Source organism: Thalassophryne amazonica, chromosome 16 (assembly GCF_902500255.1).
Source record: "Thalassophryne amazonica chromosome 16, fThaAma1.1, whole genome shotgun sequence".
Lineage (NCBI taxonomy): Eukaryota > Metazoa > Chordata > Actinopteri > Batrachoidiformes > Batrachoididae > Thalassophryne > Thalassophryne amazonica.
The window spans coordinates 9715234-9787145 of NC_047118.1; the positions used below are offsets into that span (position 1 = coordinate 9715234).

The following is a 71912-nucleotide window of genomic DNA, read 5'->3' on the forward strand; positions in this document are numbered from 1 at the left end:
TGTGGGTTAAAAGTGTTATACTGTCAAATCTCATTGAACCTAGTGTGTGTATTGGTGTATGTAAGGGTATTTGTGTATAGCAGTAGTGTATTTATGTAAATACATGTTGATATGTATAATGCAAGGTGTGTGTTTATATAGGTATATATGATCTCAAAATTTTTTTTATTTATTCTTGTCTGCGTAGTCAAAAATAAAACATGTGAAAGAGGGTAGAAAATATAAGTTTTACTTCATTCTACTCCCTTTGAGTAATGTACGGATTTTCAAAGATGAATGTGCGCAATGTATAAATGTTTTAACTTGCTCAATAAAGTATTCATCATCAGATTCAGCAGCAGAAAATGAATGAATGCTGATAATTAATTTGCTAATGTCCATTTAGGACAGCAGTACTTTGTTGCCTGTCATATTGGTCATTTTTAAATTTTTATTTCAGTATAATGCTGGCTGGCTTTGAGCATATTTCAAAGCTGAGTTTTGTTTTAATTCTAAGGATCTGTACACAATCCCTGGAAGCTGAACGCATCCCTGTTCTTGCAAGGCCTACAAACTCAACAGACCCATTGCAAGTGTCTTTTTTCAAGAGCAACTGTGCATTTTAGAGCAGCCTTGCACATTTGTGCAATAATCATGCTGTTTAATCAGCATCTTGGTATTCCGCATCTGCCAGGTGGATGGATTATGTTGGCAAAGTGGAAACACGAACATGATTTTAACAAATTTGTGAACAAAATTTGAGAGAAATAAGCCTTTTATATGCACAGAATTCTTTGATCTTTTACTTAAACTCATGAAAAATGGGAGCAAAAGCGTGATATTCATATTTTTGCTGAGTGTGCTTTTAACTGGTTTATGTTCTCAAAAAATATACATAAAACTCTAATATTTAATCATCTTATCTACTGCCACCTACTGTAATGAAGATTGTTTACATTTATGGTTTTGATCACACAACAAAATCAATTAAAAGTCTTCAGCTGGTGACAATATACAAGTGAACAAGTTATCAAATTCATCAAGATTCCATTAATTTTCTGCCGCTTACCTGGATCCGGGTTGCGGTGGCAACAGAACAAGCAGCTCATCCCCCACTTCCCTATTCCTGGCCAAGTCCAGTAACTCTTCCTGGGGGATCCCGAGGCGTTCCCAAAACTCCAGTGTAGAACAGCTCAGCCGTTTAAGCAACATCATCCTGTTTTAATTGCTGGCATTTTTATTATAGTTGTCAGAATTTACATGTAATTAATCAACAAAACTACGCTCAGGAAGTAGAAGCAGTCCTTTGTGCCATTTGTAATTGTACGTAGTATACCGCCTACAAGGCAAACAGAGTTGTAGTACGAGTGTAAAAATTGCCTCTTGAGCATAAATCTCACTGTCTCCAAAAAACAGAAGACAGGTGTGCCGTGGGAACGCTGCCTGCAGCAGGCAAAAGCACCAACAAACTGCAACGTCAGGATTTTCAATCGTGTCCATGCATGACTTGTATGGATCTAGTTTTATATGCTTTCAGTTGTTATGCTGCTGATAACGCAGTCACACAACCAGATGCAAAAGCTTCTGTAATGTTTACTCAACGTTCCAGGCTCCTGGTGGAACCTGAGTTTAATACTTGTAAGTTACGCTTTAAGACCAGGCAGAGCAACTCAGCCCAAAATTAAATATGCTTCAAAAATAACCGTTTGCTTAAAGGGAAACTGAACTTTGTAATTCCTGTAAATGCCATAGGTTAGAACGGTGTTCACACGAACACCAGTGTTTTCAGTTACGTGTTTGTAGATCGACAGAAAATTGAACACGAAGACTCATGGTGAGCAAATATTTTTTACTGTTAAGAGGAAACACACAAGATTTATCAGAATGAGTGTTACACTTGAACTTCCATCTTCCATGTAACTTTTCAACTAAAGTGGAAGAAGCAACCTTTGACAGAGAGATACATTTTGAACTGTATGGGGGAGAAAATAATTGAAGGTGGGAAAGGACACAGACGACGTCGATAGATACATTTAAGATGTGTCTAAATGTGAGATGCAAATTTAAAAATTTGAGAACATAGAACCTACAGCACATGCAACAACTTAATTTGATAATGTGCCTGTTAAAATATAGACACATCACAAATAGCCACAACAAAACGGAAGTACGAGCAACACAAAAAGAAGTTCCTGCCTGGAGGACTGTAACAGCTGGACCGTTTGTAGTCTAGCAGATAACTGAAAAAAATCTTTCAGATGGTGATCCAAGCACCAAATGTGGCACAAATATTCCTTAGACATTACTCTTTTAAAAAAAATAGTGTCCACTTGAATTTTCAGTAGGAAGCCAGCTAGGCATCAATTGAAGAATTACACAGGGGTCAAAATAATAAAAAGAAATGCTCCAATCATATTGAAAACTTTACCACATTATTTGTCTGAGTATAAAGATTCCAAAAAGGTATAGTTTGTGCTATCTATGACTGAATTCTATGGAGTTATGGTGACAAATGTCTATTTCAGTTTGTACAGGGGTCAAAAGTTAAAGTTACTCATATTTTGGTAAAAAGTGATGCAAATTATTGGTTGAGCTAATAGGATTAATAAATAGAATGTGTTGAATGTTTGGTGTCCACAGTAAAGGTCAATGTCGACATCCATTGGATTCAATGGCATGTAACATATGTTACCTTGTAATATGATAACTAAGCCTGACAGATGGTGCAAACTATTCCCTTTTAAAACTCTATTTGCTCAACTAATAATCTGCATCACTTTTTACTAAAACTGGAGCAACTTTAATTTTTAATTTCTGTTTGTACCCCTGTACAAACAGAAATTGACCTTTCTCACATTTTTGCTACTTTTTTAACCCCATAACTCCATAGAGTTCAGTCATAGATCATCCAAATTATACCTTTTTGAAATCTTTATGATCACAAAAGTGATATGGAATATATTTTAATAGGATTGGAGTATTTTTAAATTTTGACCCCTGTGTAATTCTTCAACCAACCTCTACCTGGTCACCTATTGAAATTTCAAGGGGACACTGCTTTTTCAAAAGAATGTCTAAGGAGTGTTTGTGCAAAATTTGGTACTTGCATCACCATTTCAAGGATTTCTCTGTAAATATTCTCTTATCTGCTGCACTATGAGTGCATCCCATCACTCTGCTCTTTATTTCTATATGGTCAGCAGGACTGAATAGGTTTATTCATTTACTTTATTGATGAATTCCTTCTTAAGTTAATTATATTTTCACAATAAATTATTTTATTTGCAATGCACTGAACAGCAGGTAGAAACCTCTTTTTGTGTTCTCACAACTTCTGTTGTGTTGAGGAGCTTCGCAGTTGCATCTGTTCTTGCATGTGTTGTGTGAATTTGCAGCAGAAGCCTCATCAAATTAAAGGTACATGTGCTGTAGTTTACATCTGAATTCACTATGTTTGAAACAATTTACGCTTTCAATTTGTGAGACTTTTTGATGCAGATACCTGTTATTTTTTAATTTGCATTTTCTACTTTTGTGTCATTTTAAATTAGAAGTGTTGTGGCCCCTATTGGTCACCATACATACCAATGTGTTGGAAGATTAATAATAAAAAGTCCCACCAACTGTCCAAATGTTGGAAAGTCCTGATTTCTGTTTTCTGAAATGTTGGTCCATGAAGCAGACATTGTTAACTGGTGCCACGACAGGACACTGCGTGCTTTTTAGAATCCAAGAGTAATTTAGATCATGAAATGATAAGCTGACATGTGCCCAATGGATTTTCAGGAAAGGAACTGTTTTTATGGCTACATCAACTGAGGACAGTCCCCTACAACAAGAACAGGCAAAACAAAACACCCCCCCCCTCCAAAAAAATCACAATATCACAGATTATGCTTTAATATTTGCATTATGTTCCTATTCTTGCATGCTGCATGTCAGATTTATGTCAAATGCAATGGGACTCTTCTTCCAAAAGGTTTGCATGACTGACATAAGTGTGGGGAAAAAACAAACAGAAGAAATTATGAAGGGGCCAAATACTTTTTTTTTTTTTTTTTTACATCACCATATTCTGTCTGCTATAGATATTTTTCTTAACAGGAATACTGAAGGACCTAAAGTCAAAACCGGAGAAATCTTTATTGTGTTAAGTGTTGCTCCACTTCATCAAGAACCTGAAAAAAAAAACAATCAGAGGGATAAATGTCAGCAGAAGCTAATATAGAAAAAGACAGTAAAGTGACAAAGACAACAGTATAGTTTATATGACGCTGAAAAATTGCTGTCATTTGATTGGTGGATTCTATGTCACGTGACATTATGACATTCATCATCTGTCCCACTGTGCGGGTGATACTATTTACCGTGCATTCTTGTCCCATTTGCTTTGCTGTATTGCACAGCATCATAAGTGTTTCGTAAAGATGCTGCAGTGATACGAGGAAGCTAAAATCAAGCAACTGCAGTGTTCGTGGGAACATCTTTAGTGGCTGTTGAAGCGCTGTCAGATGAAGAATTGGACAAGTTCTTGTGATTTTTCACTGGATTTAATAAAGCAGGTATGTGTTTCCACACACACACACACACACACACACACACACACACACACACACACACACACACACACACACACACACACACACACACACACACACACACACACACACACACACACACACACACACACACACACACACACACACACACACACACACACACACACACACACACCACACACACACACACACACACACACAGCTCAGCAGCATGTCGGCCAAGCTTCTTGCCAGCCAGAGTGAGCTGGTGGTTGCTTCTTCTTTGGGCTGTTCCCGTTAGGGGTCGCCACAGCAGATCAATCGTTTCCATCTCACCCTGTCCTCTGTATCTTCCTCTGTCACACCAACCACCTGCATGTCCTCCCTCAGCACATCCATGAACCTCCTCTTTGGTCTCCCTCTTCTCCTCCTGCCTGTTGCCTCCATCCTCAGCATCCTTCTCCCTATATACCCTGGGTCCCTCCTCTGCACGTGTCCAAACCATCTCAATCTCGCCTCTCTGACCTTGTCTCCAAACTGTCCCACCTGAGCTGTCCCTCTGATATGTTCATTGCTAATCTTGTCCATTCTTGTCACTCCCAAAGAGAATCTCAACATCTTCAGCTCTGCCACCTCCAGCTCTGCCTCCTGTCTTTTTGTTAGTGCCACTGTCTCTAAACCATACAACATAGCTGGTCTCACTACTGTCTTGTAAACTTTCCCCTTCACTCTTGCTGATATTCTTCGGTCACAAATCACTCCTGCCACCTTTCTCCACCCTGCTGCCCTCTAATTTCTGCTCCAGGAAGAAAAACCTCTAAAATTTTCAGTAAAATATCAATAAATAAATAAAATGATGCAGCTCTGTTTAAGTGTCATATAAAACAAATAATGAATGTTTTCCATACGTGAAATGGAAAGAATATTTACATTTGTTGAAAGATGGAACATACCATTCAGCAAGGCATCAACTCAAGAAAATATTCTTACCTTTGTACTCATAAATATTCATTATTTGCATAACAGACAACAGTATACCTTCTGAATAGCATCTATGGCAGAGTCGTCTTTGACAGTTTTGGCATGGGACAAGGCACTCTCAAAGTAGGCGATACAGGATTCAAAGTTTTTGAGGTTCTCTGAAATGAAACAGTGGAGAACTGGAAGTCAGAACAGTTATGTATAGCATAAATGAAGAACTGAAAAAAGGCAAATAAGTTAGCATGTCACAGCAAAGGTTAAACATTTCAAATGTCTAATCAGACTGAAAAATAATTACTTTCTGACTGTGCCACTAAAACATTAGCATTCAGCTTCCATTTCTCATCGGCAACATCTTTAGCGGCAGCAAGTGAGCGGATGCCATAGTCTCGAGCTTCTTTGTAGAGCTTAAGCTCAAAGTAACACCGACCAATCTCATGGCACAGCCACGTCTCCTCCAAAGGAAACTGGACCAACGGCAGCTTTTTCTCCCAGCTGAATTAAAAGCAAGAAGAAAATTGAAAAAAGACAAAACACAGAGTTATCATTAGTGCAGTCGTCTATTAAAGTAAAACAATGTGACAACATAAGATGTCTTGTCTTTTGGATGATGTTCCTCGGCCATTTCTAGAATCAACCTACAGTTGGTAAGTTTGGTCCAAATTGCTTTATGGGTCATGAAGGAACCCTACAAACTGTCAGCCTCTGCACAACATGGAAGCTCCTGTTACGCATCAGTGCACCCACACTGAGCCGGCACAGGAATCATATATGTGTGACGCTCAGAAGGGCGTCAGTATCAACACCAGAGGATGGAAGCGCCAACTACTCGTTAACAGACCAGTCACCAATGACTCACAACAAACAGGCAGACCAACCTGAGCACAGCCCAATTCAAAGCTCAACACAAGTATAATGGAGTGTTTGGCTCTGTGTAAGTTTCTATAGTGTTCTGGGGAAATCAACTACAACCCCATTTCCAATGAAGTTGGGAAGTTGTGTAAAATGTAAATAAAAACAATACAATGATTTGCAAATCCTCTTCAACCTATATTCAATTAAATACATCACAAACACAAGATATTTAATGTTCAAACTGATAAACTTTATTGTTTTTGTGTAAATATTTGCTCATTTTGAAATGGATGCCTGCAACACGTTTCAAAAAAACTGGGACTGTGGTATGTTTACCACTGTGTTACATCACCTTTCCTTCTAACAACACTCAATAAGCGTTTGGGAACTGAGGACACTAATTGTTGAAGCTTTGTAGGTGGAATTCTTTCCCATTCTTGCTTGATGTACGGCTTCAGTTGTTCAACAGTCCGGGGTCTCCGTTGTCATATTTTGCGCTTCATAATGCGTCACACATTTTCATTGGGTGACAGATCTGGACTGCAGGCAGACCAGTCTAATACCTGCACTCTTTTACTACGAAGCCACGCTGTTGCAACGTGCAGAATGTGGCTTGGCATTGTCTTGCTGAAATAAGCAGGGACGTCCCTGAAAAAAGACGTTGCTTGGATGGCAGCATGTGTTGCTCCAAAACCTGGATGTACCTTTCAGCATTGATGGTGCCATCACAGATGTGTAAGTTGCCCATGCCATGGACACTAACACACCCCCATACCATCAAAGATGCTTGTTTTTGAACTTTGCACTGGTAACAATCTGGATGGTCTTTTTCCTCTTTTGTCCGGAGGACACGACATCCATGATTTCCAAAAACAATTTGAAATGTGGACTCATCAGACCACAGCACACTTTTCCACTTTGCGTCTGTCCATTTCAAATGGACTTGGGCCCAGAGAAGGCGGCGGCGTTTCTGGATGTTGTTGGCGTATGGCTCTCGCTTTGCATGGTAGAGTTTTAACTTGCACTTGTAGATGTAGCGAAGAAATGTGTTAACTGACAATGGTTTTCTGAAGTGTTCTGAAGTAAGATCCTTTACACGTCAATTTTTAATGCAGTGCCGCCTGAGGGATCGAAGGTCACAGGCATTCAATGTTGATTTTCCGCCTTGCCACTTACATGTAGAAAGTACTCCAGATTCTCTGAATCTTCTGATTATATTATGGACTGTAGATGATGGAATCCCTAAATTCCTTGCAACTGAATGCTGAGAAACACTGTTCTTAAACTGTTGGACTATTTTTTTTCCACGCAGTTGTTCACAAAGTGGTGATCCTCACCCCATCTTTGCTTGTGAACAGCTGAGCCTTTTGGGGATGCCCGTATTATACCCAATCATGACACTCACCTGTTTCCAAACAGGTGTTCTTTGAGCATTCATCAACTTTCCCAGTCTTTTGTTGCCCCGTCCCAACTTTTTTAAAATGTGTTGCACAAAATATTGCAATATTGCAATATTTGCACAAAAACAATCAAGTTTATCAGTTTGAACATTTAACATCTTGTCTTTGTGGTGTATTCAATTGAATATAGGTTGAAGAGAATTTGCAAATCATTGTATTCTGTTTTTATTTACATTTCACACAACATCCCAACTTCATTGGAATTGGGGTTACATAAACCTTTCCAGAAACTGATCCAAATGTGCAAAATGCCGACTGTGAAAGATCTTAAAAATAACAATTACTTACGACTCAATAGCCTCTAAGAAATTTCCAGTGTGGGCATATATACAGCCAATGTTATCCAGAGCTCTGGACATCACATCTAGGAGGTCGCTGTTGATCAGAAAGATGATTGAAAATGTGAGCAATATCTTACAATTGTCATATTATTTTTGAAATCTGAGCCAAATACTCACCACTGTTGAGCAAACTCAAAGGCTTTATAATGATGTTTTAGTGCTTTTTCCATATCTCCCATGTCCATCAGGGCGTCTCCAATGCAACTGTGCATGCTGCTCAATACCTCTTTCTTATTGGGTACCATCTTCTCTGACCATTCTTGCACTGTCTTTATCACTTCTTTTGCCTTCTTGAGACTTCCTGCTGCATTTCCACATGCCAACGCTAGAACAAATACCCAACTGTTAGTTTTGCTGTAGTCCAAAAGACCTTTCAATGAGTGACAAGTTCACACCTTCACTGATTTCATCCTGGCTCTTCAGCAGAAACTCAGCAGGGTCAGAAGGAAAGAGGTTGCTCCATTGTTGCTGCCTGAGCTTGAGATCTCTATCCCGTGCATAAATAGGTCTCTGCTGGTGCCAGAATAGGGTGCGCATCTCGAGGAAGGTGAGGCTGTTGGTAATAACCTCCTGCAGTCTCTCTCCATCCTGCTGGTTACCTTTGGTCTGCAAGGCTTCAGAAAATCATTTAACCTTTTAAAACAAGGTTATGGTAGCACGGTGTCTTAGTGCTTAGCACTGTTGCATCACAGCAAGACCGTCAAGGGATCGCTTCTTGCCTGTGGCCTTTCTGTTTGTCTGAGTTTGTGTGTTCTCCCCGTATTTGCGTGGGTTCCCGCCGGGAGCACCGGCTTCTTCCCACATCCAAAGACATGCAGTTTAGGTGAATTGATAACCCTAAATTGACTGTAGGTGTGCGTGTGAATGTGTCTGTCTGTCTATATGTGGCCCTGCGGCAGACTGGGGTCCTGTCCAGGGTGAACCCCGCCTCACACCCTGTGAAGTCTCAGACAGGCTTCAGCCCCCCGTGACCCTTCATTAGAGTAAAGCAGCAGAGGTTAGACGAAGTCACCATCAAGTCATGAATCACCAAGTCCCACGTCAAGTCTCAATTCACGACCATCAATTGTTTGCAAGCTGACTTGAGACTTGACATGGGACTTGCAGATTGATGACTTGAGAGTGACTTTGTCCCACCTCTGGTAAGCAGGTATAGAAAATGGATGGATGGAAACAAGGTTATGTTATATGCAAATAGATGCAGGAAAAGGAAAGTGTAGTAAGTCAAAGACAAACAGGAAACAAAATCAAAGGATTAATGAAGCGAGAGGTTGAGCAGTAACTTTTACCTTCATCTTTCAGTAGGTTTTTCAGGTATTTCCTGTCACTGTAAAATTCTCCAAGCAGTTTTTTTTCAGTCCTTTCATTGTCATTGGTCTTCTGACTCTGCTGCATTTTCTCCATCATCACGGGCTGAACAGCACCACTTGGTGGTGAGGTACTGACCTTATCAGAAACATAATACTGTGCATTCAAAACCGCCAATTATATGACCACCCATATACAGTTCTGGACATATATTTCCAAACACTTTGATTTTTTTTTTTTTTAAATCAAACTCGATTTTCCCCAGCTGCACAAATTCCACATGGTTCAAAATTTACTTTGGACCAATGGCCTGCAGCCACCAAATGTCACATATAGGCAGCCTCTTGTGGCCACCATGATGCAGGCTATCACAAATTTAGCAACACTTAACAGTTCCTCAAACAACTTCAATATTTGTGCCTGTTAGTTCAAAATGCTCCAAAAGAGTGAAGTAATGTACAGTAATGTACACCAACATTACTGACTGCCTTCAGTTTTTATTCAGTATACCAGATTTTCTGTGGTTCACTGCAGTCCATGGGCCAAGCAGGTTTTCTGGACCACTTAAGGTGGCAAAACAACACATACAATCCAGTCTCAGTGCACCATGACCTACACAAAAATGTATGATGGCCATCCCGTGTGGTAGCTGTTGCCAGGTAGGGGTCAATGAAAGGCTACACAGGGGCAAAATTTAAACATCCTCCAATCATACTGAAAAGTATACCACATTATTTGACCAATCATAAACATTCCAAAAAGTACAGTTTGTACTATCTATGACTGAATGTTATCAAGTTACAGGGTCAAAAGAGCAAAAATGGTGACAAAGTTCATTTTCAAGTTGTATAGGGATTAAAAGTTATAGTTGTGCCAATTTTGGTAAAACATGATGTAAACTGTTGGCTGGGTTAATAGGCGTTTAAAAAGGATTAGTTTGCATGCGTAGTTATGTTATGCGTCATTATCACATTATGTTGTAACATATGCCATATCTACTACTCTAAGCAACAGGTTCGTTGTCATGTCTCACAGCAGCCTGCACTCAAGGTTCTTGAAAAAGAGCAATATCTCCACCTGGTGGACATTTACCATTAATATAAGTACAATAGAATTTCACCAGGATCTTTAGTATCAATGAATCCAACGGACGTCGACCTTGTTTGAACTTTATTTTGGAGACCAAACATTCAGCACAGTCAAAACTATTCCATTTATTCAAAAAGAAGAACCTCTGGTTTAAAAGAACACTTACCCCCATGTCTTGAAGGAATGAAAGGTCTTCCTTACTGTCCAGGTTTATTGAGGACGGACCTAATGAGTTGTGGAGACCAAGATTACAGTTTGGAACTACACTTTTTTTTTTAATGCAACTTGTGCTGTGATTACAATGTTATGTACAAAACCAAAATCCATGAAGTCACTTACTACCAATGGAGTTTTCGATAGCTTCCTGTGCTTTCTGGATACCTCGTCTGAACTCTTGATGCACTGGACGCAGCTTTTGTCCTCTATGATAAAACACTAGTGCAAATTCAAATTCTCCCATGTTGTACAATGCCTCCGCCTTCTGGTACAATCCCTGAAAACACAAAACAAACAAACAAACAAAAAAAAAGACAGTCGTGATTAAACAGATGGTCACGCATCTGCAAGTCAATTATTTTCTTTGGCTATTAAAAAAGTGCAGTGTACCTTGGCAAACATTTTGTCAGTTTTGAGTGAAGCCTCTGCATCTCTTAAAGCACTTTCTGAATCCCCCATGTCCAAGAAACATTTGGATCGAGAAACAAGGCAGTTCTTGTCATCAGGTTTCAGGGTCAGTGCCTAAACCAAGACCATCAAACAGCTTAAAAATTGGCTAATGCACTTTTTCTTCTTTTTAACCACTTGTCTATATATATCACTTTAGCATGAATCACAGCCAGCCCACACCATGAAGAATATATACACAATATTTAATACGGCAGCAGTGGTTTGTGGCCCATTTTTATTTTCCCGTGAATTAAAGCTCGGCACACAAAACTACCACTAAAAAACTGTGGCAACGACAATGACAGTAACAGTGAAACATGCTGATGAAGATGGTGTCTGGAACAACAACAAAAGTGCGAACAGGGAAAAGAGCGTTAGAGACACAAAGGACAAAAAGACTGAAGACAGACCATGAGTGATAGAGGAAGTAAAGCATGAAAGTGCCAAAGAGAACAGGTGCGTGTTAACGTAAAGAATGATAGAACACTGCATAGCCCCAAATCCTGGATACATCCCTACAGCTACACAGAGCCCCACAGCTATAGCAAACCCTAGAGAGCCCAGAGCACCACCGCGAGATAACGCATGCATAGGAGCAGGACCACTATCCTGCACCACCTGAAAGTAAGAAGCAACCATGGGTACTGCAGAGCAGCCACCCAACGAAAGAGCGCACCTAAACTCCACACACGGGAGTGGAGCAGCCCCAATACCCCACAGACTGATCGGGCCAGTTCACCCACATGGAACTGCCTACTGGAGCAAAGGCCGACAGCACCCCAAGCATCACCACACTCCACAGGGCTGAGGTCTCCACATTGGTGTCTAAGGGAGAGCCTAATCCAGCTGCTGGACCAAGGTACACACCACCTCCAGTCTACACCGCCCAGACAGTGGGGATGGGGAGCTTCCCTAACAGCCCCATAGCACACCACTCCCCACAGCATCAGCACCACCTGGTTATCCCTTCCACTTCCCCAAGGCCATACCGTGAGCCACGATCCAGGCACATGCAACGGGGCAATTAGGACCACGTAGCATCTGCACAGACCACCACCTAGCTAATGTATTGATATCTCAGTTTCATTAGATGTTGCCATTTCAGCCAACTAAAGCAGCTAGTAGCTCACCTGAACCTTTCAAGGACAACCCCAAATCATTTTGATGTTGTACCCAATACATACAATTTGGATACGTTATGTTACCGGAGACCATTTGTTAAATCATATAGCTGCAACAGTGAAAAGGGGAAATGCTGTAATTTTTCAACCTTGGTTTTCTTTTTTTTATGTTTGGGGATTCATCATTTCACTTGGGACACAAACAGTTGTAATTACCCAAACACTGATGTAGAATGCAAACACTGTCAGGAACTAAAATCTTCTTGAATCCTGTTAAGAATAATCCTTGCCAGTACCTTTCTTGGCACAGAGAACAGTGTAATGGCCCTGTACTATAGTTGTTGCAATTCAGGCAATCACACGTTCATTTCCAGGAAGAGACAACAAGGCCTTCTACTAGACTGTAGGAATGTGATCTGTCTCCCAGATTAAAACAAATACTGTTTGCAGATCCAGGAGAACAGCATCCCTACCCATCAAGACTTCAGTCTTCCCCACCCTTACATGTTTCAGCACCATTACAATCTTACAAACACTTGGTGGTTCACAACTGATTGGAGGATTAGCCAAAAGAACCATGGCACTGGAGATGTCTACGATCCTGGCAGGTGGATCAGCCTTATACAAGTTCTCTTGGTAGCCACCCGAAAAGGACAATACAGCATATTCACCTGTCAGGACCGAGGCAACATCTGCCATGACTGCAATGAGACAAGATGTGCATAGGTTTGGAGAAAGATAATGCTATTTCTCGATAAGCAGGTCAAGGGTCACTCAATGGTGAGTAATCTGCACACAGACCTTCAGACATCCTTGTCCACCTTCAAAGCAATCACAGCCCATTTTCTCTGTCATTTGTACATGCCAGAACTTCCATCAAGTTGTGCTCTACAACTGCTCTGGATGATATTCATAATGCAATCAGAAATAAAAGACCTCCTTCTGTGGACACTGGCAACCTCAATGCAATTCCTGGAAACTTTCAGGGTCTGGTCAGGGAAAACCGCCCAAATTCCATTCAAGTAATTAATTGTGTCCATTCCTGCAAATCCTTCAACCAGACTGTGTGCAAACTACCACAAACAGTTTGATCTTGAAGTCGAACCAGATTTAGTCTTGGACACTGAGCAGATGACAGTCAAGAGGACTTCAAATTAGTCCTAAAGGAAGTCTGTGGTCAGAGTTCACAAAACTCGTACTTCTGTAGACCCTACAGTTCTGCAAAAGTCTCAAGCATCTTCCCACAGGAATATATGGTAATTAAGCTTAAGCAGCACTTCCAGTATTGCAATACCACATCTAGGAATGCTGCTTTGGAGGATGAAACCAGGAACTAGGAATTTACATGGAAGGAGCATTTTTTTATACAGCGTACAGTGTGGGGAAGGTTGCTGGACCTGACGGTGTCCCCGGACGGGTGCTGAGAGACTGTGCTGACCAGCTGGCAGGAGTTCTCACCAGGATTTTCAACCTTTCTCTGTCCCAATCCATTGTCCCACACTGTGAAATCCTCCACTATTGTCCCCCTGCCCAAGAAACCCCACATTTCCAGCCTTAATGACTACCGGCCAGTTGTACTGACACCAGTAGTCCTGAAATGCTTTGAACATCTGGTCAGGGCTCATATCACATCACTTTTGTGGACTATAGCTCTGCATTCAACAGTGGACAAACTGAGGGACATTGGACTGCCACAGTCCAGGTTGCAGCCAGAGATGCAGAGTGGGTCAATGCACATCCTCGGCCCTGAACCTCAGCACTGGCTACCCACAGTTCTGTGCTGAGCCCCTGCTGCACCCCCGGTTATTGCAATAACACCATGGTCAAGTTCACAGACGACAACACAGTGGTGGGGCTCATCTCTATAGGGACGAGATGGAGAGGCTGACAGTATGGTGCACAGAGAACAACTTGCTTCTGATCATCAGCAGAGACGGTGTGGAGAGGGTGGCTGACTTCTGCTTCCTAGGAGTTCACACGAGGAGGACCTGACCTGACTCTGAGGTACTGAAAAAGGCCCAGCAGAGACTGAACTTCCTGAGGGGGCTTATGAAAATAACATCAAATAACATCCTTTTATCAGTGCTCAATTGAGAGAATAATGTCCTACAGTATTTGTGTGTGGTACACCAGCTGTACAGCGGCTCAGAGGAATATACTCCCGAGGGTCATTACTGTGGACCAAAAGATCTTTGGCTGCCCTCTTCCCACACTTGAAGAAATTCAGAGCTCCCGCTGTCTCCAAAAAGTCCATAACATCATAAAGGACACTTCTCACCTGGGTCATGTTACCGTCAGGCAGACGCTACACATCAATTACAGCAACAACAAGCAGATTTAAGAACAGTTTTTAATCCATCAGCAACAGATAAACTCAACATAGCCAGTACGTAAAGGGAAACGCAATAACGGGAACTGTGCAGTCAGTATGAATGTATGTATGTACTGTATGTGGGTTTGTGCTTCTATCAAACTGCTATTATTTTTCTATTTTCTATTATTCATTCATTCATCTTCTACCGCTTAGTCCAATTAAGGGTGGCGGGGGGCTGGAACCTATCCCAGCAGACATAGAGCGCGAGGCAGGGTACACCCAGGACAGGACGCCAGTCTGTCGTAGGGCCATAAATAGACAAACAAACAGACACACACACACACACACAACTACGGACAATTTTAAAGATTCCAATCCACCTAACCCGCATGTCTTTGGATGTGGGAAGAAACCGGAGTACCCGGAGGAAACCCACGCAAACATGGGGAGAACATGCAAACTCCACACAGAAAGGCCACGGGAATTGAACCCACGACCTTCTCGCTGTGAGGAAACAGTGCTAACCACTAATCCACCGTGCTGCCAATATTTTCTATTATTTCATTTTTAAATTATTTTCATTTATATGGAGCCAAATCACAACAAGGTTGCCTCAAGGCGCTTCACACAAGTAAGGTCTAACCTTACCAACCCCCAGAGCAACAGTGGTAAGGAAAAATTCCCTCTGAGGAAGAAACCTCAAGCAGACCAGACTCAAAGGGGTGACCCTCTGCTTGGGCCATGCTACAAACATAAATTACAAAACAATTCACAAAACAAACATACAGGAAATGTTGCCAGTGCACAGGACGGTTTCCGGAACAGATACCACACCCATCTCTGGATGGAGCCGGACCTCAAACAGAGAGAAAAGAAAAAAAAAAGCAGAATCAAGCATCAAGCATCAATCAACCAGAAGAAATACTAAGGTGATTGCTTCACTAAAAGACCCAGAATTTAGATAAAGTTGAGGCCACGGCACGCTCCATTTCCAAATAAAATTAATTAAAACAGTTAAAAGCATAGAAACATACTATGCCAGTATGCTAGCCATACAAAAGGGAAAATAAGTGTGTCTTAACTCTAGACTTGAAAGTCTCTACAGATTCTCACTGTTTTATTAATGCAGGGAGATCATTCCATATAACAGGGACACGATAAAAGAAAGCTCTGTGACCCGCAGACTTTCTATTCACCCTAGGGACACAAAGTAGTCCTGTATCTTCAGAATGCAAAGCTTGGGTTTGATTAGGTCAGCTAGGTAGGGAGCTGCCAGTCTGTGAAACCTTTTATAGGCAAGTAGCAGAACCTTAAAATCTGATCTCACTGGGACAGGAAGCCAATTATTTTTTATATATATACTTTTATACACTGACCAGATGGCTTTTCCCATTTCACTGTACTTGTGCCAATGACAACAAAGGATATTTCATATTCATTTCCATCACAGGTACTAATACAGTTCTCGTAGCCGGCCTGGTCAGTACCAGTGGTTCCACTAAGATCACACATAACCAGTGGGGTGTCATCTGAGACGTGGTCAACCACAGAGTGAAGCTGGGAGTCAAAAGTCTTCCTCAGTGTAGAGGTGGGCGATACCGGGAATTTTGGTATTGATCCAATACCAAGTAAATACAGGCCCAGTATCGCCGATATCGATACTTTTTCATATTTAAGCTTCATAGATCCAAAGGATCCAAAAGACCTAGGACAGAATTTTGCCAAACATTGTACGTGACAACAAAATACTTATCACAATCAACATTTTTGTTTAAAAAAATATCACTCAACACAACTTAAAAAAAAATCTCCTGAGGTAGAGGGCTGACAAACCACAATACAAGGGTGTGCTGCTCCGTGTTGTGTGACACAGCGCAGCGCTGCTCTTACAGACAGAGAACAGACTTTGATGAATCTGCGTGCACAGCAGTCAGTGCGTGCAGGAGTGAAAAAAAAAGCTTGAGTATCGATCTTTTTACATGAGGATCGTTCAATATCAATACCAGCGTTGGAATTGATATTATCGATAATAGGATCGATCCGCCCAACGCTAGCTCAGTGATTTATCACCTACCGGTCTGCAGACTAACACACGCCGGGAGAAACATCAAGTCATTTTAAGATATCTGAATTTAACAAGCAAAAAAAAAAAAAACTAATTTTGATCAAATCCTAAAGCTTTTGTATGTCATGACAAACATTAAAACCTAAAGGAGCTGTGATTGCTAACTTACCTTTGAGTAGCTGTCGATCGCCTTCACGTAGTTTTTTTTAAGGAACAGACGATCTCCCTCGGATATATACGTAGCAAATGAACTCTTGGGCTTTACAATCTGTTGCTCCTTGTTTGAGTCAAACATGTTTACGAATATTTCTTTGTGAATAAAACCACACAAACTGCCAGATGACACTCTGACACCAAGGTTTCAAACCATGTGTCATTCCCTCCCTGAAGCGTTAGCGTTACGAAACCTGCTTCGCGCCCGCCACTGAAGCCAGACACTGTTTCGCAGCGGCCATCTTACTACGCCCAACGCTTTTTAACTTTACTTTTAAAATTGAATTAATTAATTTTTGCACCCAGGTCTCCTGTCGCTTATTTTTACATAAGTATATTTTACCTGTTTTATTTGGAACTGTGGGATGGCTGTTTAGAGGCGTATGGTACCTGTTTTATGCTCTTGTCACTGTGTTTAATCTTTAAGAAAAGTTAAAACATTTTTGTCACAAATTTTAGTCAACCGCCGTAGCGATTTTATGTATTTTAAACTTATTCTCCCAACCCTTATTTTTTTAAATCCAGTGAAAGTAAGTTTAATGCTTTGTTGTGTTATCCTCAGCTATGGCTGTTTTATGAATTTTCTGCACTTTTATTGCCAAATAAATCTAATGTGATAGTTTAAAAAAAATAAAAAATACAATTTAGAGTGCAAAAATTTATGCTGTGGTTCTAATGTTTTGGCATTATTTTTTATTGCCTTTTAGTCTTGCATTGTATTTATTTTTTGTATTCTTTTTCGGTCTGTGACTAATAAATAAAATGAAATAAATAATAATGCTGAATGTAAATGATAGAGCCAACAATACCACAGCGGGTATTAGATCATGGGCCAAGCATGTTTTCGGTACCACTCAGGGGGACAGAATGATGCTTAGAATCCAGCCTCAGTGTACCATGGCCTACACAAAAATGTGCACCCACAGAGGTAGTTATAGCCAGGTAGGGGTCAATGAAAAATTACACAGAGATCAAAATTTAAAAATGCACCAGTCACATTGAGAAATATACCACATTACTTGTCTGATCATAACAATTCCAAAAAGGTATAGTCTTGACTAACTATGGCCCCTGTACAAACTGAAACTGACTTTGTCACAGGTTTTGCTGTTTTTACCCCATAACTCCATAACATTCAGTCACAGATAATCCAAACTATACCTTTTAGGTATCATTATGATCAGACAAATAATGTGGTACATTTTTCAACATGATTGGAGCATTTTTAAATTTTGACCTCTGTGTAATTTTTTATTGACCCCTACCTGGCTATAGCTACCACCCTGGGATGGTTATCATACATTTTTGATTAGCACATGGTACACTAAGGCTGGATTCTAAGTGTCATTTAGCCCCCTTACGTCATACTGATTAGGTCAAAATTGATGACTGGCTCATGGACTATATGGTGGATTGTCTATTGTCTAACTTTAGGGCCAGAGAATTGAATCCTGCCTTTGCTGAAGCGTCCGTAAGCAAGAAACCAAATACCAAATATTTCCTGCTGCTTTGGTCAGCTCCTTCTGCTGAAGCTCCATTGGCAGTGTCGCTTTGGATGAGGCAGAAGGTCCAAGTGCTTTACACGGATGCCTCACATTCACTTCTTGAGCAAGACCCTGAATCCCCAAGTTGGTCAGTGTGACATCACGTGTCAATGTGAAGTGCCCAATTGGAAACTGGGACCACTTTGGGGATTGAAGACCGTAATCACAGCACTTGTCTGATCAAGGGATTGAAGGTATGGTTACAAGGCTGCTTCTCTATCCTTTAGGCCACCACTTGATCAGCATATTTTTTCATCATCAGTGGATTTAAAAATGGTGAAATTAAGGCTGTGGATCCTATATACATAAACGTATATAAAAAAAGTTCACAATGGGCAGTGGCTCCCTCAACACTTCTGTTACTTTCATGTCTTGCCCAGCAGTATGTTATCCAAGGTTTTTCCTCGATATTCAACAGGCAACTGGGTCAAAGCTTTACTTCTTTCCCCAAAGCCAAGTGACTGATGTTTGATTGCATGTGTTACAAGGCGTGACCTTTAATTAGAATAAGTGGTTTCAGAAAATGAATGAATTTTAATGAACCAGATGGTTTTCTGAGCTTGGAGTTAACATGTAGTAAACCCCCAGCAAACGAAGCGATCAACAGAATGTGGAGATAAAAACCATGCCATTTAAATGACTATGTCTTTGGTTCCCTGATTATGTTTGAACACTTTTATAAAACGGCAAACATCACATCAAACCCAAATGCTCCTTCTGATTTGCATATTAATATGCAAAATTATGTAATTTACATTCATAAGTGACAAACTGCCTGTACGAGTTACAAACCGATGCTTTATTTACAAACATCACAGAAATATACCGAATTCAGTTACAGATGATTAATGAACACCTTGAGCTCCACATTCACTGCACAACTTCTCCAGCAGGTGTCCTCCACGAGTAGTACGAATCAATCTTCCGACTAGTGAACCATTTTCAGTTCAAAACAGTTCGAAGCTTTAGAAAGCCTCGTTGACTTACGGTTTGCACGAGCCTGGCAACCTAGCAACCACAAACAAAGCACATATGGGCAAACAGCGCCCCCGTTCGGCGATGATACTTAGTATAAGCTACAGCAGGCTAATCATGCAATCAGTACAGCTGACGTCATTACCACATACCTCCTAAAACTAAAGATAGCAAACAGTTCGGAGAATCACAGACGTTACCTTTTATTGATATGACTGTTACTTTTCAGAGCGAGAGAGAAGGAGAAGTAAAGGTGAGGATGATTTTCTTGCATCACATGAAGTGTGCAGAGCAAACGAGCCCCATCACGTTTCCTTCTCCAGCTTGCTTGCAATATCGCTCACTTAGTCCATGGGTCAAGCAGGTTTTCCATACCTCTTAAGGGGACTAAACAACTCTTACAATCCAGCCTCAGTGTATCATGGCCTGCCTGCACCATGGGTCAAACTTTAAAAATGCTCTAATTATATTTTAAAGTATACCATTTAACTTGGTTGATCATAAGCATCCTAAAAAAGGTGGAGTTTACACGAAAAGGACTATATATGACTGAATGTTATGGAGTTATGATGTAATAAAAAAAACAAAGCAAAAACTGACAAAGGCCAATTTCATGTTGTACAGTGGTCAGAAGTTGCTCCAATTTTGGTAAAAAAGTGATGCATATTACTAGTTGAGTTTATAGGGTTTTGAAGAGTAATAGATTGTTCCACCTGCCATGCTTAGTTATCAAGTAACAGGGTAACATGTTGTAGATTCCAATGGATGTTAACCTTTTTTGACCTTTACTTTGCAGGCCAAGCATTCAACACGGCCAAAACTATTCCATTTATAAATCCCATTAGCTCAACCAGTCAAACCATTTTTTTTTTTTTTTTAAACAAAACTGGAGCAACTTAGATTTTGACCTCTAGCTTTTTCTTACCATTTTTTTTTTTTTTGCTGCTGTTTTTATCCCATAACTCCAAAACATTTTGTAAAAGACAGTTCAAACTATACCTTTGTGGAATCTTTATAATCAGCCAAATAATGTGGTATAGTTTTCAAAAACATTTTTAAATTTTGACCCCTGTGTAATTCTTCACAGACCCCTACCTGGCAACAGTTACCACCCTGGAATGGCCACCATAAAAGGTTGAGTAGGTCATTGTATACTGAAGCTGGATTGCAAATTCCATTTAGTCCCTTTGTACTGGTTGGGTCAAAATTGACGATTTGTTCTACATTTATGTCCACTAAAATGTCCCTCTACAGTAATGCGTGCAAAACTCACTGGACGCATTTAATTTCAGCACAATATTTCACATAATTCAAGACAACCAGCTTCCTGAGGGTGTGACTGATTTGCTCAGAGGTAGTGCTCCTTTGCAGCTTTAATACAACAGCAAAAAAAGCATCCTCAACTTACACAGATGGCACCAGCAAACAGGAATTTTGTAATAAATATACATATCAAAATAAAAATATCACAAATCAACACTTTACATTACAGTAAAATGTACACTGTAGCAATCTGTGAATGGCAACAACAAACAAATGTTGTGACAGGCAGAGTGAGTACGCTTGGTGTAAAGCCAACGTCCATCCCGCCAGCGCTGCAGTGTGCTTCCGCTGTACTGCTCGCCGACATTTAGGCTCCTGTTGTGAATTTTAAAATATAAGAAAAACAGCTGAAGCTCTCCTACTGGCGTGTGACACAGAGGCAGCTGCCAGCCTGCTGTCAGTCTGATGAATTCTTCAGAATTTTCATGCAGAGAAAACCCCCCTCAGTGGCGAGCTTCCCTAGGACGTGGCTTCCTGAACGCACCGTTAAAGGCGGGCACAACACTTCAACAATCCTACGTTTGGACCTCTGTTAGTCATTACTGACTTCTGTGTTTGTTTCCCTTCGAGACAAGAAACAGCTACATTTTAAAACCAGTAAGACTACCAACCGTGTGCGTGAGCCGTCCCGTTGTCCCAGCTCCTCGGGTATTTATCATTTGCTGGATGTGGTCACTAGGTTGCGATCACTGACTCAATGGCATAGACAAGCGTCTGACTTGTAATCACTCAGTCATATTTAAATAAGGATGGGGGAGGGGAGGCAGGGCATGGGGGGTTGACACTGTTGAAAAGTCCTGGTGTAATTGATGTGGAAGAGTCCTCCAATTAACCAAACTGGAAGAAGAAATTTCCTGGTCCAGATGCTGAAATAAACAAATAACTCAGCTTTAGAACACAGTATAGTTCCAATGCATCTGCACACGCACTGTAAAATTACCTTCAAAACTAAACCCTCCAGGGCCGCCGAAGAATGCCTTGAAAATGTTGTTGGCATCAAAATCTGGTGGACAGACACACAAAAAGAATCATCACCAAGCTCAAGTGAAGGATGCTTCACACTCTTGACTTTTTTCACCCAAAGCTTCATCCACGTACTGACCTGCCATGTTCATGCCATCGTCCTCCAGATCCTGACCACTGTCGTAGCGAGACTTCTTCTTTGGGTCTGAAAGTACACTGAAAGCCTCCCCCACCTCCTTAAACTTCTTTTCTTCTTCCTTCTGCACCTCAGGACTAGCACCACTATGACGGTCTGAAGGCAGCAGAAGAAAATAAATACAAATGATCTTTGGAGAAAAATAAAGAAAAAACCTCCCTCTGTCTCATTAAAGTTTTTGTTAACTATTACAATATGTCTTTTTTGATTCCTGAAGCACCTGGATGATGTAGAAGAGCTCTTTTGCGGTAAGCTTTCTTGATCTCATCTTCTGAAGCGTTCTTATCCACCCCGAGCACTTTATAGTAATCTTTTCGCTTGCTTTTCTTCAACTCCAGCTGGGCGTCTTTTAGGCGTTGCTTATTTTCTTTGTGTGGAGGAAACAAAACAAAATGTACAATAAAGTGACTAGAAAGCAATAAAATCAGCAAATAAATGAATTAGCATTTACATGGCATATCAATCAATCAATCAATCAATCAATCAATCAATCAACTTTTTTCTTATATAGCGCCAAATCACAACAAACAGTTGCCCCAAGGCGCTCATATGCGCATGCTCTAGTCTTGTTTTTTTCTGGGGATGTTACAGCGCCATACACAGACCAGGCATATATACTACAATGTTAAACAGAGCTTCGAGGCACAGAATTTGCCTCGAACATTCTATCCATTGTCCCCTCACTCGTGAACAAGACCCCGAGGTACTTGAACTCCATGTGGTGCAAGACCTCACTCCCTACCCGGAGTAGGCAAGCCATCAATTTTGTGCTGGGAACCATGGCCTCAGATTTAGAGGTTCTGATCCTCATCCAAGCTACTTCACACTCGGCTGTGAACCGATCCAGTGAGTGGAGGTCACCGATCGATGAAGCCAACAGGACCACATCATTTGCAAAAAGCAGTGATGAGACCCTGAGCCCACCAATCTGAAGACCCCCTGGCACACACTCTCTGGGACCCATTTTTAAATATGGGGACCACCACCCCAGTTTGCCACTCCTTAGGCACTGTCCCAGACCTCAATGCAATGTTGAAGAGACGTCTCATCCAAGACAGTCCCTCCACACCCACAGCCTTCAGCATCTCTCGACAGATGTCATCAACCCCCGGGGCCTTGCTACTGGAGAATTATTTGACTACGTCAGTGATTTCCTCCAGGGGAATTGATGATGATCCCCCATCAGCTTCCAGCTCTGCCTCTACTATAGAGGGCGCTCCAGTCTGATGCAGGAGTTCCTCAAAGTGTTCCTTCCAGATCACATCCTCAGTTGAGGTCAACAGAGTCCCATCCTTACTGTAGACAACTTGGATGGTTCCCCGTTTTTCTCTCCTGAGGTGCCTCACGGTCCGCCAGAAACACAATGGTGCTGACCGACAGTCCTTCTCCATGGTTACTCTGAACTCCTCCCACACCTGCTCCTTTTCCTCCCTCACAGGAGAGGCTGCCGCCTTTCAAGCCTGTTAGGACCTTACAACTGTGGGATATGTTATCTCGGAGTCCCAGTAGGACTCCTTCAGTCAGATGGCTTCCCTGACCACCGGTGTCCACCACGGTGTTCAAGAGTTGCCGCCCCTTGAGGCACCTAAGACTTCACACCACAGCTCCCCGTTGTAGCTTCAGCAATGGATAGTTGAATATTGGCCATTTTGGTTCAATGTCCCCAACCTCCACAGGGATGCCAGAAAGGCTCCACCAGAGGTGTGAGTTGAAGATCTGAGTCTCTATCATGGCCCACGTGTGCGTTGAAGTCCCCCAGCAAAATAATGGAGTCCCCCATGGGAGCCCCATGCAGGACTCCAGTCAGGGACCACAAGAAGGCTGAATACTCCAAACTGATGTTCAGTGAATATGCACAAACAACAGTCACAGCCGCCCGCCCCCCCAAAATGTACAGGGAAGCGACTTTCATCTACCGGGGTAAACTCCAACATAGTGGTGCTCAGCTGGGGACTTGCGAGTATCTCCACACCCACACCCTGGACATCTCCAGAGAAAAATAAGGTACCACTCTCCTACCAAGGAGAGTGGTTCCGGAGTAGAGGCCCACCAGATCTAATTGATAGCGCTCTACCTCCCGCGCAAGCTCTGGCTCCTTCCCCCACAGCAAGGTGACATTCCACACCACCAGAGCTAGCTCCTGCCGCCTGGGTCTAGTCTGTCGAGGCCCTCGACTTTCACTGCAACCCATGGGACAGCGCACCTGACCCCAACGGTTCCCCCTGCGGGTGGCGGGTCCACAGGGTGGAGATGGAAGTTCCACATTGCCTGTTTGGGCTGTGCCCGGCCAGGTTCCGTGGCAAGCTTGGCCACCAGACACTTGCTGACGGGCCCTCTGTCCGGTCCTGGAGGCCTCAGGCTTCCTCACATTTCTTCTGTCTCGTTTTTCCATGGTGTCACTGTGAACCATTCTTAGTCCGGCCCCTCACCTCAGACTAATTTGCCATGGAAGCCCCTACACCACACTCATTTCTTAAACGGTTAAAAAACACAAGCAAACCCAACCTTTGACATGTGAACCCAGCGACAATCCACCAAAGGTCACCCCAAGGTTTCTAATGGTTAGAAACATGTGCACAAGTATTTTGAGAGGAAAAAAATTGAAATTTTCTTCTGATAAATCCTATTATTTCTACAATATAATTATGTTTCTTTTTAGCCTGCAAGTTTCTACTGTAGTCTGTAGACTCCTAGTGCTAGCAAACATGCCAAACTGTTGTTGTATGTGATACAGTTTTATGAGGTGGTGCAAGAAGAAAAGTGTCAGCTCAGCAACAAGAGACAAGTGTGATTCTCACCTTTTGTCTTCTCTGTCTGGTAAACTTTCTCATAGTCTCTAACAGCTTCTTCATACTGCTCTGTATCCATGTAGCTGCAGCACAGTGAACACATCAGTTACTGCTTCTTCATTTAAATAATCAAGTACTTATAAACGTAAAGACAAAGGTTTTCCAAATGTCAGTCCTGGAGCTGACTTCCATTCCGACAGAGTTAACACCTGCAGCGTGGGGCTGTGACCAGAGATAAATACAGACTACAGGGTGCATCAGTCTCCTTTTCTGTTTTTGGGGATTGTGAGTTTGTGACCAACCGCTGTACTGGAAACAATACCAAGATCCACAACTCAAGTCAATATCTATCAGATGAATTCACTGCATATAACCTGCCATTTGGTGGCTGTGGCAAGTACTACAAAAATCCAAATTGCACATTCAATGAAGATGTTTGATAGTGAATAAATAAAATTTTATATGCGACGTAACTATTTTACACAATTGAGATGCTATTTAGGTGTAACTAGAAAGTTTATTTTAATTACAGCCCAAAAAGCTAACAATAACTGGGATGATTTTGTTTTAAACAGTTCTTACCCTCATCCTTTAAAGTAAATGTATTTTGAAATAAAATGAGTAACCATGTTACACTTGTTAACTGAACAAATATATAAGTGTATTTGTAACTGAAGTGTCATACACAATGAAAATTATCTAATTTCCAGTTAATACATTCTACACACACTGAATGCAGAACACAATGCACATTAGCTCTTTCTATACGAGAGCTCTTGGCTAAATTCTATTGTACCTGTTTTAATGGCAGGTATCCACCAGGTGGAGATACTTCTTCATTTCAAGAACCTTGATTACAAGCACATGATGATAAACCTGTTGCTTATATTAGTAGATACTGGAGGAGATCAGAAACTCCTCATTATATTTATTTTGGGAAGCACTTTGTATATATGGTTTGAAGTGTTCTGCACACACACATATTCATGATTATTGTTATTAGTGCCATTTTAATCCACACAATTTCTAAATTTTTATACATTGCCTGACTAAATTATATTTTTGACAGCTGCTCCAAAAAGATGTCAGCATTCATCCTCATGACAATTCATTGTCACAGTGACAGAACTGATCCCAGGTCAGCTTAGTGTCAACTGCTGTTAAGATCCAATAAATTTAGTTTTTCCTCCCCACATAAAAGTATGTTGTATTGACACATAAAAGATCCCCATAATAAATAGCAACAATTAATAGACAAGATCCCCTCCCCAAACACTTCTGCTACTTTTGTGATGTAAATGTCACTTTGTTTACATTGTTTATATTTCAAGCTTTCTCTCCTAAGAAAGCAGCCAAAACTCATTACTGCCTGCTTCAGTGAATGACATTGCCGCTACCATTTATTCATCTATATGGCTCCGACAGTAAGCTGTATATTAACACGAGCAAGAATTTATTAATAAGGACTTTTTAAAAACATGTCAGTTTGCCCCTTTGTGTGACTTAAAGTGGCCGTGAGCAACTTCTCAGCTGAGGCATTGACCTGTAAGAGGCATCTCCCCAAAGTCTGTAGAAACAAAAATATACTGACTGTGATTAAAAACTTTTCAGGACTGACCAAACATGGACAGAGTGATGAATAAAAAACAACTTGAATTTACACATAAATATAGGCCATAATGTCTATGTTTCCAGAAATCCATTGTACTCTGGAAGTCACTGGATCAACTGACTGGTCATATCACCCGCTAGACCATCGTTAACTGTTATTATTATTTATATTTATTGTCACAACAAAGTTTTCTTAGAGATGGTAATCAACACACAACAAACCAACAGTTTGTATTACTGGTGAAGTTGGGAATCCTGAACATACCATTGTGCTCTCCGTAAGTACGCCTTGATGTAAGTTTCATCCAGTTTGATGGCCTTTGTGCAGTCTTCAATGGCCTGATCTAGTTTCTTCAACTTTCAAAGACAGGGGGGAAAAAACAATCACGCATGGCAGAGAGAGTGTGAGGCCTACTGTTCATTTGACAGAAATATGAGGCACTCTGCAAAGCCTCTGTTCCACTTTCCTGTGACCACACTTTACAGGAAATAGATTACTCACCTTTGATCCCACAGTGGCTCTATTACAGTACAGCTTGGCATTAGTTTTGATGTTGTTGGGGTCTATTGTTAGTGCCTCTGAGTATAGATCACAAGCTGCTTCAAAGTTTCCCTCCTTGAACGCTTTGTTTCCCTCCTCCTTCTTGGCTTTTAGTGCTTTTGCATTCTGGGAAGAGTATATAGAGTAGGTTAGACTTAAAAAGTGCCTGAGCATTAACCAATAGCCACTTTTTGAAGAAAAGGCACTTCATAGACTTCAATCTAGAAATGTGGCAATTCACAGAAAGCCTCACACAAACACAAATCTACTGTTATTTTTACCTGGGTCTTTTATGCAAGATTCTGCCCCTTACCAAAAACCTAACCATTGTATTCCTAATTTTGAGTTTATTAAAGGTCACGTTAAAAACTAGGCCTGGGACCCTCACAGACAGTGTCCATCTTGTGAAAAGGCCCCATACAACACTTTTTATACATTGTGGGTGTTAACAATGGGTGTAGGCTAGTCTCACATTTTTAATGTTACTGGCTCTCACCAACAGGAGAAGATCTCCCTGTGTCTGAAACTTGGACACATGATAAAGTAAAACTTAACTTATATTTCTCAGAACTTCCAAACAAATAACACAAATACTTGATAGCTAACATAAAACAAAGAATTAGCACAGATATTATCTAACACTACTCAACTTCCGATTATGAACTAAATTATTTACCTTGCAAGCAAGCCGAGCCTTATCGTGGTCTGGAGCCATACGTAGGGCCTGGACAAAGAACTGGACGGCCTTATCAATGCAGTCTTCATAGTATAGACAAAGCCCACGCACGTAGAGTGCATCTGCATTAGTGCAGTCCATTCGCAGGATATCACTGCAACAAAACAAATGAAACACTAAGAAATAACTACCACAGACTTAATTGAGAAAATATGGTGCACAGAGCAGGAGAGACTAGAAGATATCCCAGATTGGGAGGTCACGATTTGAATGCAAAGACTTGTGGAGAAGGATTGTCTCTACACTGTTTTCATGATGCTTTTCTCCTCTTTCGTGTCCAAACTTGTGATGAAATCATTCCTTTTTCCTGTGCTCTTACTGTGAAAGACTCTTGTGCAGGAAACAGGAAGTGTTCTGTGACAATGTGGGTAGCTTTGAAGAAGTCACCCAGTGATGGATCGCCTATCAGTTTGTGTTCCTTTTTGTCTGACAAGTATTTTTTCTCTCCAGCAAAACGAGTTCCTTATCAGCTGATGTCTGCAAAGTTGATTTGTGCATGTTCGGAGATTTTTCCTGCTGCAGCTTGTTTTTTTGTTGTTTTGAATGTGACAGAGTGGGACACAGAGAGGAAGATTCAGCATTTCTGGGCTGAACATGGAGAAAACTGACTTCATGTGTTGACAGTCAGTGTCAGACTGGATGTTCCACTGTTTTCAGTGAGAGGCTGATGGGAAAATTATAGATGTCTTTATCTTAACAAGGAGGAATCACGGACAACAACAAACTGCGGACCCACCGAGATTTAAATCAGGAGGAGTATTTTTAAACTGAGTGCCAGAGTTTTTTTGTTTTAATATAATGCTATGAAAAAACTAAATTACTGCCTGTGTGGTTAACATTGAAAATTGACCATGTATGCCACATCACTTTTTTTTTTTCGCTGCAGAGATGAAAACGCGCCAGACAGAATGGTAATTAAACGCCCACACGAAATTCAATTATTTTTTAAATTAAAGTTTTTTTAAAAACATCCACCTAAAATAGAATAATTTTGTGACCCACCCCCCCAGCATATTGTAAAAAAAAGAAAAGAAAAAAGAATTCTCATGTTTTGTGATGATGTCATGCCAGTTTTCTGTTTTAATATAAACGCCGTGCAACATGTTTCAGTGAAGTAAATTATTGTCCGTGTGGTTGATACTGAAAAACAACCGTGCACGTCACTTTTTTTTTTTTTTACAGCGCCAGACATCTGCTGTGAAGGAACCCACTGAATAAATGACAAAAGGACAGGAGAAAAAACAGACAGACAAACGATTTGTTCTTTGTGAGGAAATGAAACATTATTGAAATGGGCAGTCCAACAAATGTAATTTTTGGCCGAATTTGTGCAAACACCCACCCCCCATTTCAAGAAGAATTTCTTGGGGAATACTCAGGGTGCACAGATGCATGAATATGGTAAATATAGTTCTATCAAACTTTACATACTGGAGTATATTCTGTGCACATACCATACTGGTTGTAGTATTTATTAATGACAATGAACGCTGCAAAGGCAAAGACTTGGAGATTTTAGAGCTGTCAAGACCGATTCAAGGCTGAGTGTTTGGAGGAGGTGAGGCCGAGAGTTAAAAGACTTGGCCAAAGATAGGGAAGTGTGGATAAGCAGCAGAAAATTAATGGGAAGAAAAAACAAACAAGCTAAACTCTCAAACATGACGTGTTACCTGGCTACGGAGTGGGCCTCGGGGTAACGTCCCAGTAGCGCTAAGGATTCAGCCTTCAGTATCTTAAACCTGTGACAGGCTGTGGCTGATACCAAGGCACGGTCCATACAGAACACAACCTAGAAACACAATCATAATGCATACTGATTAAAAACGGATAAAAATTGGGTAATAATGTAAGTGCTGAATAGCTTACCATCCTAAAGTCTCGCTTCTCATATCCAATCTCTGCCATTCTCTCATACTCCAGGATGGATTCTGCATTCTTCAGCTGACAAGGAATTTGTGATATTTATTGAGTATGAAGAAGGTTTTTAGGCAATAGTAACTTTAACGCATCAAACCATCTCTTCTGAGTCATGCATGCGCCATGATGAAAGAGAGTAGCTGAATGCATCGTTGGTCATTTTATAAAGTTTAAGGTCAACAGGCTCATGTTTACCTTCGTAGGAATTCTCTCAATATTACTACACATTTTCACCTCTTCAATGGTGACAACGAGACATTTTACCCTGAGTTAATAGCCAACTTCACAAAATTACTCTCTGTAGCCATTTGCTCTTTCGAGTGTTAGCATTCTAAATCAATGCAGCACAGACCAAAATAGTTTTACAGCACAGTGAAAAGATGAACCTAAAAAGATCTAAAAATAGAGTTTAGGTTGAAAAAGCCCAGAATTCCCTTTAAGAATATGAACTGTTACATAGTTTTGTTAGTGAAACACTTTTGAAGCAAAACAATTGAAAGTAGTGATACAATCTTTAAGGTGTTTGTCTATATGTACTGCCCAATGAGAGACTGGCAGCCTGTCCAGGGTGTATCCAGTAATCTCCCCAATGACTGCTGGGATAAACTCTAGCCCCCCATGACCCTTAAATGGATTAATTGGGTTCAGAAACTGGATGGATGGGAATAATTTTAATGAGTAATTATACAAATTCAAGAATTTATGCTAACAAATACATTTTCAAATGTTTATTTCCACAGATTTGACCAGCTGCAGATTTGTATCATATTTCTGCCTACAAATGGAATCCTAGGAAGTGCAATGATAAATGTAAAGTTGTGACACCTTATTTTCCAGTAATTTTAACTACATGGGTTTCAGAAAGTATAAGATGAGCAACCTTTGATGATCACCAAGTAAAAGAAACTCCTTTGGTCATCAAGGTCATGCCTGATAACTGAATATATTAAGGTGATCATAATAAAACAGGGATGAACCAGTCAATCAGCGTTCCAGCCCTGGATGTTGCTTTCAGCACAAACCACCGCTCTAAGAAAAAGTTTGAGTGGAAACACCAACTACCAGTACTATACTTAATTATCCCTCTACACTGTTTCTTCCAGTTTGGTTTTGTTAAATCAATAAACTTGCTGGTCTGGAACAAAACAACTGTACTTCAGCAAGCACGAGCAGTGACTAGCAGCATTTTAACACAGTTTCACAAACTAAATTTGTACAGTGTAAAGGCCTTACTTCCACATGCATTAATTCTGTGCAACACTGTTCTGTATCAGGCTTTTGTACTTTATTTGGTCAACCTACACATATGATTGGTAGTGGGCAAACATGTCAAAATGAGCAAATGTTTGCTCCAGCTCTGGTCAACTCACCTCTTGTTGTGCTTGGCTGTTGTCAGGCTCCAACTCCAGAACCTTCTGGAAACAACGACTGGCTGCCATCGCATTGCCAAGCAACAGGTGGCACTTGCCCTCTCGTAAATGACCCTGTTTGTAAAAGCTAACGTTCAAAAACTGAAGCGATAATCTGAAAATCCCACCCACAATTTTGTCTGAAATACAGTTCCTTGTTAATGCAATTGCAATGTGTCCCAACCTCTTAAATTTGCCACGGGAATTAACATTTTGCATGTGTACATATCAAACTTTGAACCCAGCTGCAATGGCTGATTTTTCACTTGGCTGCTATCAGGAAATTCTCTTCTTTATGGTTCACAAAACACTAAACTGGAGACAAAAATCCATTTTAGATCAGCAGCTGAGCTATCAATGCCAACTTTCACCTTTGAAAATGAGGCAGCACGGAATTCTTGGATTAGGCAAGAAAACACGCCAGGGAAGCCTGAAGATGTGATCTAGGCCATTTTTAAGTACTTATTACAGTAAGATTTTAATGAGTACGTAAAGAAAATCTATGAAAACAACATTAAGAAAATAATAATTTTGTATGTCTGTAATACTCCATGGATACTTTTAAATTTATATTATCATTATAAACCACAGGCTAACCACAATGTTATATTTACTTCTGTTTTTTTTTTTTAATTATTACTACCAAGTTAAAAAAGAAAATTATAATTAGACACATTAACTGAAAAAAACAGCACATCTATAATAACACTATTTACCAAGTATTCCAGATTTATGAACAAAAATTAAATGAAAAAATAAATAAAATGAATATAGTTCAGCAGCCCTTTTCCCAAACCTACCTTCATGAATGTGTTATCTAACCGCACTGCTTGTTGGGAATCTTCTAAAGCTTCTCTGTATCGACACAACATCATAAGCGTGGCTGCTCGGTTTCCATAGTAACTTGCATTCTTCGGACATGTGTCTGTACCATAAAATAAAATAAAAAGTTACTTATATTTTCTCAAAGTGACAAAATGTTGTGGCCAAAATCTGAACTAATATTTATTTGTGTAACAACAGGACAACGTATCAGTATGGTTTAAGAATATGACATTTACTAAATTTTTTTTTTTTTTTTTTAGGTTTTGGCCTTGGTTCATCTAAATTAATTATTTTTGTTTTTGTTTATATTATTAACCTGGTGGGGGGAAAACACGTGTTACAGGAGTAAAAACAAACAAACAAAAAAACCAACTTAATTTTCATTATGATTTTTCTTTAAATGATTACTGTAACATTGCGAGCAGTTTAAAAAAAAAAATCAGTTTCATCAATAGTTCAAAACTAATATGCAGTTCTTCATAAAGGATACGGGGCATACTGTATGCATTGCACATATGATTAACAACAACAACTTGGTCTACATCTGGCAAAAGCTCAGACTATCTGGGTTAACCTATTTTAGTAACAGAGGTAATACAGTGTCTTCAAAATCCAATATTTATTTATCTCAATATTTATTTTTCTGCAGAGGAGATTGGTGTAGTTTTATCTATAAAGAGTTACAAATAGATTCTGCACAGGAGAATAAATCTGTGGTTAAAGTAAAGAGGAGCACTCGCCCCATCCTCACTGGGGTCCTCTTGTCCAAGCTTTTTAATCCCCAACTGCTCCAGTTGAGCTGCTCAGTGGCTAACAGAGGAGACTGTGAACTCAAAGAGCAGCTTCCTGGACCTGAATCAATATAACTGTGCGAGTGGGGACAGGGGGTACCTGGAAATGTCATCACTGCCCTAAATACATCGACCTAGGACGAATAAAGAATAACGGTTGGGTTTTACTTCACAAGAACGCAGTCTCAGTTGGCTAAATTTGGTATCACAACAGGTGATAGCTTGTATTTGAGTAGTGGGGATGGATGTCCCAATCCATTCCCAATGCTCTGAGTATAAATGTTCTGGGTTTGTCACAGAAAAAGGTGACAGTATCCACTCAGTCAAATCTGACAGGATAAAAATATTGACACGTCCACTACCAGTCAAATGTTTGGGCACACTTTCTCATTCAATGGTGTATTCCTAGTGAGTACAGCTTGAAATTTGTTTGATTGTGCTCCATCTAGGTTAAAAATTTGAAGCAGAAGCAGAATTTGTTGCTGTTCTGGCTGAGGGCACAGCTCCTTACTTTCGTTTTCGGGGAGGTTGCCAGGTCTACAGTTTATAAGCCAGCCTGTTAGAAGACAAGCCAGAGTAAGCCGTTTCACCCTGTTTTTGGGTTGCAGGCAATTGCAATAAAACGTCATCCTGTGGAATAGGGGTGTAAAGATAATATGTGATGCTGAAGTTCCCGTTCAAACTGTAGGTTGATTGCGATTCCTCGCTTGTAAGCTGTCTTGGATAAAAGTGTCAGCCAAATAATTGTAAAGTATTAATTTTCCATTGACTCGGAACTTTAAAACAATGAAGTTACCCGAAAATTATATACCAGGATCACAGTTCACCACTAAAGGCGTTGAAGGTCTTACAAAGTACAATTTATTATGTTTGGACTGGGTGCCGGGTCGGGTTCTGCAGTTCAGCAATTTAGGTGTCGTTATTGGCGTGGCAAGATTTGCTGACTGTAACTTTGTGGACAATGTTGTGATCTTTGTGGATCCCAATTTTCCTTACGGTCACCACTGTTCCCACAGGATCCCAATTTTCCTTACGGTCACCACTGTTCCCACATCCAAGTAAAACCCAACCTTGAGAAAAATCACTGGAGCCTCTCAGAGGAGGCAGCATGTCCTAGAGTGAGTGCTGCTCCACTCACCTATGGCCTTAGTGTAGTAATTGAAAGCTTCTGCGTAATCCTTCTTGATATAAAATGCATTGCCTTGTTCTTTGAAGCCCTCTGCTTCCCTGTGTAAATGACAGCAGAGAGAAAAACAGTTATGCCAACGGATGATGCCACCACATCTGACAACACAACAATTAACGGTCAACCAGTCAAAGTTGTGCAAACCTATAAATATCTTGGGACTATTATTGATAATTCCCTGAATTTTGATGTAAACTGTGAGGCGATGTGCAGGAAGCAGCCCCCACGCTTGCCTCAGTTTCCTGAGGCATCTGTTCTGCCTCAGGAAACTGTCCTACTTCCACATCAGCCAAACCATGTTAACACTATTTTATTGTGCTTTTATTGTCTCTTTCATCCTTTTCTTTGGTGGTATGGTTTGGCAGTCTGACACTGAAGGACAGGAACAGACTGTCAGATCATTAAAAAGTGTAGTTGGCTGATCGGTGAATCGCAACTGAGCTTACACTCCCTGTACATCAAACAGTTACAGCAGATAGCCAGCTGCATCACAAGTGATGACTCCCACCCTCTGGCAAATGGATTTCAGCTCTTACCTTCTGGTTGTAGGTTCAGAGTCCCAAGGTGTAGGACAAAACACTACAGTAGTAGCCTTATCCCAACTGAACAAATCTTAGCAGGGTTTACACATATTTATTTATGGAACAATTTATTTGCCTTTTGCACACTGATTTTATGCTGGCAGTCTTTTAGTGGTTTCTCTTGGTTCTTGTTTTTAGTCTTTCAGTAAGCTTGCGACTACCTGTTTGTGTCTGTATGATGCTTTTGTTTTGCATATGTTCTTTGTCAGTTTTTTTTATTGACTGACTAACATGGATGCCCTTTGTTCTGTTTTGCTGTAAGACAAATCTACCTACAGGTACAAATAGTCACCTGAACCTGATCAGAAAACCCTTAAAGCAGAATAGTTAATTTTTTTTTTTAATCAAACACTACACAAGCCAATTATCACATTCACAATAATTCTGTACAATGGCAGCATGTCAGTGATCATCAGGGAGTGTTACTGCATTAACTAAACATAAAAAAGGACTCAGCTGTAGTGCAGCTATTCTGTGAAGCAGACAGACAGTCAGATGAGAGCCAGGAACATATGACACCATGGAGCAGGCAACTGCCATTCCTTTTTTTGGAAACCTGTCAGACTGCTCAGTCAATGAGTGAATGACTGAGTGGGTTACATGCACAGTCTAACTAGTAATCAACCCGACAATTACGAAGGGAAACCCCATAATGAAAACACGTAACAGCCATACTCTTTACAACAACCACGGTTTCAATAACTCTACATGCACTATAACGTGCTGCTTGATTCCAACCTTAGAATTCGCCAACAGAAACAAGCTAGGCTAAAGCTAACCCCAGTCAGCTAACAGCGCTAGCACGTCCCCCAGTTTTGAAATGCGCCAAGAACGTTAACACGTCAAGCACTTTGACTCCACATATCAATAAGTCGCTTTATTATAGATTGTTTTCTAACGCTGACAACAAAAGCTGAATTCTCATACCTTTCTAATTCCTCGGCACAAAGCAGTTCGATGTCAGAATCCGTGCTCATCGCTCCACACTGCTCGGTCGCCATTTTGCCGATAAAGAGGCGGAGCGAAACCTCATAACGTAATCTGTTAGCGCTGTTTCTTCTTCTTCTAATAGATTCCGGCAGGCTATACGCTGGCATAGCATAAGGCTGCCCCCCACAGGTAATAGGTAAATACTTTATCTCGTGTTAGACTCTCAAATAGAGGTTGGTGGAATGGAGGAACTTAATCACAGCTTTGTCCACTAAATGCGAGTAACTGCCCTCAGAAAAAATTGACCCAAAAGAAAACTCAGTCAATCCACAGTCTGACAAATCTTTAAACAATTTCCGCCTATCACTAGAATACATAGGACAGCACATTAAAACATGATGAACACTTTCCAACTGACCACACTGACACAACCCATCTGGATTTAACGCTGTTTGTAAATACATTTGTTAATAAAGTTTGAGAAAAAATATACATTAATATATAGATCTCTTTCTCTCTCTAATTTGTTTAATGCTTTCTGTATTGCTGTCTGTTGAATGCAAACTCCTGTTTAATTTGTTTATTGAATTATTTATGTACATCTTGGTCATCATCTTGATCTCTGCAAGCTAAACCTTTTCACTAACCATGTTTACACTTCAAATTGTTCAAATTTCAGCTATTTATGTTTGTTTTTTCATGATTTTAATGGGAGCGAAAAAACAACCCAAGGAAAAATTCATATAAAATTTAGCTTCAGCTAAATGTTCTGTTGTTTTAGCATTTTAAAAGTGTTACAGTTAGCGGATTAGCGATTATCGATGATAGCTTTTATGTTAGCGTTGCCCACCACTGCGCCACATGACTTTAGCCTTCACAATGTTTTTTGGGGCATCCGTTTTCAGGTGTGCAAACATCATTTTTGGCTGATGTAGTATCCTCGTGGTGGAGTTTGGATTTTAAATGTTCTTTCCCATGGTGCACTCCAGATGCTGAAGCCTTGATGTCACATGCACAAAGTGTGCATATCCTTCACTTTTTGTTGGTAGATCAGGCCAAAGAACATTTCTTTCATATCTCCTGCTGTATTATAATCTCTTTCGAAAAGTCTCCATTCCCATTCTTGTGCTCTGTGTTTGATAGGTTCAAACACTATATGCTGTGGGCATGACTGAAACCCACACAAAGTCTCATAACTGTGGAATATTGCACAAGATTTCATAAAACAAGCATCTGTTTTTGTGTTCAGTGTCTATTACTTGGAGTCCCAGCTCTGCAAAGGGAAAGAAGAGTTGAAATCCATGCTGCAAGCTAGGTGGGCTTGGATCAACAACACTTCAAAGCACAGCGTCTGCAGAACCCTGAACGAATGGAGACTCAGAATTGGTGTCAGTGTGGCTGGTAAAGTAGAAGGAGCACAAGGTGAAGTTTGGTGGCAAGGAAGATTGTCTCTTGGTTGATTCCTGAACAGCTTGGTGGACGCAGAGATAACTGAACAGGCCCAGTTTTGAAGCACACCGTTTCTGACAGATGCCGCACCAGCTGGTTTGGTTCGTCACTTGTTCTTCCCAGGTCTTCCAGTTGATGGAGGAGGTTTTAAGGTTGCGCTTTAGGAGGTCCTTGCAGTATTTCCTCTGCCCAACCCTGGACTGTTTTTCCTCTCTCAGCTGGGAGTAGAAGATCTTGGGAAATCATCTGTTATCCATCCTAACAATGTAACCCACCAATTGAAACTGGTTCTTGGTGATGACACACTCTGTGCTCTGGAGCTTGGCTTCAGCCAGGAAAAAAAAAATCTCTAAGAGACCAGAAAAGAATGTCAGACCCCCAGAGGACTCAGTGGTGGAGCTGGTGAAGTCTAAGTCCTGCAGCATGAGCAAATATCCAGAGTACTGAAGTGAGGAGATAGTGCTCATCAAGGATGCTGCCAGACTCTTTGCCCTCTACGGACTCAAACCCGAACAGGAAGCCAACATCAACTGATGCCCACACCCACAAATAGCAATGATCCACTTATTTCTAACGACAAATTTCAAGCACCAAGGTGGCCATTTTGGTTTGAGCTCAGTGTACATGCTACATGCAGGTGGACACAAACAGGATATTTTGCAAGCGTGAAGCTGACCTGCATTTCTGGAAGTGTTGTGAAAGTGTCGTGACACGGACCCACAACAGGGGGCGTTAATGAACGGACAATGGATAAGCCAAAAAGTAACAATTTAATGTTGTGAATCACACAACGATGTACAGACAATAACAATACAGTGACTGTCAATCATACACCAGGTGACGTGTGGGCAGGCTCGACGATAGAAGACGCCTGGCGAGAGAAAAGCCGGATCCACACAGCTTCCACCGCCAACGGAGCTGAAGAACACCGGAGCCGCCAAGCCCTGCGCCCCAGGTGGCCGCTGTCTTCAGCAGTCAGACCCGGTACTGCTGGCAGAGAACAGAGACAGTCCAGATGAGTGTGAGGTCGCACACTCAGTAATCCCACAGTCTGTATTCAGTAAAGGAGGGAGAACCTCCACCTCCAATCACACACTCGTGCAGCTCCTGTCTAACCACTTATCTGATTGGAGTGTGAAGCAAAGCCGTTGCTGATCACACCAAACGCCAATCCCACAGATAAGGACACACCACAGGATAACGGCTGCAAAAGAAGTTCAGATTATTACTCAACGTTTTGAGTCAGCAGAGAAAATTACCTGATTGGTAGTTGATTTCTCGGCGGGGAGGTGAAGTTGCAGTCCGGCCTTTATGGTGGTGGTGATGAGTAGTGGATGAGTGACAGCTGGTACGGATGATGAGTGACAGCTGTCACTCCTGGTCGCTCCGACGCCCTCTCGTGCTTGAAGCCTGCACTTCAAGCAGGGCGCCATCTTGTGGTGGTGGGCCAGCAGTACCTCCTCTTCAGCGGCCCACACAACAGGACCCCCCCCTCAACGGGCACCTCCTGGCGCCCGACCAGGCTTGTCCGGGTGCCGCCGGTAGAAGTCGGCCAGGAGGGCCGGGTCCAGGATGAAGCTCCTCTTCACCCAGGAGCGTTCTTCGGGTCCATACCCCTCCCAGTCCACCAAATACTGGAACCCCCGGCCCTTCCGACGGACATCCAGGAGCCGGTGCACGGTCCAAGCCGGCTCCCCGTCGATGATCCGGGCAGGAGGCGGCGCCGGTCCGGGGGTACAGAGGGGTGAAACGTGGTGAGGTTTGATGCGTGACACATGGAAAACCGGGTGGATCCGCAGTGAAGCTGGCAGCTTCAGCTTCACTGCGGCTGGACTGAGGATCTTGAGTATGGGGAAAGGTCCAATGTATCTGTCCTTCAACTTTTGGGATTCCACTTGCAGGGGAATGTCCTTTGTGGAAAGCCAAACCTCCTGCCCAGGCTGATACGCAGGGGCCGGGGCACGCCGGCGGTCTGCATGGTTCTTGGCCCTCGTCCGGGCTTTGAGCAGGGCAGAACGGGCGGTACGCCACATCCGACGGCACCTTCTCAGATGGGCCTGGACCGAGGGCACCCCGACCTCTCCCTCCACTAGCGGGAACAATGGGGGCTGGTACCCCAAACACACTTCAAATGGGGAGAGGCCGGTGCCAGACGAGACTTGGCTGTTATGAGCGTACTCGATCCAGGCCAGATGGTCACTCCAGGCCGTCGGGTGCGCGGAGGTCACGCAGCGGAGGGCTTGCTCCAGTTCCTGGTTAGTCCGCTCTGCCTGCCCGTTCGTCTGGGGGTGGTACCCAGACGAGAGACTGACGGTGGCCCCCAGTTCCCTACAGAAACTCCGCCAGACCTGGGAGGAGAACTGAGGACCACGATCCGAGACTATGTCTGATGGAATCCCATGCAGACGCACGACGTGGTGGACCAGGAGGTCTGCAGTCTCCTGGGCCGTCGGGAGCTTCGGGAGGGCCACAAAGTGGGCCGCCTTGGAGAACCGGTCCACTATCGTTAAGATGGTGGTGTTTCCCTGGGACGGCGGGAGGCCCGTGACAAAGTCCAGGCCGATATGAGACCAGGGGCGATGAGGCACAGGCAGAGGCTGGAGGAGGCCTTGGACCTTGTGGTGGTCGGCTTTGCCCCTGGCACAGGTGGTGCAGGCCTGGACATACTCCCGGACGTCGGCTTCCATAGACGCCCACCAGAAGCGCTGCCGGACCACTGCCACGGTCCTTCGCACCCCTGGGTGACAGGAGAGCTTGGAACCGTGACAGAAGTCAAGGACCACAGCCCTGGCCTCTGGTGGAACGTACAGTTTGTTCTTGTTTCTTCTTCGGACCGGTCCCCGGGTCCGGGCTCCATGTCAGGGTCTTCTCCACATCCTAGGTAAGGGCGGCCACGACAGTGGACTCGGGGATGATGGTTTCAGGGGGGTCTGACAGCTCGGTCTTGACCTCCTCTTCGTGCACCCGGGACAGGGCGTCTGATCGTTGGTTCTTTGTCCCGGGGCGATAGGTGATCAGGAAGTCAAAACGCCCGAAGAACAGCGACCAGCGGGCTTGCCTGGGGTTCAGATGCTTCGCAGTCCGGATGTACTCCAGGTTCCGATGGTCCGTGAAAACCGTAAATGGTACCGATGCTCCCTCCAACAGGTGTCTCCACTCCTCAAGAGCCTCCTTCACCGCAAGAAGTTCCCGATTGCCGACGTCATAGTTCCGTTCAGTTGGGGTCAACCTGCGGGAAAAGTAGGCACATGGATGGAGAACCTTGTCGGACTCCCCGCTCTGAGACAGCACGGCTCCTATCCCTGAGTCAGAGGCATCCACTTCAACAACAAACTGGCGCTTGGGATCGGGCTGCACCAGAACCGGTGCAGTCAAGAACCGGCGTTTCAACTCCCTAAACGCGGCTTCGCACTGATCCGACCAGGTGAAGGGGACTTTTGTGGAGGTCAGGGCTGTCAGGGGGCTAACTACCTGACTGTAGCCCTTGATGAACCTCCGGTAGAAATTTGCAAAACCGAGGAACTGCTGTAGTTTCCTACGGTTCGTTGGTTGGGGCCAATCTCTCACCGCCGCAACCTTGGCCGGATCAGGGGCGACGGAGTTGGAGGACATGATGAACCCCAAGAAGGACAAAGAAGTGCGGTGGAACTCACACTTCTCGCCCTTCACAAACAGCCGGTTCTCCAACAACCGCTGTAGGACCTGACGTACATGCTTGACATGGGTCTCAGGATCCGGAGAAAAGATGAGTATATCGTCTAGATATACGAAGACAAACCGATGCAGGAAGTCCCGCAAGACGTCATTAACCAATGCTTGGAACGTCGCGGGCGCATTGGTGAGGCCGAACGGCATGACCAGGTACTCAAAGTGACCTAACGGGGTGTTAAATGCCGTCTTCCACTCGTCTCCCTCCCGGATCCGAACCAGGTGATAAGCATTCCTAAGATCCAATTTCGTGAAAATTTGGGCTCCATGCAGGGGCGTGAACACTTAATCCAACAGAGGTAACGGGTATCGGTTGCGAACCGTGATCTCGTTCAGCCCTCTGTAATCAATGCATGGACGGAGTCCGCCGTCCTTCTTGCCCACAAAAAAGAAACCAGCACCCATCGGGGAGGTGGAGTTCCGGATCAACCCGGCAGCTAACGAGTCCCGGATGTAGGTCTCCATTGATTTGCGTTCCGGACGTGAGAGGTTGTACAGCCTGCTGGACGGGTACTCAGTGCCCGGTATCAAATCAATGGCACAATCGTACGGACGGTGCGGGGGCAGCGTGAGTGCCAGATCCTTGCTGAAGACGTCAGCAAGGTCGTGGTACTCGGCCGGCACCGCCGGCAGATTGAGGGGGACTGAAACCTCCTCCTTAGCAGTCACACCAGGTGGAACCGAGGATCCTAAACACTCCCGGTGGCAGGTGTCGCTCCACTGAACCACAACCCCAGACAGCCAATCAATCCGGGGATTGTGTTTTAACACCCATGGAAAACCCAAAATCACTCGGGAGGTAGAAGGTGTTACATAAAACACAATCTCCTCCCTGTGATTCCCAGACACCAGCAATGTCACTGGCTGTGTCTGGTGTGTGATTAGTGGAAGAAGGGTGCCATCTAGCGCCCGCACCGACAATGGTGACGGTAAGGCCACTAGAGGGAACCCAACCTCCTTTGCCCATCTGCTATCCAGCAGATTCCCCTCTGACCCCGTGTCCACCAGTGCTGGGGCGTGAAGGGTTAGATCCCCACTCAGGATCGTGACTGGGATTCGTGCAGATCGTCGGGGTTTCCCCACGTGGGTGTTGTGACCCACCCTTAGCCCAGTCTCTAAGGACGAGTGCTGTTGTTTTGACCGTTTGGGGCATTCTCTCTGTATATGCTCGGTAGAGCTGCAGAGAAAACACTCTCCCCGGATCAGCCTCCTTTGTCTCTGAACTGATCGTTTTTTGGCCCTGCTCGTTTCCATAGCAACGTCAGCAGGGGGAGCTGTTGTCACGTGGAGAGCCCTGGCAGTGGAGCGTGGGGAAGTCGGCTTCCTTTCGGACCCGGGAGGAAGAGGGACGGCTTGTGCCTGGCCACGCCCCTTGTCTCGTTCCCGTCGGTGTTCCGTTAATCGGTTGTCTAACCGTATAACCAGATCGATAAGCCCATCTAAATCCCGCGGCTCGTCCTTCGCCACCAGGTGCTCCTTAAGGACCAGAGACAGTCCATTTACAAAGGCGGCGCGGAGCGCAACAGCATTCCAGCCGGCTCGCGCTGCCGCGATGCGGAAGTCGACTGCATACTTCGCTGCGCTCCGACGCCCTTGCCATATCGACAGCAGCACACTTGAAGCGGTCTCGCCTCTATGAGGGTGGTCGAACACCTGTCGGAACTCCCTCACAAACTCAGTATAAACCATTAGGAGCCGTGAATTCTGCTCCCAAAGCGCCGTAGCCCAGGCGCGTGCCTCTCCTCGAAGCAAACTGATCACATAAGCCACCCGGCTGGCGTCTGCTGCGTACATGACGGGACGCTGTGAAAAGACGAGCGAGCACTGCATCAAGAAGTCCGCGCACGTCTCCACACAGCCTCCGTATGGCTCCGGAGGGCTTATGTATGCTTCAGGGGAAGGTGGGGGGGTTTGTTGAACGACCAGCGGAATGTCTGTTTCTGGCACACGGTCAGCAGGAGGAGGTGCTGCAGCAGCGCCCTGAGCACGCGCAGCCACCTGGGCGGTGAGAGCCTCCATCCTATGATTGAGAACACTGCTCTGCTCGGTAATTAAATCCAACCGAGCGGTAAAGGCGGTTAAGATGTGCTGCAGCTCACCCAACACGCCTCCTGCTGGCGCCTGTGCACCTCGCTCTTCCATTGGCTGTTCAAGTGATGGTTGACGCCCCTCGGGATCCATGACGCTGGCCGAGACATCTGGTTGTGAAAGTGTCGTGACACGGACCCACAACAGGGGGCGTTAATGAACGGACAATGGATAAGCCAAAAAGTAACAATTTAATGTTGTGAATCACACAACGATGTACAGACAATAACAATACAGTGACTGTCAATCATACACCAGGTGACGTGTGGGCAGGCTCGACGATAGAAGACGCCTGGCGAGAGAAAAGCCGGATCCACACAGCTTCCACCGCCAACGGAGCTGAAGAACACCGGAGCCGCCAAGCCCTGCGCCCCAGGTGGCCGCTGTCTTCAGCAGTCAGACCCGGTACTGCTGGCAGAGAACAGAGACAGTCCAGATGAGTGTGAGGTCGCACACTCAGTAATCCCACAGTCTGTATTCAGTAAAGGAGGGGGAACCTCCACCTCCAATCACACACTCGTGCAGCTCCTGTCTAACCACTTATCTGATTGGAGTGTGAAGCGAAGCCGTTGCTGATCACACCAAACGCCAATCCCACAGATAAGGACACACCACAGGATAACGGCTGCAAAAGAAGTTCAGATTATTACTCAACGTTTTGAGTCAGCAGAGAAAATTACCTGATTGGTAGTTGATTTCTCGGCGGGGAGGTGGAGTTGCAGTCCGGCCTTTATGGTGGTGGTGATGAGTAGTGGATGAGTGACAGCTGGTACGGATGACGAGTGACAGCTGTCACTCCTGGTCGCTCCGACGCCCTCTCGTGCTTGAAGCCCGCACTTCAAGCAGGGCGCCATCTTGTGGTGGTGGGCCAGCAGTACCTCCTCTTCAGCGGCCCACACAACAGGAAGGTTGGTGCGTTCTTCAGGATTCAGAACTACGCTCTAAGCTAATACCTCAGCTGTCTCGCAACCTTACACATGACTTTCTCTTAATTAACCTCTTAACCTCTAGGGCCTATTTCACCAAAACAGGGCAAGTCCCCAAATTTGGGGATTCTTGGGTTTAAGGGATAGGTTAGTGGGAGGATAAGGGTTTAGCTATCTGACGCTCAATAATGGGTCATAGCTTGAAGTTACCATACAAGCTATGTATGAACGACTGTGGGATAAACCCCGATCATACGGTATAATTAACATGGCTACATATAGATAGAATGGAATATTTTTAATATGGGCACTTTGTAAAACATTGGGGTAACATCTTTTGGTCTGTCTTTTCATTGAACATTTTGTAATTAAGCTGTCTGTTGGGGAAGTGTCGTGACATGGACCCACAACAGGGGGCGTTAATGAAGGGACAATGGAATAGCCCAAAAGTAACAATTTAATGTTGTGAAGGTGCACAACGTAGTACAAACAAATACAAATATCAATCAATCAATCAATCAATCAATCAATCAATTTTTTTATATAGCGCCAAATCACAACAAACAGTTGCCCCAAGGCGCTTTATATTGTAAGGCAAGGCCATACAATAATTATGTAAAACCCCAACGGTCAAAACGACCCCCTGTGAGCAAGCACTTGGCTACAGTGGGAAGGAAAAACTCCCTTTAACAGGAAGAAACCTCCAGCAGAACCAGGCTCAGGGAGGGGCAGTCTTCTGCTGGGACTGGTTGGGGCTGAGGGAGAGAACCAGGAAAAAGACATGCTGTGGAGGGGAGCAGAGATCGATCACTAATGATTAAATGCAGAGTGGTGCATACAGAGCAAAAAGAGAAAGAAACAGTGCATCATGGGAACCCCCCAGCAGTCTACGTCTATAGCAGCATAACTAAGGGATGGTTCAGGGTCACCTGATCCAGCCCTAACTATAAGCTTTAGCAAAAAGGAAAGTTTTAAGTCTAATCTTAAAAGTAGAGAGGGTGTCTGTCTCCCTGATCTGAATTGGGAGCTGGTTCCACAGGAGAGGAGCCTGAAAGCTGAAGGCTCTGCCTCCCATGCTACTCTTACAAAGCCTAGGAACTACAAGTAAGCCTGCAGTCTGAGAGCGAAGCGCTCTATTGGGGTGATATGGTACTACGAGGTCCCTAAGATAAGATGGGACCTGATTATTCAAAACCTTATAAGTAAGAAGAAGAATTTTAAATTATATTCTAGAATTAACAGGAAGCCAATGAAGAGAGGCCAATATGGGTGAGATATGCTCTCTCCTTCTAGTCCCCGTCAGTACTCTAGCTGCAGCATTTTGAATTAACTGAAGGCTTTTTAGGGAACTTTTAGGACAACCTGATAATAATGAATTACAATAGTCCAGCCTAGAGGAAATAAATGCATGAATTAGTTTTTCAGCATCACTCTGAGACAAGACCTTTCTGATTTTAGAGATATTGCGTAAATGCAAAAAAGCAGTCCTACATATTTGTTTAATATGCGCTTTGAATGACATATCCTGATCAAAAATGACTCCAAGATTTCTCACAGTATTACTAGAGGTCAGGGTAATGCCATCCACAGTAAGGATCTGGTTAGACACCATGTTTCTAAGATTTGTGGGGCCAAGTACAATAACTTCAGTTTTATCTGAGTTTAAAAGCAGGAAATTAGAGGTCATCCATGTCTTTATGTCTGTAAGACAATCCTGCAGTTTAGCTAATTGGTGTGTGTCCTCTGGCTTCATGGATAGATAAAGCTGGGTATCATCTGCGTAACAATGAAAATTTAAGCAATACCGTCTAATAATACTGCCTAAGGGAATCAATCAACTTTTTTTTTCTTGTATAGCGCCAAATCACAACAAACAGTTGCCCCAAGGCGCTCCACATTGCAAGGCAAGGCCATACAATAATTATGAAACACAGTCTACGTCTAAAGCAACATAACCAAGGGATGGTCCAGGGTCACCCGATCCAGCCCTAACTATAAGCCTTAGCGAAAAGGAAAGTTTTAAGCCTAATCTTAAAAGTAGAGAGGGTATCTGTCTCCCTGATCTGAATTGGGAGCTGGTTCCACAGGAGAGGAGCCTGAAAGCTGAAGGCTCTGCCTCCCATTCTACTCTTACAAACCCTAGGAACTACAAGTAAGCCCGCAGTCTGAGAGCGAAGCGCTCTAATGGGGTAATATGGTACTACGAGGTCCCTAAGATAAGATGGGACCTGATTATTCAAAACCTTATAAGTAAGAAGAAGAATTTTAAATTCTATTCTAGCATTAACAGGAAGCCAATGAAGGGAGGCCAACACGGGTGAGATATGCTCTCTCCTGCTAGTCCCCGTCAGTACTCTAGCTGCAGCATTCTGAACCAACTGAAGGCTTTTTAGGGAACTTTTAGGACAACCTGATAATAATGAATTACAATAGTCCAGCCTAGAGGAAATAAATGCATGAATTAGTTTTTCAGCATCACTCTGAGACAAGACCTTTCTGATTTAGAGATATTGCGTAAATGCAAAAAGGCAGTCCTACATATTTGTTTAATATGCGCTTTGAATGACATATCCTGATCAAAAATAACTCCAAGATTTCTCACAGTATTACTAGAGATCAGGGAAATGCCATCCAGAGTAACGATCTGGTTAGACACCATGCTTCTAAGATTTGTGGGGCCAAGTACAATAACTTCAGTTTTATCTGAGTTTAAAAGCAGGAAATTAGAGGTCATCCATGTCTTTATGTCTGTAAGACAATCCTGCAGTTTAGCTAATTGGTGCGTATCCTCTGGCTTCATGGATAGATAAAGCTGGGTATCATCTGCGTAACAATGAAAATTTAAGCAATACCGTCTAATAATACTGCCCAAGGGAAGCATGTATAAAGTGAATAAAATTGGTCCTAGCACAGAACCTTGTGGAACTCCATAATTAACTTTAGTCTGTGAAGAAGATTCCCCATTTACATGAACAAACTGTAATCTATTAGACAAATATGATTCAAACCACCGCAGCGCAATGCCTTTAATACCTATGACATGCTCTAATCTCTGTAATAAATTTTATGGTCAACAGTATCAAAAGCAGCACTGAGGTCCAACAGAACAAGCACAGAGATAAGTCCACTGTCCGAAGCCATAAGAAGATCATTTGTAACCTTCACTAATGCTGTTTCTGTACTATGATGAATTCTAAAACCTGACTGAAACTCTTCAAATAGACCATTCCTCTGCAGGTGATCAGTTAGCTGTTTTACAACTACCCTCTCAAGAATCTTTGAGAGAAAAGGAAGGTTGGAGATTGGCCTATAATTAGCTAAGATAGCTGGGTCAAGTGATGGCTTTTTAAGTAATGGTTTAATTACTGCCACCTTAAAGGCCTGTGGTACATAACCAACTAACAAAGATAGATTGATCATATTTAAGATTGAAGCATTAAATAATGGTAGGACTTCCTTGAGCAGCGTGGCAGGAATGGGGTCTAATAAGCATGTTGATGGTTTGGATGAAGTAACTAATGAAAATAACTCAGACAGAACAATCGGAGAGAAAGAGTCTAACCAAATACCGGCATCACTGAAAGCAGCCAAAGATAACGATACATCTTTGGGATGGTTATGAGTAATTTTTTTCTCTAATAGTCAAAATTTTGTTAGCAAAGAAAGTCATGAAGTCATTACTAGTTAAAGTTAATGGAATACTCAGCTCAATAGAGCTCTGACTCTTTGTCAGCCTGGCTACAGTGCTGAAAAGAAACCTGGGGTTGTTCTTATTTTCTTCAATTAGTGATGAGTAGAAAGATGTCCTAGCTTCAAGAAGGGCTTTCTTATAGAGCAACAAACTCTTTTTCCAGGCTAAGTGAAGATCTTCTAAATTAGTGAGACGCCATTTCCTCTCCAACTTACGGGTTATCTGCTTTAAGCTACGAGTTTGTGAGTTATACCACGGAGTCAGACACTTCTGATTTAAAGCTCTCTTTTTCAGAGGAGCTACAGCATCCAAAGTTGTCTTCAATGAGGATGTAAAACTATTGACAAGATACTCTAACTCCCTTACAGAGTTTAGGTAGCTACTCTGCTCTGTGTTGGTATATGACATTAGAGAACATAAAGAAGGAATCATATCCTTAAACCTAGTTACAGCGCTTTCGGAAAGACTTCTAGTGTAATGAAACTTATTCCCCACTGCAGGGTAGTCCATCAGGGTCAATGTAAATGTTATTAAAAAATGATCAGACAAAAGGGAGTTTTCAGGGAATACTGTTAAGTCTTCTATTTCCATACCATAAGTCAGAACAAGATCTAAAATATGATTAAAGTGGTGGGTGGACTCATTTACTTTTTGAGCAAAGCCGATAGAGTCTAATAATAGATTAAATGCAGTGTTGAGGCTGTCATTCTCAGCATCTGTGTGGATGTTAAAATCGCCCACTATAATTATCTTATCTGAGCTAAGCACTAAGTCAGACAAAAGGTCTGAAAATTCACAGAGAAACTCACAGTAACGACCAGGTGGACGATAGATAATAACAAATAAAACTGGTTTTTGGGACTTCCAATTTGGATGGACAAGACTAAGAGACAAGCTTTCAAATGAATTAAAGCTCTGTCTAGGTTTTTGATTAATTAATAAGCTGGAATGGAAGATTGCTGCTAATCCTCCGCCCCGGCCCGTGCTACGAGCATTCTGACAGTTAGTGTGACTCAGGGGTGTTGACTCATTTAAACTAACATATTCATCCTGCTGTAACCAAGTTTCTGTTAGGCAGAATAAATCAATACGTTGATCAATTATTATATAATTTACCAACAGGGACTTAGAAGAAAGAGACCTAATGTTTAATAGACCACATTTAACTGTTTTAGTCTGTGGTGCAATTGAAGGTGCTATATTATTTTTTCTTTTTGAATTTTTATGCTTAAATAGATTTTTGCTAGTTATTGGTGGTCTGGGAGCAGGCACCGTCTCTACGGGGATGGGGTAATAGGGGGATGGCAGGGGGAGAGAAGCTCCAGAGAGGTGTATAAGACCACAGCTCTGCCTCCTGGTCCCAACGCTAGACAGTCACAGTTTGGAGGATCCCAAAAAATTGGCCAGATTTCTAGAAATGAGAGCTGCTCCCTCTAAAGTGGGATGGATGCCGTCTCTCCTAACAAGACCAGGTTTTCCCCAGAAGCTTTGCCAATTATCAATGAAGCCCACCTCATTTTTTGGACACCACTCAGACAGCCAGCAATTCAAGGAGAACATGCGGCTAAACATGTCACTCCCGGTCTGATTGGGGAGGGGGCCCAGAGAAAACAACAGAGTCCGACATTGTTTTTGCAAAGTTACACACCGATTCAATGTTAATTTTAGTGACCTCCGATTGACGTAACCGAGTGTCATTACTGCCGACGTGAATTACAATCTTACCAAATTTACGCTTAGCCTTAGCCAGCAATTTCAAATGTCCTTCGATGTCGCCTGCTCTGGCCCCCGGAAGACAATTGACAATGGTTGCTGGTGTCGCTAACTTCACATTTCTCAAAACAGAGTCGCCAATAACCAGAGTTTGATCCTCGGCGAGTGTATCGTCGAGTGGGGAAAAACGGTTAGAGATGTGAACGGGTTGACGGTGTACACGAGGCTTCTGTTTAGGGCTACGCTTCCTCCTCACAGTCACCCAGTCAGCCTGCCTTCCCGACTGCACGGGGTCTGCCAGGGGGGAACTAACGGCGGCTAAGCTACCTTGGTCCGCACCGACTACAGGGGCCTGGCTAGCTGTAGAATTTTCCACGGTGCGGAGCCGAGCCTCCAATTCGCCCAGCCTGGCCTCCAAAGTTACGAATAAGCTGCACTTATTACAAGTACCGTTACTGCTAAAGAGGCCGAGGAATAACTAAACATTTCACACCCAGAGCAGAAAAGTACGGGAGAGACAGGAGAAGCCGCCATGCTAAAACGGCTAAGAGCTAGTAGCTACGCTAAGCTAGCGGATTCCCAAACAGGGAATCCGACACTAGACAGGCTGTGGAGCAGCACAGGTAACGCACAACAACAGTGCTAAAAAATAAAATAAAATAAAAATAAAAATCCACTGGACAGGCTGTGGAGCAGCACAGGCAACGCACGACAACAGTGCTAAAACAAAATAAAAATCCACTAGACAGGCTGTGGAGCAGCACAGGTAACGCACGACAACAGTGCTAAAAAATAAAATAAAAATAAAAATCCACTGGACAGGCTGTGGAGCAGCACAGGCAACGCACGACAACAGTGCTAAAACAAAATAAAAATCCACTGGACAGGCTGTGGAGCAGCACAGGTAACGCAAGACAACAGTGCTAAATCAAAATCCACTGGACAGGGAAGCATGTATAAAGTGAATAAAATTGGTCCTAGCACAGAACCTTGTGGAACTCCATAATTAACTTTAGTCTGTGAAGAAGATTCCCCATTTACATGAACAAATTGTAATCTATTAGACAAATATGATTCAAACCACCGCAGCATTATTAAAGGCACTTTAATAAATATGCGGTATATCAATCTGACACAAGGTGACGTGTGGCAGGCTCGAAGATAGGAGACGTCCCGTGCGAGAAGAGCCGGATTCCACACAGCTTCCACCACCAACGGATCTGAAGAACACCGGAGTCGCCAAGCCCTGCGCCCCAGGTGGCCACCGTCTTCAGCAGTCAGACCCGGTACTGCTGGCAGAAAACAGAAACAGTTCTGGATGAGTGTGAGTTCGCACACTCAGTAATCCCACAGTCTGTATACAGTTAGGAGGGAGCGCCTCCACCTCCGAATCACACACTCGTGCAGCTTCCGAGATAACCACTTATCTGGGTGGGTGGGAGGCGAAGCCGTCGCAGTCCACACCAAACGCCAACTCAGCAGACAGGGTATCCGTCCCAGGAAAATGGCTGCAAAGAGATCAGACCAATACTCGGATTAAGGTTCAGCAGAGAATTAATTACCTGTATGGTAGAACATTTCTCAGCGAGGAGGTGGAGTTGCAGTCCGGCCTTTGTAGTGGTGGTGATGGGTGACAGCTGGTGTTGATAGGTGACAGCTGTCACCTCCCGCGGCTCCGACGCCCTCTCGTGCTTGGAGCCCGCACTCCAAGCAGGGCGCCATCTGGTGGTGGTGGGCCAGCAGTACCTCCTCTTCAGCGGCCCACACAACACTGTCTTTCTAGTAAACAATTTGGAATAAAGACCAGTTTAGTTTTAAAATGCTTTTCAAACAAGCAATGTGATTCATCTTCATTGTGAACGGGTTTAGCCCTGTGACATACTGCCATCCTAACCAGGGTGCACCCCGCTGCTCACCCTATGCCTGCTGCAACAATGATTTCTTTAAAGTGTCTAAAAAGACAATACAATAGAACAATACAACAGAATAAAATGTACAAACACAGGCAAATACAACATGCAATATGACAAAGTAAAAAAAAAAGATATATAAAGCCTGATAGATGAATTTCACTATACAGCAGAACAACAACATACATGTGGGGCGATTGAGAAGTGTTGAGTCTGACGCATAAAAAAAGTGGGGTCTGGTTCTCCATCTTTTGCATTCTGAGAAACTAACATTTCTCAAACATATGTGACGTTTTGACTCTCAATGTTGTTTTCTCAGAATGGAAAAAAATGGAGAACCACTTCTTTCAAATTCAATGGCGGACAGCACCAGCTTAAGGTGCGTATACCGCCACCTACCGGGCTGGTGAGTGATCGCTGAGATGTACAAAACCTTAGCTCCTGGCCCCCATAGGCATTTGTTTAGATGCGCTCAAGTAATTCAGTGTGCTTTAGATATTTAAATAATGCTTTTTGCACAATGTGTGATGGGTTTTACAGAAGATTTCCAAGGGATATGTTCTGCACAGTATTGCGGATAGTCTCCTCCGTTGCTCAATATACACCTCACATTGTAGAAGAGCATGATGAACAGTTTCCAGATGGTCACAGTTGGGGCAGATTGGTCAGGCGCAAAACTTCTCAATCACCCCTCGTAAGAAAAAAGAAATAAAAATAAAGCAGTAGATAAAACATAGAAAGTAAGTAAAGCATATTGCTAGTTATATGCTAGAGGGGAAAATATATTAACGAAAAAAAATCCTTTATTTTTATTACATTTTTCAGTAGAGTGGGCTGTTTTAGCATTCAACCAGACAGAGAAATTTTAGGTTGTAAGTTAAAACATTTTTGTTTGTGTATAAAGAATTTAGTATACACAATAATAAAATGCAGAAAGTATTCAAAATATCTTTTTGGTTGACATAGTAACAAAAAACATATTTGAGGCCAAAAATGTAAGCAAAATTGGAGTCCTTGAAAAATGAAAACTGATTGTGAGGAGAACACGCTGTCATACCACCTGCAGCCACAGGGGTCAGTATAAGGCAGGAAAAAAGCACTCTGCGGCGCTGTGAAGTATAAACAGGAAGTAGTTCGTTAGGTGAGAAGTTATGCAGACATTTCGCGAGAAAAATGTTTTATAACAAAATTATAGCCGCTATAGTCCCACATATATGCCGATAAGTAACTTATGGTAGCGTTTATAAGCAGTCTGTTTTGTGTCCATTTCCAAAACTAATGTTAAGCTAATTCGGCTAACGTTTGTGTACTGTATGAATAAGCAGTTGTCTGTGTGTGAATATTCTCTGATTAGCAGATTTGCTGACCTGCGAGTGAGGAATCGTCATGGTTAAAAGCTGCAAAGTGGTTGTTTGTGGCCAAGCTACAGTCGGTAAAACAGCTGTGTTGGAGCAGCTATTGTATGCTAATCATGTAGCAGGTATGTCTTCAACAAATATGAGCTGTATGTTGACGCTTCAAATCTGTTATTCTCTGAAGTTAATAGTCTGTGTAAAATACTCGATTAGCCACAAGTCCTTATGGACTGATGTATTTAAAATGATACACATTTCTTCTAGAAAGACAAAGCTTCACTTTGTACTTAAAGACAGCGAATCCCCAGCGCCCTCTGGTGGCCGTTTGTGATCGGCGAAAACAGCACCGAACTCGGTACAAATACATGTAATTTGGTCACTTTTCAAAGGGTTCAGGCTCAGTCAGTTTAATGTACAATGGTTCATTTCAACAGACTGAAAAGCTCCTTTGTCCCTCAAGCCATCACACTGTACAACTCCTCACTTAGGGGGAGGAGGAGTAACAGGAAAACAGGATGGGAAAGAGAGGAACAGTAGTAGTCAGTAATCAGTATGTGTGGTATTTATAATGCAGACTGTTTTCTTTTTACTTTCACTTTTGATACTCTGTGTGCTTCTTACTCTGAGTGCTGCTATACAATGCTGCTGGAACCTCAATTTCCCTGAGGGAGTCTTCCCAAGGCATCAGTGAAGTTCTGTCTAATCTAATCTACACTCAACAAAAAATATAAACGTAACACTTTTGTTTTTGCTCCCATTTTGTATGAGATGAACTCAAAGATCTAAAACTTTTTCCACATACACAATATCACCATTTCCCTCAAATATTGTTCACAAACCAGTCTAAATCTGTGATAGTGAGCACTTCTCCTTTGCAGAGATAATCCATCCCACCTCACAGGTGTGACATATCAAGATGCTGATTAGACACCATGATTAGTGCACAGGTGTGCCTTAGACTACCCACAATAAAAAGAAAAGACAGCCTGTTGATTTGTAATGTGGGTTTAGAACTTGAGCTGTGCTCAACTTACTTGCTGAAGTGACTTGAATCTGACCTTCTTTTTGTGTGCCTGTATGTGATGCAGTGCACACTAACAAATCAAGTTTTATTAATCCTCACCACATAACGGGCATCTGTCTTTATTTGTCAGAAATGTCAGAGGATGAAAATTTAAGATTGGTCCACATAGTCAAACTAGATGATCCTTTTGGTGCTACACTATTGTTGATATGACTGATGGTTGACAACAGATATATAAATAAGAAAATTGTGTGACCACTTTTCACCTTTAAAAATGCATAACTGTTTTAGATGGTAAAAACCATTTTTTTGGTGATCATCTGTGATTTACAAGGAATTGAGAGTGTGCGTTATCCAATTTTTTACAATAATTTTGCAGCAGCTGGCAACTCTTTGCTGTTATGTACACTGACAAAATAATAATAATTGTAATTTAAAATGAGGCTTATTTTCATAATTAACTGGTTTATTTAATGGAGAAAATAATAATCATTTGATTTCATTGGCATGGGAATGCTAGTAACAGTTTAGGTTTTCTTTTGACCCACAGATGAAGACCAAAAATTAGGGAGGGAAAAAAGGCAAACATTACATGATCAAATTTCAGTCGTACCACTTCAACAGATTAGTTAATGCTAACTACACATTTAGCCTAATGTTTGCAAACATCAAGCTTAATATTTAGCTAAATGTTGAGACAAATATCAATCAATCAATCAATCAATTTTATTTATATAGCGCCGAATCACAACAAACAGTTGCCCCAAGGCGCTTTATATTGTAAGGCAAGGCCATACAATAATTACGTAAAAACCCCAATGGTCAAAACGACCCCCTGTGAGCAAGCACTTGGCGACAGTGGGAAGGAAAAAACTCCCTTTTAACAGGAAAAAACCTCCAGCAGAACCAGGCTCAGGGAGGGGCAGTCTTCTGCTGGGACTGGTTGGGGCTGAGGGAGAGAACCAGGAAAAAGACATGCTGTGGAGGGGAGCAGAGATCAATCACTAATGATTAAATGCAGAGTGGTGCATACAGAGCAAAAAGAGAAAGAAACACTCAGTGCATCATGGGAACCCCCCAGCAGTCTAAGTCTATAGCAGCATAACTAAAGGATGGTTCAGGGTCACCTGATCCAGCCCTAACTATAAGCTTTAGCAAAAAGGAAAGTTTTAAGCCTAATCTTAAAAGTAGAGAGGGTGTCTGTCTCCCTGATCTGAATTGGGAGCTGGTTCCACAGGAGAGGAGCCTGAAAGCTGAAGGCTCTGCCTCCCATTCTACTCTTACAAACCCTAGGAACTACAAGTAAGCCTGCAGTCTGAGAGCGAAGCGCTCTATTGGGGTGATATGGTACTATGAGGTCCCTAAGATAAGATGGGACCTGATTATTCAAAACCTTATAAGTAAGAAGAAGAATTTTAAATTCTATTCTAGAATTAACAGGAAGCCAATGAAGAGAGGCCAATATGGGTGAGATATGCTCTCTCCTTCTAGTCCCCGTTAGTACTCTAGCTGCAGCATTTTGAATTAACTGAAGGCTTTTCAGGGAACTTTTAGGACAACCTGATAATAATGAATTACAATAGTCCAGCCTAGAGGAAATAAATGCATGAATTAGTTTTTCAGCATCACTCTGAGACAAGACCTTTCTAATTTTAGAGATATTGCGTAAATGCAAAAAAGCAGTCCTACATATTTGTTTAATATGCGCTTTGAATGACATATCCTGATCAAAAATGACTCCAAGATTTCTCACAGTATTACTAGAGGTCAGGGTAATGCCATCCAGAGTAAGGATCTGGTTAGACACCGTGTTTCTAAGATTTGTGGGGCCAAGTACAATAACTTCAGTTTTATCTGAGTTTAAAAGCAGGAAATTAGAGGTCATCCATGTCTTTATGTCTGTAAGACAATCCTGCAGTTTAGCTAATTGGTGTGTGTCCTCTGGCTTCATGGATAGATAAAGCTGGGTATCATCTGCGTAACAATGAAAATTTAAGCAATGCCGTCTAATAATACTGCCTAAGGGAAGCATGTATAAAGTGAATAAAATTGGTCCTAGCACAGAACCTTGTGGAACTCCATAATTAACCTTAGTCTGTGAAGAAGATTCCCCATTTACATGAACAAATTGTAATCTGTTAGATAAATATGATTCAAACCACCGCAGCGCAGTGCCTTTAATACCTATGGCATGCTCTAATCTCTGTAATAAAATTTTATGGTCAACAGTATCAAAAGCAGCACTGAGGTTTAACAGAACAAGCACAGAGATGAGTCCACTGTCTGAGGCCATAAGAAGATCATTTGTAACCTTCACTAATGCTGTTTCTGTACTATGATGAATTCTAAAACCTGAGTGAAACTCTTCAAATAGACCATTCCTCTGCAGATGATCAGTTAGCTGTTTTACAACTACCCTTTCAAGAATTTTTGAGAGAAAAGGAAGGTTGGAGATTGGCCTATAATTAGCTAAGATAGCTGGGTCAAGTGATGGCTTTTTAAGTAATGGTTTAATTACTGCCACCTTGAAAGCCTGTGGTACATAGCCAACTAATAAAGATAGATTGATCATATTTAAGATCGAAGCATTAAATAATGGTAGGGCTTCCTTGAGCAGCCTGGTAGGAATGGGGTCTAATAGACATGTTGATGGTTTGGATGAAGTAACTAATGAAAATAACTCAGACAGAACAATCTGAGAGAAAGAGTCTAACCAAATACCGGCATCACTGAAAGCAGCCAAAGATAACGATACGTCTTTGGGATGGTTATGAGTAATTTTTTCTCTAATAGTTAAAATTTTATTAGCAAAGAAAGTCATGAAGTCATTACTAGTTAAAGGAATACTCGGCTCAATAGAGCTCTGACTCTTTGTCAGCCTGGCTACAGTGCTGAAAAGAAACCTGGGGTTGTTCTTATTTTCTTCAATTAGTGATGAGTAGTAAGATGTCCTAGCTTTACGGAGGGCTTTTTTATAGAGCAACAGACTCTTTTTCCAGGCTAAGTGAAGATCTAAATTAGTGAGACGCCATTTCCTCTCCAACTTACGGGTTATCTGCTTTAAGCTGCAAGTTTGTGAGTTATACCACGGAGTCAGGCACTTCTGATTTAAAGCTCTCTTTTTCAGAGGAGCTACAGCATCCAAAGTTGTCTTCAATGAGGATGTAAAACTATTGACGAGATACTCTATCTCACTTACAGAGTTTAGGTAGCTACTCTGCACTGTGTTGGTATATGGCATTAGAGAACATAAAGAAGGAATCATATCCTTAAACCAAGTTGCAGCGCTTTCTGAAAGACTTCTAGTGTAATGAAACTTATTCCCCACTGCTGGGTAGTCCATCAGAGTAAATGTAAATGTTATTAAGAAATGATCAGACAGAAGGGAGTTTTCAGGGAATACTGTTAAGTCTTTAATTTCCATACCATAAGTCAGAACAAGATCTAAGATATGATTAAAGTGGTGGGTGGACTCATTTACATTTTGAGCAAAGCCAATTGAGTCTAATAATAGATTAAATGCAGTGTTGAGGCTGTCATTCTCAGCATCTGTGTGGATGTTAAAATCGCCCACTATAATTATCTTATCTGAGCTAAGCACTAAGTCAGACAAAAGGTCTGAAAATTCACAGAGAAACTCACAGTAACGACCAGGTGGACGATAGATAACAAATAAAACTGGTTTTTGGGACTTCCAATTTGGATGGACAAGACTAAGAGTCAAGCTTTCAAATGAATTAAAGCTCTGTCTGGGTTTTTGATTAATTAATAAGCTGGAATGGAAGATTGCTGCTAATCCTCTGCCTCGGCCCGTGCTACTAGCATTCTGGCAGTTAGTGTGACTCGGGGGTGTTGACTCATTTAAACTAACATATTCATCCTGCTGTAACCAGGTTTCTGTAAGGCAGAATAAATCAATATGTTGATCAATTATTATATCATTTACTAACAGGGACTTAGAAGAGAGAGACCTAATGTTTAATAGACCACATTTAACTGTTTTAGTCTGTGGTGCAGTTGAAGGTGCTATATTTTTTCTTTTTGAATTTTTATGCTTAAATAGATTTTTACTGGTTATTGGTGGTCTGGGAGCAGGCACCGTCTCTACGGGGATGGGGTAATGAGGGGATGGCAGGGGGAGAGAAGCTGCAGAGAGGTGTGTAAGACTACAACTCTGCTTCCTGGTCCCAACCCTGGATAGTCACGGTTTGGAGGATTTAAGAAAATTGGCCAGATTTCTAGAAATGAGAGCTACTCCATCCAAAGTGGGATGGATGCCGTCTCTCCTAACAAGACCAGGTTTTCCCCAGAAGCTTTGCCAATTATCTATGAAGCCCCACCTCATTTTTTGGACACCACTCAGACAGCCAGCAATTCAAGGAGAACATGCGGCTAAACATGTCACTCCCGGTCCGATTGGGGAGGGGCCCAGAGAAAACTACAGAGTCCGACATTGTTTTTGCAAAGTTACACACCGATTCAATGTTAATTTTAGTGACCTCCGATTGGCGTAACCGGGTGTCATTACTGCCGATGTGAATTACAATCTTACCAAATTTAGGCTTAGCCTTAGCCAGCAGTTTCAAATTTCCTTCAATGTCGCCTGCTCTGGCCCCCAGAAGACAATTGACTATGGTTGCTGGTGTCGCTAACTTCACATTTCTCAAAACAGAGTCGCCAATAACCAGAGTTTGATCCTCGGCGGGTGTGTCGTCGAGTGTGGAAAAACGTTTCGAAATGTGAACGGGTTGGCGGTGTACACGGGGCTTCTGTTTAGAACTACGCTTCCTCCTCACAGTCACCCAGTCGGCCTGCTTTCCTAGCTGCTCGGGATCTGCCAGAGGGAAACTAACTGCGGCTAAGCTACCTTGGTCCGCATCGACTACAGGGGCCTGGCTAGCTGTAGAATTTTCCACGGTGCGGAGCCGAGTCTCCAATTCGCCCAGCCTGGCCTCCAAAGCTACGAATAAGCTACACTTATTACAAGTACCATTACTGCTAAAGGAGGCCACGGAATAACTAAACATTTCACACCCAGAGCAGAAAAGTGCGGGAGAGACAGGAGAAGCCACCATGCTAAACTGGCTAAGAGCTAGTAGCTGCGCTAAGCTAGCGGATTCCTAAAAACACACAAAGTGAATAATGTGTAAATAATTTAGAGGTGATTCAGCGGAGGGAGTGCTTTAGTTAAGGCACGTGAAGATTACACTGTGAAACAAATCGTTATCTAGGTAACTAGATCAGTCTAACTGTGCAGATTAAACAGCTAACAGATACAGAAAAACACCGCTGTGCTCCGGAACAGGAAGTGATACAATACCGCAGTGAGAGCCAACCACCAGTAGATATGGTGGTTGGCACCAATATGCACCTTAATAAGAGTTAATTGTTCCTTCCTGAAAGACATATTCATAAAACGTCTAATGACATTTAGCATGTAAGGGCATGTTTATTTAAATTTGAAATTCTTGGATGTTTGTATAAGAGTTATATTGTACGCTGTGGTCTTTTGATGTCAGTTTCAGTTGCAATTTCAGGGGCACTTCTAAAATATTAAACATTATAATAAAAATGGCTGGCTGTGCAAAATTTTGGCACGTGGAGTAATTTAATGTGGAACCACCACTGGCTTGCATGGATGCAGCATTAGAGCAGGTGCATTATAATAGGCGGTTGCTGTTGACACTGTGCCATATGCAAAACATAAATTGCTATTAGTACGGCAACAATTAATATTTAAACTACCCAATGTTCATGCTTAATTCTAACAATAACATTTGATCTTCAACTTCATCAGTTGCCTCTTGTACAGTTTGATGCCATGATGCTCTCTTTATCTTGCGATAATGACTGGTTTATTATTAGATGTGGAGAATATGGGGCTGTGTCAGTGTCTTCTTTGATTATAACAACACAGCTCTTGTGCTGCATTTTGAGCAGTCTTGTGTCTGGTTATATTTATCTATTACAGGTTCAGAACCCATGGAGACTTTGGAGGACATCTACATTGGCTCAGTAGAAACTGACCGTGGCACACGAGAGCAGGTCCGCTTCTATGACACTCGAGGACTTCGGGATGGAATGGAATTTCCTCGACATTACTACTCCTTTGCCGACGGCTTTGTGCTGGTTTACAGCATCGACAGCAAAGAGTCCTTTAAGCGGATGGAGGCGCTCAAGAAGGAAATTGACCGCCACAGAGATAAGAAGGAGGTGTGTGCATTTACACTCTGTAAGGTAATGTTTGATTTAGAGTAGGAGAAAGAGGATGCATGAGAGGCCAGTTGCTTGTCCTGATATTAGTGATTTGATAGTAGTCATGAATTTTCATTACTCTGCACATAATAATATTTATATAGTGCATTTCAAGATAATCACAAGGTGCTGCAGAACAATGTAAAACAAGACAGAAAATATAAAAATCGGGAAACATCAGTTAAAATAAGACAAACGATTGTGTGCACATAAATCTGCGTTAGCAGGGATTTGGTTTCTGAAAGGCCTCAGGATGAACCTGGTGTGTTTTTGGACATGACCTTGCAATTGCAATGTTGAGCTGCATTTAAATTTAAGTGGAAACTCAGTATTTCTGTATGGGACTGACCAGACCAGGCCGTGTTGATCAAAACCTGTATTCACCATTTCCACTGTTATCAGTAATGTATTTTGTAGAACTGCAATGATTAACTGATCGTTAAGAGGAATTGATGATTTTGATTATCAGTTAATCATTTTGAGTCATTTAAGTTGTTCTAAATTCAGCTTCTTAAATATGCATATTTTCTAATGTCTTGATTCCTCTCTCGACACAAAACATCTGGGTTGGCAAAACAAGACCTTTGAGGATGTCAACTTGGGTTTTAGGAAACAGAGTTTTTCACCATTTTTTTGAGATTTATTTGGACTAGACAACTAATTGACTTATCAAGAACATATAACAGATTAATTGGGAATGAAAATAATCAGTAGTTGCAGACCTCTATTTAGTCTGTTGTGATTGATTACGGTACATTAAAAATAAAGGCTTCTTTACCTTGGTGAATGAGAAGTTGACCATGAGAGTAGATAGCTGGGGCACAATCTGACCTGATACAACACTCAGTGATAAATGCCTCATCATATTGTGAGGTCACAGAAAAGGTAAAATATTTGCTGGAAAAGTGCAGCTTCCAGAGCTACCTATGATGCAGGTGATGCCTATACCCCCAACCAGCCCCCCCAATTTTACTTTGCAGTTGATAGGGGGTGTAATACAGGCTTCACCCTATCCATAAATCTTGTAAATGCAACTATGTGATGTTTACTTTGTTAGCACAATTAGCACAACTCTCCTTAAACGACTTTATGGATTTCAGTGAAATGTCACAAAATGGCAGCACACCACATGAAGATGTGCATGAAGGAAAATAACTCTGACCTGTCAGTTTCAAGGGGAGATAATTGGATTTTTTTTGATACCTCATATTCATCACATTAGACAAGGTCTGTGAGAAAATTATCCGACCTTTTTATTTTTTTCAAAAATTATATGGATTTGAATCATGTGCGCTTGCATCAGACAAGCTTGAACCTTCGTGCGCATGCGTGAGTTTTTTCACGCCTGCCGGTTGCGTCATTCGCCTGTGGGCAGGCTTTGAGTGAGCACTGGTCCACCCCCCTCGTCGGATTTTTATTGTCAGTGAAATGGCTGAGAGGCTGCTGCTTTGCTCCATGATTTTTTTTTTTCAGAAACTGTTAGAGACAGCCAGTTGGAAACCATTCGAAAGATTCAGATGGATTTCGGTGAAGATTCTTTCGGCATCACACGGATTAAGGAGTGTTAAAACCTTTTTAAAGACGGCCCACAGCAGCGGAGGGCACACCGCGCCCCGAGCAGCCATCGACAGGCTGGAACAACCAGATAATTTCTAAACTGAACGCTGTGTTGATCCGGGACATCGTGTGACTACCACTGAAATAGCAAGAGAGCTGGACATAGCACTTTTGTGGCACGTTCCACTGTTATAGGAGATTTTGTAATGAAAGACGTGCAGAGGATTTCGCGTGTCGGCACGGAGCCGCTCATTGCGTGCAACAAAAAAAACACCTCCGTGTTGGAAACCATTCAGAAGATTCAGACGGCTTTCGATGGCTTTTCAGTCGAGTGAGTATCCAAGAAATTGTTTAACAGCTGGGCATGTTCCAAGTTGTCCTGTGTTTGTCCAGTGGCTGTGAGCGGCTGCGTCCTGACGCGCAAATCCATCTGCATGTCTTTCATTACAAAATCTCCTTTAACAGTGGAATGTGCCAATAAAGTGCTGATCCCGACCTCTTCTGAAACTTCTCTGCTAGTCACACGACGTCCTGCATCAACAGAGCCTTAAATTTGGAAGTGATCTGCTCGTTCCAGCCTGTCTGGCCGCTCGGGGCGCAGTGCGCCCTCCACCGCCGTGGGCCGTTTTTAATCCAGTTTTAATGGTCCTTAATCCGTGTGATACCAACAGAATCTTCACCAAAATCCATCTGAATCTTTCGAATGGTTTCCAACTGGCTGTCTGTAACAGTTTCTGAAAAAAATTCATGGAGCAAAGCGGCAGCCTCTCAGCCATTTCACTGACAATAAAAATCCAACAAGGGGGGTCGACCATTGCTCACTCAAAGCCTGCCCACAGGTGAGTGACGCAACCGACAGGCGTGAAAAAACTCACGCATGCGCACGAAGGTTCAAGCTTGTCTGATGCAATCACACGTGATTCAAATCCATATAGTTTTTGAAAAAAATAAAAAGGTCGGATACTTTTCTAACAGACCTCGTGTGTGTGTGTGTGTGTGTGTGTGTGTGTGTGTGTGTGTGTGTGTGTATATATATATATATATATATATATATATATACACACACCCCTTTGTGAGCTTTCTCACAGATCTGTAGTTTGCATAAGACTGCCAAAACTTTTGCGTCTGACCTGGTAATCTTGCTCCTGTAGGTCACCATTATCGTCCTGGGAAACAAGCTGGACAGACAGAATGAAAGGAGAGTGGACTCTAACATGGCTCAGAACTGGGCCAAGACTGAGAAGGTTCGTGTGTGGGAGGTGTCTGTGGTGGACCGGCGTACCCTGATTGAACCCTTCGTTTACCTGGCCAGTAAAATGACCCAGCCACAGAGCAAGTCCACTTTCCCCTTGAGCCGAAATAAGAACAAAGGTGGTGGTTCTTCCGACAGCTGAGTGACACCCGAATTCTACTTGAGAGTAATGGGGGCGAAGTGGTTTTTTTGAATGTCAGGTTGGTTGGATTTTATGGGGGTAGAACAATTGGTTTTAGAGCATTAAATGATTATGAAAGAGAAGGATATTGTGATTGTATGGACGTTTGTGCAGCGTGTGTACTCAGCACATTTTTGCAGATTTGATATGAAACACTACCAGTTTCAGCATTTCAACAGATACAAACATTTCATTACAATTGTTTGTTTTAATTACAACTGATTGGGAAAAAGCTGATCTTGAATAGTTTTTGTAGGATGGGGGGGGGGGGGGGGGGGGGTCATGTGGTAAATAGTTCAACAGTACAAGTTATTTCTGAATATCATTCACCTTTACAAATTACAAGATTAACTTTATTTAATTAACTAATGGGAATATTTGATGGCAAACCAGGAGAATTAGATTTAAGTATCTTGGTACCCTGATAGCCATAATATTGCAACCACTTGATGAATATTTTACCACCCAAATAGCCCTGACCCGAGCCATGGCCACCATTAGACATCTGACAGTGTGCTGTGGTGTCTCACACAAAGACATTAGCAGAAGATCCCTTCTGTTGGATTGAACCACATGTGCAGGCTTGGTTCCCCATGAGCACCAATGAATCTTTACTTGTGACCCTGTTGACCTTCCTTGGACCACTTTTGGTAGTTACAGACCAGGAACAGTTGCAGTTTTGGAGATGCTCCAGGCTCAGTCAGCCAGCAATTTGACCCTCAACAAAGTCACTCAAATCTTTGTGTCCCCATTTCTCTTGCTTCCAAGATATCAATTTCAAGGATACTTACTGCTTAATACACCCCCGAGGTGCCATGGTAACAAGATAATCGATGTTGTTCACTTGACCTGTCAGTGGTCACAACATTATGGCTTATTTGTGTATTTTTCTTTAGTTTCAGATGGCTGAATTTCATCAAGTTTCAGGCACCCATGCATTTTGATGCCCCTCAATCTGTGTGATAAAACAAAAAATGTTTTCAAAAGTCATGTGATTTCTCTTGGTGTACCGCCCTGTGCATGACAACACAAATAATACATCAATAATAAAATGACTGCAAAAAACTGATAATGCAGTTCTTACAGACCACCCAAAACAAATTATTTATTGATGTTAAGTGCTGACAGTTTGTTTGCTTTATACTTATTCATACACTTTTGCTATTTTATCAGCTTATTTAGCAGATTCTGAGGCATTTACAGCTCAGTGGGTAGAGCAGGCTTCTAACTACTGGCCCGTGGGTTTGATTCCTGGTTGCAATTGAGTGTCCATGTCTTTGAGCAAGACTGCGATTTAACAAAAAACAATACAAAACAATTTTTTGTTTCTTTTTACATGAATATTGGATAAAAAAGATGGTGATTCAAAAATAAAATACAGTGGCTTGCAAAAGTATTCAGCCCCTTGGTTTTTCATGCATTTTAATTTGTTTATGGCATTTCAAATACAAAAAGTAAATCAGGCTTCTCAATATAAAAATTTCTAAAATTATCTTCCTTAGGCTCAAACTGAAAGTAAATTTCTACAACTTGATATAAATTAATTAAAAATATAAAAGCCAAGATGATGGGTTGCATAAGTAATCAAACCCCTTTGGTATAATACCTGTAAATGATTAGTTTAATTGCCAGTTTTCCTCAGACAAGTCAGCGGATGGATACATGAACATTTCCAAGTCACTGAATATGTCTTGAACTTTATGTCACTTATGAAGAAATACAAACAGTATGGCACTCTATGGTAAATGGTAAGTGATTGTGCAAGAAGAAGAGTGAGGAAAGCAACCAAGACACAGAGACAACCCAAAAGAAGTTACAGGCTTCTGTGGCTGTGATTGGAGAAATTGTGCATAGTGCATATCTTGCATTTTGTATCCCTAGTTATACAGCTTCATGATGAAGTGGTGTCAAGGAGGATTTTGTTAAAAAGAATCCTGAAACTTCAGCTACAATTTGACTGAGGGTACATCTGATATGTAAGCCTAGATTTGATGTTTTGGTGAAAGAAAACCCTCCTCTGTCCCACTATCATGAACCTGTATAACTGGGGATACAACATGCACTATGCACAATTCCACAGCCACAGAGGCCTGTAACTTCTTCTGGGTTGTCTGGGTGTCTTGGTGGCTTCCCTCACTCTTCTTCTTGCACAGTCACTCCATTTTTGAGAACTGTCTACTCCAACCAGATTTACCATAGAGTGTCATACTGTTTGTGTTTCTTCATAAAAGATGTAAATAAAGTTCAAGACATGTTCATGGAAATGTTCATGTATCCATCCCCTGACTTGTCTGAAGAAAACTGGCAATTAAACTGATTATTTACAGGTATTATACCAAAGGGGCTGATTACTTATGCAACCCATCATCTTGGTTTTTATATTTTTACTTGATTTATATCAAGTTGTAGAGATTTACTTTCAATTTAACTCTAAGGAAGATAATTATTGAAATTTTTATATTGAGGAGCCTGATTTACTATTTGTATCTGAAATGCCATAAACAAATTAAAATGCGTGAAATACCAAGGGGCTGAATACTTCTGCAAGCCACTGTATTTAGATTTTCATTACTTAAAAGCTTTAGATGCTTTAAATGTACCTAAAGCTTTTGCACAGAGTTCAATTTACCCACCAGAGGAAGGCACTCTTGTAGCTAAAATAAAAGGTTTTAAGGTGCTAGTCATTAACCTGCTGGACTTTTTATACAGACTGAATCAAAAAGAGAAATGCTTACAAAACTAAAAAAAAATAAAAATCGTAAGATATTTCAATGAACGCTGGTGTTTGATTGGTGAAGGGGTTTAACTGATGTAAGTGAAGATGTAAATCTGGTGTACTGTGGTTCATTGTAGAATGTTTTCAAATGAATTTGACTTTTGACATTCCATAAAACATACTACAGCCAGCAGGAATGGTATTGGTGCACATTAAAGGTTATATGTAAATACTGTTTGTAGAGAGTAAGTTGTCATCTATAACATTTCCTTTCACTGCTCAAATGGAAGCTGCCATATTTGAATAACATGTATAATATAAAAAAGTAAGGAGTTGTTTAGATTTTAAGATAAATTAAGGTTTTGTTTGTGTCATATGTAATCTGTCGATGCTACATGGTTATTCATGGGTCTGTGCCAGAGACAAACACTATATACCACGTAAGATTTTTTGATTTTATTTCTTTTTTTTGCCTGATATCTGTTTGCAAACAAATAATATAATAAAGCTTCTCCTGTATAATATTCAGTGGCTGGATTTGTGTTCACTGTGCACGTTGGCTCCTGTTTCATCATGGATATCGTCTCCACAATGAGATTTTCCTGCTCAAATGTGAGGTTTGAGGTAGACAGAGAAGCAGAAATACACCATATAAAATGTTAATTCTAGTTATTAGTTGTCATTTAACAGCTCAGAGACATCTCTGATCTTCCAGTTGGTACTATGGATGTTGAAATTTAGACTGCAGTCTGTTATAATCATTTCAAGTTCGTTTCATGAAAAATGTCAAACCCTCAACTGAAAATACCGGATTATAAATGAAATGTGGCATTTCTGTTGCATTCAGCATCAGCAGGAGTTGTTGATGTTGTGTACACCTTGATTGCATTTGTGATTTATCATAATTAGATAAAAACAAGGTAATGTTAGGTGGGGGCAGGTGTGGTTAGGAGGCTGGGCAAATACAAACTCAATTCCAATGAAGTTGGGACGTTGTGTAAAATGTAAATTTTAAAACAGAATACAATGATTTGCAAATCTTCTTCAACCTATATTTAATTGAATACACCACAAAGACATATTTAATGTTAAAACTGATAAACTTTATTGTTTTTGTGCAAATATTTACTCATTTTGAAATGGATGCCTGCAACACGTTTCAAAAAAGCTGGGACAGTGGTATGTTTACCACTGTGTTACATCACCTTTCCTTCTAACAACACTCAATAAGCTTTTGGGAACTGAGGACACTAATTGTTGAAGCTTTGTAGGTGGAATTCTTTCCCATTTTTGCTTGATGTGCGACTTCAGTTGTTCAACAGTCCGGGGTCTCCATTGTCATATTTTGCGCTTCATAATGCGCCACACATTTTCAGTGGGCGACAGGTCTGGACTGCAGGCAGGCCAGTCTAGTACCCGCACTCTTTTACTACAAAGCCATGCTGTTGTAACACGTGCAGAATGTGTTTTGGCATTGTCTTGCTGAAATAAGCAGGGACGTCCCTGAAAAAGACGTTGCTTGGATGGCAGCATGTGTTGCTCCAAAACCTGGATGTACCTTTCAGCATTGATAGTGCCATCACAGATGTGTAAGTTGCCCATGCCATGGGCACTAACACACCCCCCATACCATCAAAGATGCTGGCTTTTGAACCTTGTGCTGGAAATAATCTGGATGGTCTTTTTCCTCTTTTGTCTGGAGGACACGATGTCCATGATTTCCAAAAACAATTTGAAATGTGGACTCATCAGACCACAGCACACTTTTCCACTTTGCGCCTGTCCATTTCAAATGAGCTCGGACCCAGAGAAGGCGGCAGCGTTTCTGGATGTTATTGATGTATGGCTTTCACTTTGCATGGTAGAGTTTTAACTTGCACTTGTAGATGTAGCGACGAACTGTGTTGACTGACAATGGTTTTCTGAAGTGTTCCTGAGCCCACGTGGTAAGATTCTTTACACAATGATGTCGGTTTTTAATGCAGTGCCGCCTGAAGGTCACGGGCATTCAATGTTGGCTTTCAGCCTTGCCGCTTATGTGTAGAAAGTTCTCCAGATTCTCTGAATCTTCTGATTAAATGACCGAAGCGTCACGCGGCAGTGCGAAGCTCACTCATGGTACAGGGCGTCCTACACAGGAAGTGCCAATTTTCAAGTCCACAGTAAACAGGAAATGTTTAAATGTCAAACACTTCCTGGATTGACAGACAAGATGCCATGGATTCTTGTGGGAACTCAGTGGCAAGCTCACACTCAAACAGGAAGTGCCAATTTATCAGTCACAGTGAAACAGGAAATGTTCAAATGTCAAACAATTCCTGGCATGGGTGGAACTAGAGCGGAGGCCAGGGTTTCACTGGACTGTCCTGAAATCTGATTGGACATAGATGAATGACATGTCACGGCACCACATCCCTGGTTGAAAGACCTGCATTTTCAAATCAGTGAGTCACATTGACTGCTTGGTTCCTCCTGTCCAGTAGTTTGTGCTGTGTACCAAAAAAAGTTCTTATCCACCTTAGTAGAAGAAGAAAAAACTTTGCTTCACATTTGAACTGAACATGTCATTTGAACTATGGACTTCTAATGACACCAAACTTATATTGGTGAGTACATGACTATTTTATGCCAGAAATGAGGTCCGGGTTGTTAAAAGCAGCATTTCCCCTTCAATTCGGGTTGACTTTTAAGATAGACAACAGCTGGTTCCTGCTTTGTTGGCTTATTAGTGCGGCAGATAACTGAAACAATCCTTCAAATGGTGATATAAGCATTAAATTCAGCACAAATACAGCTGGAGCAAAATTAACGAAGCAACTTTAACTTCTGACCCCTGTACAAACTGAAACTGACCCTTGTCACCATTATTGCTGCTTTTACCTCATAACTCCATAACATTCAGTCACAGATAGCCCAAACCATACATTTTTTGGAATCTTTATGATCAGGCAAATAATGTAGTGTAGTTTTCTATATGATTGGTCCATCTCCTAATTTAGACCCCTGTGTAATTCTTCAATTGACCCCTACCTGGCTGCCTATTGAAAATTCAAGTAGCCAATCAGTTGTTTTTTTTTTTAAAAAGAGTTAATGTCTATGGATTATTTGTGCCAAATTTGATACTTGTATCACCATTTGCAGGATTCCACTCTAAATATTCTCTTATCTGCTGCACTATATACAAGATGTAAGATGCTGCTCCTCAGTGTTTCTCAATTGCCCTCAAAACATTTATATATACATTTTTTTTCCCTAAAATTATCTTCCTTAACTCAAACTGAAAGCAAATCTCTACAACTTGATATAAATTAATTAAAAATATAAAATCCAGCTTCCTGATGAAGTGGTGTAGAGGAGGATTTTCTTAAAAAGAAAACCTGAAAGTTCAGCTACAATTTGACAGACAGTAAGTTTGAGATAAAAGCCTAGATTTGATGTTTTGGTGAAACAAACTTTTGTCTTTCTTCATAATTGATGTAAATAAGGTCCAAGACATATTCAGTGACTTGGAAATGTTCATGTTTCCATCCCCTGACTTGTCTAAAGAGAACTGGCAATAAAACTGATTATTATTTACAGGTTTGATCAAGTTTTAGAGATTTGCTTTCAGTTTGAGGAAGATAATTTTCAAAATTTTACAGTAATTCTTTATTTTTTTGTATTTCTTGTAGTTAAAATGGCATAAACAAATTAAAATATGTGAAATTCCAAGTGTTCCAATACTTTTGGAGTGCACAGTATCCTAACCTTATGATGAGTGTGGTATTATTACTGTTTTGTTTAAGAATATTTAAGTTTCACTGTTGCTGCACTTTGTGTCAAATCATAGTCATATCCTATATCATATTGATATGAAAACTGAGTAAGGCATATCTTCTATTATACATTCCAATACTAAGGTGGAACTCGACTAGTGTTTACTAAGGTACACCGAAATATCTTTAAGGAAAAAAAGAAAAGAAAAAAAGAGAGAGTAGAGCCACTTAGGTGCCTGGTCTTGAGAACCAGGGATGGTAGATTGAAAAGCTTTTTTATCCCATGGGAACTCTCCCTACCCACCTAAGCAGCTCAAGAATATGGACAGCATGTATATATGAGGTCTGTGAGAAAAGTAACGGACCTTATTATTTTTTCAAAAACTATATGGATTTGAATCACGTGTGATTACATCAGACATGCTTGAACCCTCGTGGGCATGCGAGAGTTTTTTCACACCTGTCGGTTACATCATCTGTGGGCAGTCTTTGAGTGAGGATTGGCCCACCCTCTCGTCGATTTTTTTCCATTGTTTAGGAATGGCTCAGAGACTGCTGCTTTGTTTGATAAAAATTTTTTCAAAACCTGTAAGGCACAACTGAGTGGACACCATTTGATAAATTCAGCTGGTTTTCGGTGAAACTTTTAACGGCTGATGAGAGATTTTGGAGTTTTACTGTCGCCGTAAGGACGGCCCACGGTGCCTGATGGCGATCTGCGCTCCGAGGCGGAGTCGTCTCGCTGTTTCAAGCTGAAAACTTCCTAATTTCAGGCTCTGTGGACCCAAGACATCGTGAGATAACAGAGAACTTTCAGAAGAATTCGGGATCAGGAGTTTATATGGACATTCCACTGTTAAAGAAGATTTTGTAATGAAAGAACGTGCAGGCAGATTCGCATGTCGGGCTGGACCCGACCGCGGGGGGTCGCCACAGGAAAAACACCTCCGTTGGAAACCTTAACGGACAAGTTGGAACATGCCCAAGCTGTTAAACAATTTCTCAGATACTCACTTGTTGAAAGCCATCAAAAGCCGCCTGAATTTTACAAATGGTTTTCAACACGGAGGTGTTTTTCCTGTCGCGGCGCACACAGATTTGCCACGTCATCACGGATCCGACTCTGCAAATTCGTCCGCACGTTCTTTCATTACAAAATCTCCTTTAACAGTAGAATGTCCGGGTAAACTCCTGATGCCGGCTTCTTCTGAAACTTCTCTGTTCTCTGATGACGTCCTGGGTGAACAGAACTTTAAATTAGGATGTTTTCAGCTCGAAACAGCCAGACGGACGCCACCTCCGACCGTGCCGATCCGCTTTGTGGGCTGTCCTTAAAGCGAAAGAAACTCCACAATCTCTCATCAGCCGTTAAACTTTACACCGAAAACCAGCTGAATTTCTCGAATAGTGTCCACACGAATATCCCTCACCGGTCCTGAAAAATTTGATAAAGCAATGCGCGCCGTCTCCAGCAGCGTCTCAGACAAAGAGATTCCGACGGGAGGGGGAGTCCACACCTCACTCAAAGCCTGCCCACAGGCGAATGACGTCACCGACAGGCATGACAAAACTCACGCATGTGCACGAGGGTTCAAGCTTGTCTGACGTAAAAACATATGAATCAAATCCATTTATTTTTTGAAAAAATAAAAAGGACCACTTTTTATATCACAGACCTCGTAAGTGACATTTACATGACAATTTATATGACAATATTGAGATGCGATAATTTGGCCATATTGTACAGCGCTACTGTCAACTATCTGAAAACTTTGAATATTAATTTACATCTACATAAAAAATGGTTAAAGTGGCAGGGGGTTAAGAGGACTTAAGGATTAAGAGCCCCCCCAGAAGCTGAAAGGTTTTAGTCATGCTCACCCCCCCTCCCCTGTGTCTCTCCACTTCCCTCACCTTGGCTTCCTCCCTGCCACCTCGAAGGCAGCGTGGTTTTTACTGCTGCAGCCTTCAACCCCCAAGCTGGGCGGCGCAGGCCCCTCCTGCTGCGGCCTTCACCCACTTTGCCTCAATTCAGATGATGGACTGCTTCAAGTTTAGAGCACATAAACAATGTCAAATGTATATGTGTTGTCTTTAATTTTGATGTGTGCCATTATTACGGTAAACAAGTAATAATTGTGGATTAATTGCTGTATCTTGTCTGAGGTAATTGGAGTGTAAACGTAATTGCCCTTTTAGGGATCAATAAAGTTGTCTGAAGTTTGAAGTCTCCCAAGAACCATTTTACTGAAAAAAGTCTGAAGGACCTAAAGGACATGGATAGATGGTGAGGAGTTTTTCCAGGCATACGAAAGGCAAATAAAGAAAAATGCTTAAAAAGGTGGGGGGGTCTGGGGGGGCCGAGCCCCCCCCCCCCCCCCCCAGAAGCTGAAAGGTTTTGGCCATCCTAATGCCACCCTGAAGCATTTACTCAAAATAAAGTCTGAAGGACCTAAATGACATTGTGAGATGCTGATGAGCTTCGGTCATTCATGTCCGCGACATATGCATATTATTATGTACTGTAGATGATGGAATCCCTAAATTCTTTGCAGTTGAACTTTGAGAAACATTGTTCTTAAACTGTTGGACTATTTTTTCATGCAGTTGTTCACAAAGAAATAACATCAAAACACATGGAATATATTAAATGAAATAGTAAAAAAGAATAGAGTAACTAGAGATTATCCTTCATTTTTTCAGAGTAACAACTACATCAGGAGTGATAACGACGAGTCTATTGCTGAACACTTTAATGAATACTTCGTTAATGTGGGTAAAAATCTTGCCAGTAAAATTGACTCATCAACTAATAACTTCTGGGTAAATAATTCAACGTTTAACAAATCTGTTTCAATGTTCATTGGTGGTACTCATGAAAGGGAAATACTTCATCTGGTTCATGGTTCAAAAAGTAAGATATCGACTGATTTTAATAATTTGGATATGGCTTTATTAAAAAAAAGTTATTGATTGTATAGTAAAACTGTTCAATTATATTTGCAATATGTCACTAAGTACGGGTAAATTTCCTTCTCAAATGAAAATAGCCAAAGTAATTCCTCTGTTTAAAACTGGTGACAAA

The 71912-nt window shown here is 41.9% G+C and overlaps 3 protein-coding genes across 6 annotated transcripts; 1 reads left to right on the forward strand and 2 right to left on the reverse strand.

The window, feature by feature from the left end:
- Nucleotides 1–3494: 3494 nt before the first annotated feature.
- Nucleotides 3495–17057, reverse strand: ttc25 (tetratricopeptide repeat domain 25). Its single transcript, XM_034191197.1, has 11 exons — nt 16887–17057; nt 11158–11289; nt 10891–11044; nt 10718–10776; nt 9444–9600; nt 8550–8768; nt 8272–8479; nt 8102–8188; nt 5797–5993; nt 5556–5656; nt 3495–4157 (listed from the first exon to the last, which is right to left on the reverse strand). The coding sequence occupies exons 1-11, from the start codon at nt 17010–17012 to the stop codon at nt 4122–4124; spliced, it is 1476 nt and encodes a 491-aa protein (XP_034047088.1). The 5' UTR covers nt 17013–17057; the 3' UTR covers nt 3495–4121.
- Nucleotides 17058–20777: 3720 nt separating this feature from the next.
- Nucleotides 20778–35359, reverse strand: dnajc7 (DnaJ (Hsp40) homolog, subfamily C, member 7). Its single transcript, XM_034190374.1, has 14 exons — nt 35245–35359; nt 33689–33777; nt 31735–31859; nt 30896–31009; nt 29475–29549; nt 29279–29397; nt 27549–27702; nt 26834–26998; nt 26597–26688; nt 24730–24803; nt 22152–22298; nt 21875–22027; nt 21713–21775; nt 20778–21638 (listed from the first exon to the last, which is right to left on the reverse strand). The coding sequence occupies exons 1-14, from the start codon at nt 35316–35318 to the stop codon at nt 21601–21603; spliced, it is 1482 nt and encodes a 493-aa protein (XP_034046265.1). The 5' UTR covers nt 35319–35359; the 3' UTR covers nt 20778–21600.
- A 16449-nt stretch (nt 35360–51808) lies between these two features.
- nkiras2 (NFKB inhibitor interacting Ras-like 2) lies at nt 51809–66849 on the forward strand. Of its 4 annotated transcripts, none has more exons than XM_034190874.1 (5): nt 51809–51881; nt 52087–52212; nt 59083–59324; nt 62075–62322; nt 66834–66849. In XM_034190874.1, the coding sequence occupies exons 2-4, from the start codon at nt 52119–52121 to the stop codon at nt 62315–62317; spliced, it is 579 nt and encodes a 192-aa protein (XP_034046765.1). In that variant the 5' UTR covers nt 51809–51881; nt 52087–52118; the 3' UTR covers nt 62318–62322; nt 66834–66849. The 4 variants fall into 4 exon arrangements, with proteins under 4 accessions (XP_034046765.1, XP_034046767.1, XP_034046766.1 ...); XM_034190876.1 differs by having other exon boundaries at nt 52090–52212; XM_034190875.1 differs by lacking the exon at nt 66834–66849 and adding an exon at nt 62999–63824.
- Nucleotides 66850–71912: the final 5063 nt, after the last annotated feature.

What these genes read in the sequence shown, in the direction of transcription:
- ttc25 (XM_034191197.1), bottom strand. Translation starts at nt 17,012, where the DNA reads ATGTTTGACTCAAACAAGGAGCAACAGATTGTAAAGCCCAAGAGTTCA. An exon ending in CCAGGATGAAATCAGTGAAG is followed by an intron (nt 8,480 to 8,549) that starts GTGTGAACTTGT and finishes TATTTGTTCTAG; the next exon opens with CGTTGGCATGTGGAAATGCA. An exon ending in TTTAGTGGCACAGTCAGAAA is followed by an intron (nt 5,657 to 5,796) that starts GTAATTATTTTT and finishes GTTTCATTTCAG; the next exon opens with AGAACCTCAAAAACTTTGAA.
- dnajc7 (XM_034190374.1), bottom strand. Translation starts at nt 35,318, where the DNA reads ATGGCGACCGAGCAGTGTGGAGCGATGAGCACGGATTCTGACATCGAA. An exon ending in AGCTCTTCTACATCATCCAG is followed by an intron (nt 22,028 to 22,151) that starts GTGCTTCAGGAA and finishes TGCTGCCTTCAG; the next exon opens with ACCGTCATAGTGGTGCTAGT. An exon ending in CGATGGCATGAACATGGCAG is followed by an intron (nt 21,776 to 21,874) that starts GTCAGTACGTGG and finishes TCTGTCCACCAG; the next exon opens with ATTTTGATGCCAACAACATT.
- nkiras2 (XM_034190874.1), top strand. Translation starts at nt 52,119, where the DNA reads ATGGTTAAAAGCTGCAAAGTGGTTGTTTGTGGCCAAGCTACAGTCGGT. An exon ending in GTATGCTAATCATGTAGCAG is followed by an intron (nt 52,213 to 59,082) that starts GTATGTCTTCAA and finishes TATCTATTACAG; the next exon opens with GTTCAGAACCCATGGAGACT. An exon ending in GCCACAGAGATAAGAAGGAG is followed by an intron (nt 59,325 to 62,074) that starts GTGTGTGCATTT and finishes TTGCTCCTGTAG; the next exon opens with GTCACCATTATCGTCCTGGG.